This window comes from Arvicanthis niloticus, chromosome 7, assembly GCF_011762505.2.
Source record: "Arvicanthis niloticus isolate mArvNil1 chromosome 7, mArvNil1.pat.X, whole genome shotgun sequence".
Taxonomy (NCBI): domain Eukaryota; kingdom Metazoa; phylum Chordata; class Mammalia; order Rodentia; family Muridae; genus Arvicanthis; species Arvicanthis niloticus.
In genome coordinates, this window is record NC_047664.1 from 20,317,669 (window position 1) to 20,389,757 (window position 72,089).

Consider the following 72,089-nt stretch of genomic DNA (forward strand, 5'->3'; position numbering starts at 1 on the left):
CCCTTATGATATCCTGTTAAGAAGAGGATTGGACCAGAGGTTGAGGTGTTGGCTAGATCTCAGGACTCACAGTGATTGGCTGGCTGGGATTGGGTGACTGAGGGACTGGGAACCTGCTCTGGAAAACTCCTGTCTTCTCCCCTCTCTGTGGGCAGGGGAGTTACCTGCTGCTTTTCCCTGCATCCCTGGGTATATCTTCTTCAGCTGTGCCTTTTTGTTTATGAAGAGATTCTGTCTTGATTCTCTTTTGGCCACTGTCTGTGTTTTTCTGCTGCACACCTCAACCATAAACAGAAGAAACATGCACACACACAGGCAAGCACACATGCACAGACATATACGTGCATGTACTTTCAAACACACACACACACACACACACACACACATACTTTTTAAAAAAAAATCTAGCCATTTGTCTTCTTAACATTTAAAAAGGGGTGATTTTGTTCTCTGCCTACACTTGGCATTTTCTGAGAGACTTACTGGAGAGGAGTGAGCATCTGAACTGAGGCTCTAGCCTGTGATATCTTTACTATTGTTTGGTTTTGATAAATAGGTGGGTGACTGACACACAGCAGAGCTTGCAGGGGCCTGTGTTTTATAAACATTATAGGTGGGAAAACTTGTAAAGTAGATTGAACAAAAGAACGTATCTAGGGCCCTAAGTTTGTCGAAGTGGAACCATCACTTCTGAAGTGACAGGTAGGAGCCTGTTCTGCAGACAGAAGGCATTTACTTGTTGAAGGAATCCAAGGAATGTTACCTCCCAAATGTAGCACTCTGGTGTGCTGACTTGTTGATGAAAGGTACCTGGGGATCAGCAGAGGCTGGAAGAGGCTTTACTTTGATAGTCTCTGATCTACCTAATGATCAGGTTGGCCAAAGGGTACAGCTGCCTTTGATTTCCTCCCACAGACGCTGTCAACCAGGGAAGGCCCAGGAACATCATCACACTCAGTCCATGTCACAGGCTATTTATTGCCTGTGGCTTTGGCCCGCACCAGAGAGAATAATTTACCTCTATTGTTCGTCTTTGGAACATTCAGTTACCTTGAAAATCCTTCACTACCTCCCAGGATGGCCAGATTCCCAGATTTCCCATGACTCTGCGAGGAAGCGTTCTTGGTTCTTTTTGAGTTGCCCCTGTGCACAGTATGGACCTCTGTGCTGCTTATTTGGTTATTGGTTATCTGTCCATTGCCAATCTAGTGTATCAAACCCTCAGAGGGTCGAGGGGACATTTCCCCTAGGAACTGCATCTGAGCTGGCTTCAGGACCTTGGAGACAGAAGGCAACATAAGACTAAGCTCTGGTCTTGTGCCAGCAGCTTCCTGTGTGCACGGCATTCTAACACTCCAGGGAGCAGCCTAGAAGGCCAACTGCTAGGCAAGAGCTGGGTTGATGGAGAAAATTATTTAAAATCTCAGCCTATGGTTTCTACCTCACCTTAAACCAATTAGTTCCTGATTGAATGACACACTCTCAGCCTTTATAGTTACAATAAGCCCCACATTCACGGTCCTTTTTTTATCCCCAAGCCTGAGAAACCTAAACCCACCTACATCTCTTCTGTTTGGCTCTTGGCTGTTGGCATCATTATTCACCAGTTAGAATTAACTTTGGGGCAGGGTCCTTAGAGCTATATGTAGATTCTAGGTCTTAGAGGCCTGCACTTAACATTACAATAGAAGCAACATTAACTTACCACACTTGGTAGGCTGGGGCAGAAGAACACATGGTGGTGTCACAACTGCTCCAGCCAGGGATACACCCAGGTGTTGTTGTGGACTGGGTGAGGTCCCAGGGCTGCCTTGAAGGCTCAGGCACCAGGCCAGATATAGTGTGTTACACAAACTTACGGCACTGTGAGGCATGTACTGGCTTCCAGGTGGGGCTCTTGCCAAGGGAGGAGGTGAACAGTGCATAATTCTGTCCCTTGGTATCTCTGGATCATAAAGGACAGCATAGAGCTAAGCCTAGTAGCCCAGGCCTGTAATCCCTGATACCTGAGAGGCTGAGGCAGGAGCATGGTCAATTCAAACACAGCCTGGGCAACTCAATAGAGAGACCCCTGTCTTAAAACAAAAACTAAGAAAATGCTGGGGTTGTAGTTCAACTCTAGAGTGCTTGCCTAATATGTGGGAGGGTCTGGTTGGATTTCCAGTACCACAAAGATAAGATAGGATGAATGAATGCATGCATGAATGGATGAATGAATGAATGAAAGAAATAGTAAAATGAAGATAGCATTACACCAGTGGGTTGCTGTAGGGGAACCACTGCCACATTGATCTAAAGAAGAGTTGGGCTGTTGCCCTGAAACCATCTTGTTTGGCTTCCTGTCCTACATAATGCTTTAAAATACTTTTTCAAGATCCTCTCTTAAATTATGATTTAAGGCTTATCACGGGGCTGTGTTAACTTTTTTAAATTGAGGTGTTGAGGCCCACACTCTGCCTCAACACTTTGCCTCAACACTTTTGGGGCTAAGTGCTCTGGTCAAGAGAGAGTGTGGCTCTTGGGGCAAGAGATGAGAAGAATGGAGACAAGACAGGGTGTGATTCAGTCTCTTCTATTTTCTCAAGTCTCCCTTTTGAAGGGAATTCTGAGGTATTTATATATACAAGCAGGAGAACACAGGTGAAAACATTTTACCATGTGCACCATACAGCTGAGGTCACTAAACAGCAAAACAAGCTATGTGGGATAAACAATATATTTATCAGAGTGTGCTTCAGCTGTTGTAGGCTTTTGACAACCAAGTCTTTCATCAGGGTATATGGTTCCAGATGGCTGCAAAGTTGATCTAGCCGCTTTCTACTAAAGTCGGCTCCCAACAGGTCCCCCTTTTTAAATTTTTTTCAAAAGGGAAGGCTGGGAAAACTTACGGAAACCGTGCCTGTCCTAGGTTGGAACAAAGGACCCCAGCCTCACTTAAGATGGTGAGGCTTCCCTTATTTTAGGGGCAAGGGTCTCGATATGCTCTCTTACCCGTCATTGGCTATCCGGCTTAGCACATAAGTTAGGGGTTAATCCTCGTCAATCTTGATGACAGAGGTTTAAGAGTTCCCTGCTTCCAGCCTGTAATATTGGACCTGTATGGGTTTCATTTGTTATCTGTTGCCGTACCAAAGCCATCAGTTTGTTGAACAGCATGAACCCAAGAGACAAGAGACTTAATATCTAAACAGTTGATATAAAAGCAACACTCTTTAAGGCAACACACAACTTCCCCTCTTGGAGAAGTAGAAGGTCTAAGCCTTGTACCCACAAATTTATACCAATGAAATCCTTGAATTTTGCATCAGCTTAGTAACAATTATACAGATTAAGACAGCCTAATATTAACCACCTCAGTCCCCAAGTCCAGGGAATTGGGGCGCCGACTCTTCATTAACTTCTTCAAGCTGAACATGGGCGTTGACTTTTAGAAGAGGAATGAGGGGAAGGGTAAATTGATAAGCATCTGAAGTCTGTCTTAACTGCATCCAGCTGGAAGTCCAGGGCATCAGTGAACATGCAGGTGATAAGATTCATTCTCCAAAGCTGTGTATTCTGCAATATACAAATCTCAAAACAAGTTTTAGTATCTAGATAATTATTTTGTTTCTCTGAAATCTAGTGTTCTGGAGGTCTACCTCTGTCATGTCTGATCCATATAATTCTGGAAGACATAACTACTACCTTAATGACCTCATCAGAAAACTCATAGAAAAACCTTTTTTTCCAAATTAACCTTTCCTTAAGCCAGTAACCAGAAAAACCTTTAAATTGCGTTTTTATCCAGAAAAATAGAACTATATAACTCAGAATCACACCCATTTTGAAAGTTAAATCAATTAACATTATCATTCTGCTTAGCTCTCTGTCTAGAGCAGCCTTCTATTTATTCCTCGCGTCTTTAAAGCCTTTTTCATCTGTTTTTACTCACTTATTTCTTGCCCCATTTTCGTTACTATAACCTTTATCTATCTGTTTGGCTCTCTTGACTCAGAGCAGCCTGCAATTTACTCCTTGCATCTTTAAAACTTTTTTCATCTGTTTCTGCTTATTTTTTTCTTGCCCTTTTTTTGTTACTATAACCTTTATCTATCTGTTTGGCTCTCTTGACTCAGAGCAGCCTGCAATTTACTCCTTGCATCTTTAAATCCTTTTTCATCTGTTTCTATTTACTTATTTCTTGCCCCGTTTTTGTTACTATGCAATCACCTTTGTTTCACTTCCGAATTCAGCCAGCTCCATCAGTCGACTGGTTCTCCAGCGCAGGGTGTCTTCCACTGTATCCCACTTACTGGAGCTCTAACATTGAGACTCTGTCAGTCGACTGGTTCTCCAGCACAGGGTGTCTTCCACTGTATCCCGCTTACTGGAGTTCAAACATTGAGGCTCTGTCAGTCGGACTGGTTCTCCAGCGCAGGGTGTCTTCCACTGTATCCCGCTTACTGGAGTCCCTGTTCGGGCGCCACTAATGTTGAGGCCCACATTCTGCCTCAACACTTTTGGGGCTAAGTGCTCTGGTCAAGAGAGAGAATGGGGCTCTTGGGGCAAGAGACGAGAAGAATGGAGACAAGACAGGGTGTGATTCAGTCTCTTCTATTTTCTCAAGTCTCCCTTTTGAAGGGAATTCTGAGGTATTTATATACACAAGCAGGAGAACACAGGTGAAAACATTTTACCATGTGCACCATACAGCTGAGGTCACTAAACAGCAAAACAAGCTATGTGGGATAAACAATATATTTATCAGAGTGTGCTTCAGCTGTTATAGGCTTTTGACAACCAAGTCTTTCATCAGGGTATATGGTTCCAGATGGCTGCAAAGTTGATCTAGCCGCTTTCTACTAAAGTCGGCTCCCAACATTGAGGTATAATTTTTAGACAGTAAGATTTATTTGCTTTAAGTGTCCTGTGTAATTACCACACAATCTGGTTTTAAAACTCTAGACTCACCCTCTGTCCCTTGTAGCCAGTCCCCAATCCTAGGCTCATCTCTGGCTCCAGGCAAACAGCCCATCTTTTTGTCTCTGTGGATTTGCCTGCTCTGTGACACCATTTTCATAAGTAGCTCCAGCTGCCCTGGAAATCTCAATGCTCCTGTCTCTGCCTCCAGAGTGCCGGGTGTGTGCCACCATGCCTGGTTAGGTTTGCATCTTAACAGTTCTTGATAAGTGGGATCATGTGGTAGTCTTCTGTGTATAGCTTCTTTCAGCCAGTACGGTCTATATGTAGTTGTGGTCTATACATTCTGTATGTGATCTGTTCCTTTTGGTTTGTGGATAATATTCCACTCTTACACATCACATTCCCATCCACGGTTGACCATTTAAGTTGTTCTGGGCTGTAGCTATTATGTACAAAGCATGTATATTCATGTAGGTGGTTTTGGATGTATGGGTTTACTTATCTCAGTTGGATCCCTTGTTGTGGGTTGGTTCTAATGCTATTTGTGTTAATTCAGCTCCCAAAATCACACAGGAATATGCATGTTTGTCTGAAAGACTCTGAGGATCCTTGTCCCCAGATGGCTCTAATTGGTAAATAAAGTTGCCAGTGGCCAATGGCTGGGCAGAGGGACAGAGAGGAGAACCTTAGATTTCCTGGGGAAGAAGCAGAAACATCCAGCCTGGTAGCTACATGAGAGAAAGCATACGGCCATGTAAGAATGAGCACTACGGGAGAGAACGCACACAGCCATGTAAGAATCGGGGTAGAATCAGGTAGAACGCTTCTGATTGGGTCTGGGGTAGCAGAGACAAAGTATAGGTTTTAGTAAGTACTAATTCAGGAATATTGGAGGGGACATGTTAGCAATGTAGAAGGTTGGGAGTGACCCAGCCGTCGAGCTGCTTAGGGCATACTAAAAATAAGGCTGTGTGTGTGTGTGTGTGTGTCTGTCTTTCATTCATGAAGCCAAAACATTTGGGCGGGCATCGAGGAGGGCACACGTAGGAATTTGGATTGAATTAACCTTCTACAGCTTCAATTGCCGAGCCATGGGTTATTTATGCTCAGTTTTTAAAGAAATTGCCAAGCTACTTTCCAGGTTGGATGCGCCATTGCAGATTCCCTCCAACACTGTGAGGACCTGCCTTCTGCAAGTCCTACAACACACACACACACACACACACACACACACACACACACACACACACACAGAGTTATTGTCACCTTGACTATAGCTGTCCCAGCAGGTGTGAAGACTTATTCTGGTTTTTGTTGTTGTTTGTTGGTTCCATGTTCCCAGGCTACCTTTTTATGTGTTCCTTGTCTTCTCACCCTGTCTAAGAATTTGCCAGCTATATTTTAAAACCCAGGAGGCTGCAGATAAACTTCTCTGGGGATGGAAATGGGGTCTCTCTTGTTCATTAACTACTTAAGCCTAAGTACTGAGTGGGAAGTTATACATTACTTCAATGCTGCTGCTGTTTCAAAATAATTAAAAGCTACAAACTTGATGCCTTAAAACAGCACACATTTATTCTTTTAAGGTTCTAGATACCAGAATCTGGAGTTAGTTTCACTGAATCCAAATCAATGTGTCAGAAGAGACTCCGGGCACTACAGAAGGAATCCGTTCTCTCCTGTTTCCTTCTCTCCCCATTCTCCTGCAAGATGGCTTGCCTTCTATTCTGTAGTGAAGTAAACTTTACCTCAGCTTCCCTGTGATGATACATATGATTATAGTAGAGTCTACCAAAATCATCTAGAGTAACACACTTGAGGTTTCTTTTGCCATTTAAAGAAGTCAACACAGGTTCCTGGGATTAGGCCCTGAGTATCTCTGGTGTATCTCAGCTGACTATAGTCATCAATCATCTATCTGTGAGAGGAGGCCTCCGGGGTTCAGGTTTGGAGTTGGCTAGTTTGGGCAATGCTTCTAGTTAAGGGGTCTTTTGGAGGCTCAGGTAGGTCCTAGAGGCATGCTGGAGTCACTTGTGCTCCATACCCCTTACTTTTTCCCTTCACTCTTCTTTCTAGAAACAAGACAAGCTGACAGCACTTGGGCAGCTACCGAGTGGTGGAGGAGCCTCTGATGGTGCCCAACAGCCCGGCCTTCTCCTTCTGCCGTCCACACCACTGCCTATGGGCTAGGGCAGTTTGCTGTGTTCCCTCAGCACAGCACAGCAACCCCTTTCCCGTTCTCATCTCAGGTCACCATCCCTTACCTTTGCCACCCTTGGTGAGTCGGCCACGCTGCAATCTCTCAGGCGGCCAGCAGGGGTCAGCATCCCCGCGCAGAGGGTCTCTGGTACATGGTGCTGCTTCCCAGTCCTGAGGTCCTGAGCACAACCATTTGTGTCCCCGCTGCTTACCCGGTTCTCTTCGCTTCTGACCCAAGAGAAGGCAGCTCCCTGGGGATCGGCTTGGAGGAAGCTAGCCTCCACAGAAGACCCGGGAAGAAGTGTGTGCATGGTTGTAGCCAGAGGACCAGAGGCACCGAAAGCCCAGAGGCCTTCCTGAGAGCAGGGGACTGTTAAGCTTAGAATGAACTTTCTGCCTAGTGTCTCAGATTGTTGGCCAAAGTTACTCTGATTCTAACGTCCCCCGTGGTTCCTTGTCCAGCTGGTGGGTTTGGGTGGAGCCCGGCGGGGTGCTTGTGGCTGGGCTGTTCCTTCTTTAGCAGCCCAGTGCCCCAGGTCTGCAGAGAGAGAGAGAGCCTTGGCTATTGAACTCTGGGCAAAGCCAGGGATTAAAACTTCAGCCCAATTACTTTCTTTTTCATTTGTGTCCTTCCTAACCAAAGGAAACCCTCTTGATGCCAATATGGAACACTGCAGATGAGGAAAAACTAAAATCTGGTCCCGAACTAAGCAGCCTGTCTTTAAAGCAGATTCATTATTCACGATGAATTAAAAGTAGCTATAAACATTTGTGTATGGTGGCATGGATATACATTTTCATAGCTGGGAATGTCATGTGTTTTTCTTGCTTGTAGAATTTCTGATTGAAAATCTTTAAGATAGTTGGAAAACAGCACGGGTATTGGGAGTGGTTGTTTTGTAACAGGCAGAGTATCTGTGTCTGAAGGGGCGGGGAAAGTCCTTCGTTCCAACTTCGGGAAGCTGCAGCATACTAGCTGTAGGGCATCCAGTGCTGCAGCAAAGACAGCCCTAAGCGAGACCCTTGGAGGATGGCCCATTACTGTATGCCTGAAATCTGCATCGGCTTGGTCTAGGGGGCTTGTCTGGAATTTCCTTGTGGTGACATGGTGAAATCACAGACATGTAGAGCTGGGCCCTGTCTTAGCTGTCCTGGGTTGCCGTGGTTTGCATCTAGCCGAGGTCCTCGTTTTCCTGACCATGTTTCTTGACTATCTCAGTGTACGGAATGTCGACTTTGTCCTTCATCTCAATGTCTTCACCTGTACAAGCGATGCTTGTAACAGAGCAAACCAGGGCTAACACTTTCTAGTACCGCAAACAATTGCCACCACTGCCAGACATATTTATTTCACAGGATTAGCTGTAAATGCTAAATTTATTTTTTTATGTCATCTGTGAAAGCTCCTAACCAGAGGGAGATGGAGAATACCCATGAGTCTGAGTGACGCTGGGTGCCATTTAAAAGTGTGGTCTTGCTATAAGCGCTAAGCTTTCTCAGGTCCTATGAGGTAGCTCTCTAAGACAAACAACGTAACAAGGACAACATCTACAGCCAATAATACACGCAGCAACAATGGGCTCATGATTGTTACGGTAAATTACTAAATGCTGTCATTCACAACAGAACATAGACAATTACCTGTAATGAACCAGGCCAATAAAACAAAAACCAACCAAACAAAAACAAACAAAAAAAACCTGTTTACTTTGGCCTCAGGAAGAACTTTATTTATTTATTTATTTATTTATTTATTTATTTATTGAGACAGGCTTCACTTTGTAGCTCTGGCTGTCCTGGAACTCACTCTGTAGACCAAGCCATCCTTGAACTCACAAAGACCTTCTTCCTGCATCTACCTCTTGCGTGCTGGGATTTAAAGGAATATGCCAGTACACCAGGCTAGGACGAGCACTTATCGCCATGCGATGTTCTTATTCAAGTCTCACGACACACACGAATAGAAATGATTGGTGTGTACATATTACATGTGATGAGCGGATGAGCCTTTTTTTTCTTTGCTGGCTACAGTTGAGATGAGCCATTAGCAGAGAGCCCACGGCACAGGCACCAATGAGGGTGGCTACTGGGTTTGGGTCTCTCAGTCATTGAGCTTCTTGGTTCTTTCTGTCACAGTGTTTCCACATTTTGTCATAAATATTTTAAAGCCATCCATCACCATTCTCCACTAACCTCCATCTTCTATAATACTAAAGATTCCACCATTATGTTTCCTTTCCTGGGAGGTCCTCACCTTCTCACCTGAACAGGAGAGAACACTATCTTCTTTTATTTTCATTCACCTTGCTTCTAAAATGTTGTTTGAAGCCCATCAGATGGCTAAACAATGGGTACTGCGGACCTGAAGGTTGTCATTCCACAGTGTTATCCTGAGGTCAAGTCCTGTTAGTGTAGGCTGCACATGACCCACCGCAGGACCAATGATTCTAAGTGGTACCATTAGCACCAAGGCCTGGGACCTCTGACTTCTCCCCAGCATAAGAGCCTGTCACCCAGGTGCAGAATAGATCTTGCCTGTGCACCTGCTCTCCTGTGTATCAAGGTCCCTCGTTAGCACTCCCTTTGGTACGATATACAAATCCCTCTAGGGACTCTTTGTTAGTTGTTATTAGATGTCCGACCACACCAAACAGACCACTCCAGACCACACGGTTCCAAGGGGGGAGGTTTATTCAGAAGGTAGGGCAAAGGTGAGGGGAAGAAGATGGAAGAAGAGAGAGGAAGAAGAGTAGAGGCTGGCCATGACCACGTGGAGGGGAGGGCAGAGAGGCAAGAGAGCAAGAGGATAAGAGAGATTAAGAGAGTAAGAGATTAAGAAAGAGAGAAAGGGGCAAGCAGCCCCTTTTATAGTGGACCAGGCGTACCTGGCTGTTGCCAGGTAACTGTGGGAAGGAGCATACCTGGCTGTTGCCAGGTAACTGTGGAGGTGGAGTTTAGACAGAATGCTAACACTCTTTCTTAGGTCACACTTGGTTAATAACCGCCGTGTGCACAGTTGTCGTGGTCTTGCCTATCTTTCTGGAAGATAGATCCTTCCCCATCACTGAAATAATAGTCTCATTTAGATTTGTTATAGAATAGAGGGTACTCAACTTAAGCTTAGTGGAATAGTGCAATTAGTAAGAATTCCTAACTGCTGTAAGAATTGTTACTATTTTTGCTTCATCTTTAGTGTGCCTTTAGAGATCACCCGATATCGATCTGTGAATAATTTAATATTGACAGGAAATAATATTGTGTGTTATTTACAGAATAATTAATGGCCCCCACCAGTCAGCAATGTAGAATATTGGTGGTTTATATAAAGCAGTAAGCCACACAGTTTTTAGACCTTTTGGACTGGATATGTTGTCTCATTTAGTTCTACTTTTAATTTAATGGGTACCTGTTATGTATCAGGCACTTAGATCAAAGGCAAGAGAGCCCTTGTGTTTGCGTTGCAGAAAATATGCATTAAAGTGGCTAATTAAAATGGGTGGTGGAGGCAGAAGACCTTCAGGAGATGAAAACCCCACATAGTGGGGCCCAGTGAGATTCAGAGTCAAGGTTAAGGAGTGTGATTCCCACAGTGGAGCTGGGCTCTGGGGTGTCAGTCTGTCCCCCTCGTGAGTTCATATCAGGACTCTCTGTTGCTATCCAGAGCCAGCTTGGCAAACCGGATCCAAACTCAGGAATGTCACACATAGGTGACATCCGTTGCCATGACAACTCTGCATACTTTCTTGGAGCCCACCCCTCACACTCACCTGGGAACCGCCTACATCACAGCCTAGATAAAAGGTGAAGCTTTCCCCACCTTTGACCTTTCCCCCCCTTGTCTTTTCTCTCTCCTTTGTTCCTGTTCCTTTCTAATAAAACCTCCACCTCTATCCGGACTCAAGCCGCCATCTTATACACAACATTTGCTGTTGGATTTAATGGGATTTGAGAGAACACCAAGTGTTTTGAGGATACAAGCTCAAAGGAGCATTCTTGGTTTGGTTGGAAGGCGAGGTGAACAGGCCAAGGCTCAGGTTGTGAAGATCCAGGTGAGCAGACATTAAACATCAGCAGACAGCCCAGTTCACTGGGGCTCTCCACCTCGGGGTCTGCTGCCCATGTCCACTGTTAGTTGTTTTGGTTCTCTGAGGCCAACGTCTTTTTTGTCTACCTGTGCCTAGCCAATGGGAGTAGGCAGCCTAGCCTCTTCCACCCCATACGAACAGGCAGGGGTTAACTGAAAAAAAAAATGGTCACCTCCCCTCTACTAGATCAAGGAACTTGTCCTCATCAAGGAAATCTGTGGAAGACCCCAGAGCTCACCAAATCCACTGTTGGTTAAAGTGTGTTCCCAAGCAGGTAGGACTGGTAAGACTGTAATGGCTGAGCTGGAGCAACAGGACAGGAAGACTCCTGACACAGCGTTAGCCAGGCCTCAAGACTTTTCCTCTGTCTGTAGACACCTGGAGTCCTCCCCCTGGCCATCTGGCCCCGGCAGCCAGGTGATGGCATGATAATTGCCATATGAGCCAGAACATAGGAGTTAGAGATTGAAGTCAGACAGGCCCAGAGGCTGCTCTGTGTGTTTAGCCCAGGCTTCCTCCTGAACAGTGCCCTCCTGTACCCAGTCCCACTTTCCCACAGGTGCACCTACTACCCTGAACCCCAAGTACATCCCCACAATTACCCCCACCCCTCTCCAGTCTTCCTGACATCCCTCTGCTGCCATGGGAAAGTCTCAGGGATTCCACCCTCTGCTCAATAAGAGGGTGGAGTTCCTGTAAATAAGAGTCCCTGTAAATAAAAGTCCTTGTAAATAAAAGTCCCTGTAAAGAAGAGTCCCTCTTATTTACAATAAGAGTAAAGCCCATTTGCACATGGAGCCCACTTCCAGCCCTGGAGGCTTTGAACAAGTTGCCAGTCCTCTCTGGTGTGTGAATGTCTGTGGTGTGTTTGCCCCTTTGGCTTCAAGCTCCAGCCTGACTCTTACCACATTCTCCTTTTTGTTCTTCTTTATATTGAAATTTGTTTTTTCATACAATCTATTCTGACCATGCTTTCCTATCCCCACCTTCTCCCAGCTCTTTTCCACTTCCTCCGTCTTCCAACTCTATGCCTTCTTTCTCTCTTTCCTTAGATATTAGGCAAACAAAACAAACGAAAACCAAAACAAAAAAGGCATGAGAAACACACATAATACACCATACAAATACAAAATCACAAGCTACAATACAGAAAAAAAAAATGTGCCAACAAAGCAACATGAGACAAAACAAACAAACAAACAAACAACAGCAAACCTAACTCTGAAAATACCACTGCGTTTGTTTTGTGTAGCCATCAACTGCTGGGCAGGGCCTGCCCTCAAGTGTGACCTGGATACCCTGAGAGGCTCCATTAGAGAAAACTAATTTTCCCTTTGCAAGGAGTAGGCTAGGGAATGTGTGTCCCCTCCCCATCTCAGCCCTGGGACCCCATCTGGTCGGATCTTCGCAGGTCCCATGAGTGCTGCCAGAGTCCCTGTGAGCCCAGTATGTGCATCAGTCTGCTGTGTCAGGAAGACAAGGTGTCTGGTGTCACCCATCCACTCAAGCCAGAGTTCTTGAAGAAGGCTAGTCAGCAGAGAAAGGGAGAGGGAAGAAGAGGGAGGGAGGGAGGGAGGGAGGGAGGGAGAGGGGAGGAGGAGAGGAGGGAGGGAGGGAGGGAGAGAGGGAGAGAGAGAGGGGGGGGGAGAAATTGGCCAAAGAGACCCTGGTCTGGCTCAGTTTTATCCCTGTGGCAGGCACAATGCCGTCACATAGCAGACACTCGGTAAATACTCTGAATTACAGCTAGGTGTGACTTTAGAGATTCCAGTAATGAAGGGAAGCACCGGGACAGAAAAGCGCCCCCAGGCTATGCTTTCTGCCAATGAACTCCAGCCCAGTCACCTCAATCAATCCTGCTTTGCACTGCAGGGTCTGATAACAATCAATGCAGCCCTGGAAGGTTGTCATAGTCTCCTTGACTGCAAACCTCTCTAACTTCCTGCTGCTGGTGCGGTCCCCCCAAGGGTTCCTAGAGACAAATCCAGTCTTGGTTCACAGTTTGGGTGTGTGTGGGCAGTCCTCCCTGCCAGTCCTCCCAGCCACTAGGCACCCTGCTGGCAGTTTAGAAACATCAGGCTCTCAAGGGAGATGAGCTTTGGCTGCCACTAGGATGCAGGGTGTGCCCCTGTGTGGAAAAGTATCTGCTACAGACAGAACACAAACAGTTCCTGCATTTCAAAAAGGCGCAACAGCCACGCACTTGGCATTAGTGAAGGGCAGGGACCTGAGGAAAAGGGACGACTCTAGGATGGTTTCCAGGTGTGTGAGAAGTTAAACTTCCACCTCAGGGAGCAGGAAGCAAACGCAGCAGGTGGGATTGCATGCTGCTGGATGAGGAGGGGCTGCCGTGGGCGTTCTGGGACCAACAGAAAAAGCAGGAAATTCTGAGGGACCTTCCCTGGAAGCTGAGCATCCCGAGGGTCCGTCCAGGCTAGTGTGCTTACTGCTCGCTGGTCCCAGATGTTGAAACGCAGGAGAAAAGGTCATTTGGTAACCATCCAGGAATGTTAGCTGCTGAGAAGATAAACAAATTTACTGTGAACTGCCTGAGGAAGGCTTGGGTATTTAAAGGGACAGACACCAAGGCTCAAATGCAAATTCACTGTAGGGCAATGGTGCCTGCTGATCTTCCTGATACACCTGGAGGAACAGCTCCCCTTCCCTCCAACGCTGACACTGATTCCAGGTTCCACCACCGAGCACAGAATGGAGCCTGTTGCAGACCGGGGTGGAAGGCTGGCAGATTCCCGCCCCTGCCCCTTCGGCTGCTGGGCTTTGCCTGACCATCCCATCAGTTCTCTGAGGAAGCGGGACAGGCAGAGGTAAAGCCATCAGAATGTGACTGCCTATTTTGGTGGACAATGTAGGTTGCTCATTACTGTACTTTCACTTGGGACCCATGAGCGTTTCCAGAAAATGTTCTCAGGCTTGGCTGTAAATTAGTCACCTGGAAGTTCCTTTGTTAAAACACCAATACCTCAACTGCATTTTAACAGGTTCTATGTGAGACCCAGGCACAGCTAAGATTATCGCTCGCTCGCACGCACGCACGCACGCACGCACGCACGCACGCACGCCTGGATTTCTCTGTGTAGCCCTCTCTGTCCTGGACTAGCTCTGTAGAACAGGCTGGCCTCAAACTCAGAATCCTTCTGCTTCTGCCTCCTGAGTATTAAGATTAAAGGTGTTAGCATTCTGTCTAAACTCCACCCCCACAGTTACCTGGCAACAGCCAGGTAGGCCTGGCCCACTATAAAAGGGGCTGCTTGGCCCCTCCTCTCGCTCTTGACCTCTTACTCTCTTGCTCTCTTGCTTCTTGCTTCTCCCTTCACCCTTGGCCCTCCCCCTTCCCTTCCCCCCCCCTTTCCACGTGCCTATGGCCTCTACTTCTCTCTCCCTCTCTCTGCCTTTTTCTGCCTCTACTACCCTCTTAACTCCTCTCCCCATGCCCTGAATAAACTCTATTCCATACTATACCATAGTGCGGCATGGGCCTGCTGAGACATTCATTCCCTTCCCCCATACCGTATCACCACACACCCATATTCTATATTTCTTTTATCTTTTTATAAACACATCAAAAGGTGTGTGTTACCACTAAGGTTTCAATGCAAGCGTGAGATGGGGAGTGCTCTGTGTTTGGTTGGGGAAGAAGATTTGAGATGTCGAGGCGTGAACATGATTGGGTAGTAAGTGTAGAGTCTTCCTCTAGCACCACCTGGAGAGAAAGCACCTGGGGGAAGATAGAGTTTATAAACCTTGATACATTACTAGGTGGGTAGGTTGTGGGAGGAGAAGATAGTGGTAGGTAACCCAAAAGTCAGTTTTTGGAATTCACAAGAGATCAGCAGCTGCTAAAGTGTGTATACAGGGTGTCTGCCCCTGGGTGATAAGGTTTAATTTTCTGGACACCTGCTGGAGAGGGAGAAGAGGAGGCCAAAGAGCTGGAGGAGGAGAAGGAGCTGTTGGTTGAGGCTGGTAAGGGAGACTTATTAGCAGGATCAAGAGAAGTGGAGGTGCCCTCTTATTCAGACCTCATAGCTTGAAGGAGCTGAGTGGGGGAAAAGGAAAACCAGGAAGTCTTGAAGCAAAAAGAAGAGAAAGCTTGGACATAGGAAACCCCTCTCCATTCCCATGACCACTGGCAATAGCTGTAGAGGTCCCTGGTAATATTAGGACCTGGGCAGCCATTCTGATTGATTATTTAAGGTGTATTGAGGCTAGATTTGATTGTGAAGATGGATCGTTTTAGAGGCTCTTAAGTCAGGCACTAGATGCAGAGGTCAGAGGTTCTCCAAAAGGCACCCCAAAGGACGATTCAGAGGTACAGGTGATGATGTGGTTCCCATAGTGAGGTAGACGGCAGGTCCAAGGCCTGAAGTCTGATTCATCCCAAGGATTTAGGTAGACTGATGAAGAAAGCACAAGTCAGAGCAATGGGTCATCAGCTCACAATTTGAGGGCCAGGGATAAAAGCCCAAGACGCAGGACCTGGTTCCAGGACTTACCGATGAATCCAGAGGGGGAAAACCACGCTCTAAAAACAAAGCCTCATGGAAGGGAAATGGTCAGGGGTGGGAATTGGTGAGGAGCATCAACCATAGTCTTAAAGACAGTGTGGTTGAGGGTGCTCCTGTCTCCAAGAATACTGAGAAGTGCCAGACACTTCACAGATTCTTCCTCAGATTCAGGGAAGCACGTGTGCCAACCAAAGGGAGAGCTTACTAATTGCCAGTGTTGGATGGGGTGCCCAGCATTTAAGCTGAAAAGTGAGTTTGTTGCAGGTGAACTGGGGACAAGAGATGGGGTCCCAGTGTGGCTTAGACCCACAATAGAGTATTTGGTTTCTGACACCAGACAAGGGGCTGAGGTGCACATTTTACATAGCAAAGCCGACCTGGACTCCCAGCATCCCTCAGTCCCTACCATACTGCCTCCAACCCTGGACTTACCAGCCCTTCCACCAGAGGCTCTTTGCTGTATAACCCATACATTTTGGTCCTTCTTCCTCTTTTTTCCTTCTTTCTTCATGCATGCTATTTCTCTTTCCCCATGGCGACTTCCCTGGCCTCCTTCCTTGGGGCCAGTGAACTTGCCCGCCTGAGAGCCACTTCCAAATAAACCTGTATTTATATATGTTTTAATCTGGCTTGAATTGGTTCATTTTACCAGAAGGGAAATAACTTATCAGAGAAGAACAGGTAGGGAACAGGATATCCTTCTCAGTGGACCAATGTTAGGATTTATTGGCGGAAGTACCTTGGTGGATGTGCCTCAAAGATCACTCCATGCTATAGAACTCAAATGATAGCTTTAGTGAGGGGTGCGTGGTATACAGATGCTGCCTCTGAGCAAGAGTGGAAGGAAAAGGAGAGCGGGGAAGAGAGTGCTGGCTTTTATAAAGGGTTACAGCTTATGTGCATAGGGAGATGCATCCTGTTTTAGTGTCTGTCGCTATGCTAGGCTACCAGAGGTGAGCTTAGGGGTGGAGTTTTTCAACACATGCGCTGTGTGAGAGCAATTTGGCAGGGCCTCAGAGGTGAGTGGGCTTCTCACAGGGGTCCACAGACAGGATAGGGCAAGGTGTTTCTTCTAGGCTCCGCCCAACAGTTACCTAGCAACAGTAGGTACCAGCTAAGCTTGCTATAAAAAGAATTGTTTGGCCTCTCTCCCTCCTTCCCTCTTTCTCTCTGTCCACCCCTCTCCACGGTCCATCAAATGGTCCCTGTTCCTGGCTGACCTCTTCTCTTTTTTCTCTCTCCTCTCTCTGTCCGTCTCTGTCGCATCTCGCTACTGCGCTATAAAACACATCACCGAGCCTTTCTTCTGAGTCAGAGAAGGAAGGCTGATTATGAAGCCAGATATTCTTGCCTCGGTACCCAGCACTGGTCTGGAAGCCTGGTTGAGAAGGTGAGGAACTGGGGAGTGCTTTAGCATTAACACCACCCCAGAGCTGAGGGAGAACCTGGGACTGCTGTGGCTTTGCAACTGAATAGGAGACTGGAGAATTCCTTCCCTGAGGAGAGTTCCTTTCCACTTCATCCTGGCATTCTTTCACACAGGGCCCTAAAGAGGCAAACTCCCTAGCTCTTGAAGAGGCTATGGCTGGGAACAGGGCTAAGTGAACTGAGAAGGCCCTGTGTGAGTTCTGGCTTTGGGAGGGTGAGCAGGCAGGGAATGCCAACATGTCTTGGGATTTCCCAGTCAGAGCTTCAATCTTGGTAGCAGCGAGGGCTGGCTCCACTTCTTCATTTGACATTTAGCTTTAAATCAAAAGACAGTAGCCTTTGTCATTAAAAAAGAAAAGAAAAGAGGGGAGGGGGGAGGGGAGGGAAGGGGGAGGGGAGGGGAGGGGGAGGGGAGGGGAGGGGAGGGGGAGGGGGAGGGGGAGGGGGCAGGGGAGGGGAGGGGAGGGGAGGGGAGGGGAGGGGAGGGGAGGGGAGGGGAGGGGAGGAGAGGAGAGGAGAGGAAAGGAAAGGAAAAGGCCTTCTAGTAGAATTACAAATGAGCCCTGGTTTGGGCTATTGCTGATTTTGTCCCATCCATGTTTTAAACTACACTTCTAGATAGAACTGGGTCTGTGTTGGGTTTGTGGAGGTGAGGGTGGGGTGGGGTGGGTGTGGGTGTGGGTGCAGGGTGAAAAGTGTTATCAGTGCTGTCAGAGAGGACTGCATGGGCATCACAGACAAATTCTGAAATCTCAAGGAAAACTGGAGAATGGAACTGTGAGCCTCAGCTGAGGTGCACAGGCCCCTGGGAGCCTGTACTCCTGAGTGTCAATCGTGCCTGCTAAGTGAGTGTAAGAGGACAAAGAAATGGAGTTCTAAGTCCTGTAAGGCCCAGCTATGGCAGGCAGCAGTCACATCTGCGTCCTGTCGTTAGCTTCCCAAAGGGCCAAGCTGAACAACACCTTTCTCTTACCAGAAAATGCACAGTACATTTCATTTTATTTTGGGCACACATGTCATTTTAATTTTGCCTACATTTTATGCTCTGTAGGCATCTTAGTTTAGAAGAATTCCTGTCACTGGCAGATTCTATCCATAGACTCATACAGACGGCTAAGCTCTCTCCTCAGCTTTGTCTTTTATGTGCAGTTTCAAGCTGCACATGTATGTATATATACATTCTTAATGTATTATATATATATATATATATATATATATATATATATGTATATATATATACACACACGGAAAGGAGGACTGTCTGTGAGGGGACACTAGAGTGGGATCTTTTACACACACACACACACACACACACACACATGGAAGGAAGGACTGTCTGTGAGGGGACACTAGAGTGGTATCTTTTACACACACACACACACACACACACACGGAAGGGAGGACTGTCTGTGAGGGGACACTAGAGTGGGATCTTTCACACACACACACACACACACACACACACACACACACACACACACGGAAGGTAGAACTGTCTGTGAGGGGACTGTCTGTGAGAGGACTGTCTGTGAGGGGACACTAGAGTGGGATCTTTTACACACACACACACACACACATGGAAGGGAGGACTGTCTGTGAGGGGACACTAGAGTGGGATCTTTTCCTAGGGAATCTGATGGAAAGAAAACAAACCTTTAAAGGTGACAGTCTCCAGTAGTCAGGTGATTGGAGGCCATGAGTGTCTGTGATGAAGCAGGAAGACAGTGGATGGAAGGTGGCACATTCCTGGCCCTGGAGAAGGAAACTGTAAGAAAAACCCAGGTGGCTTTTGGTTGCTTACTTTTTATTATTATTATTATTATCATTATTATTATCATTATTATTATTATTATCATGTTTTTGGTTCCAGTTTTGCTTTTCCTTTTTTTGGAGACATAGACTCATTATGTAGCCCTGGCTGGCCTTGAACACAATATGTAGACCAGACCGAGTGACCTCAAGTTCAAACTCACAGATTATCTCTCTGCCCTTCTCTCTGAGTGCTGGGATTAAAGACATGGACTGGCGTGTCCTTGAAGAAAGGACATACGGACACCAAAATGCTGGGTCAGGTGGTCTGGTCAAAGGGATCAGTATTGACTCAGGAACCCTGAGACCAAGCTCTCAGCACAAAGATTTATTTGCCCCAGAATGATAAGGGGCAGGGAATAAGAGACAAAGACAGGAGAAAGAGAATGAGGGAGAAGGGGAAGGAACAAGGGAGACAGGGAGGAAGGGGAAGAATGGGAAGGAGGAGGAGAAGGAGAGGAAGGGCAGGAAGGGCAGGAAGGGCAGGAAGGGGAGGAAGGGCAGGAAGGGGAGGAAGGGGAGAAAGGGAAGGGTATTTGTCCTAGATTTGTCTCTGGATAGAGAGGAAACAGACATGGTACAAAGGCAAAACAAATGGCAGTTTATAAAGGTAAAAGGGGAAACCCCATGTTAGGATGAGGTGTTTAATTTTGATTAGGCATGTTAATTAGGTGACCCAAAGGAGGCTTTTGATTGAAGGACTTCAATACTTTGATAGCTGGACCTTAGTAGTTAGTCTCAAGAGGAGGAAGTGGCCAAATAAGGAAGTGGACCTTGATAGCTAGTTTTAGGAATGTAATATAATGTTTTTTCTTTTTTAATCAAGATGGAGGGAATGAGGGTGGGACTGCAATACCTGGAGTTGGGGTCTGATGTCTGACAAATTTTGCAAGAGGCAGTGATAAATTTTAAGAAAATCAAGTTCTCAGGGAGTAGGCTGTAGGTGGATTTTAACAAAGATAAGGCTTGGCTGTTAGGGTGAAAGAGCTGGTGTAGATAGGACAGAGTTTGATGAGTGTCAAGGGATGACCAGGCTTCTCCCTGTTGTAGTGGGTTGTACTGTGAAAATGTCCTGTGGTGTGTGGAACAAGAATAGGGCCCTGAGGCCACAGCTGCCTCATCAGACTGCTTGTTTCCCTTAGAGATAATAGAGTTGGCTGTCTGGTGGGGCCAGCAGTGGACAATTCCAACAGCTGTGGGGAGATGGGAGGCTTTTAGCATGGCCATAATTTGGTCCGAATCAGTTATTGATCCTCCTTTTGTTGTAAGTAGCTGGAGTTCTTTCTAGATAGCAGTGTGGAACAGGAGAATATGGAAGACATATTTAGAGTCTCTCTAGATGTTTAGGGATTGTCCCTGTGTCAATTGGAAGGCATGGGTAAGAGCTATTAGTTCAGCCTGTTGGCTACTGGTGTGGGCAGGGAAGGACTGGGCCTCAACCATCTCATCCTATCTGACACTATAATATAGCTAGTTCTTTGGGATACTGTAACACTCTAGTGAGCAGAGTCTTAGTTTACTGGAGACCCCCTGAGTGAACCACGCAGAGATGAGAATCGCTGCAAAAAGCAAGAGGAATTTTTAATGATCCAATGCACCGGGGTCTTCCTACACCAAAGGTGGAGTGGCAACCATGAACCGCTCATTTAGTCTAAGGGGTAGACTAGAGAAACGGAGACTAGGCACAATATGATTGGCAGAACAGTGTGATTTTTAAACCTGTTGGTCTTTAGGGAATGAGGTAGCAGGGGCTTCCCTTGCCCATGGGTGGCCAACGGTTCTCTTGTGGAACCAGCAGGTCGGGTTTTCTCCCCTGTTGTCTAAGTAATGTTGACTATCCTATCTCTCTTCCAGAGCCATTCCCAAGCTGACCGGGAATGTTAATTAGCTTCTCTGTTTCTGTTGATCTCCTCACTCCCTTATGTAAAAAGGAGCTGCTATCTATGTACCAGGTATAGCTGGACTGAGGCAATGTGCCCTCCTGTGTGGGTGAGGCATGGGGCAGTAGTCTCTCTAAGGTTACATCACAGGAGTAAGACGGGGAGTGGTTTGTATTTGGCTGGGAAGAAGATTTGAGATATTGAGAGGTGTGCATGATTGGAAAGTAAGTAGAGGGTCTTCTATTAGTGCTACCTGAAGGAAAAGAACCCTGGAGAGAGGTAGAGTCTGAAAGTCATTGTAAGACTAACACAGATTATGAGAGGAGAAGATAGTGATAGGTTAGTTTTTTAGATTTTTGAGTAAAAAGTTCAGCAACTGTGAAAGCACATATTCAGGGTGCTCTTCCCTGGGTGATCAGGTCTAATTTCTTCAACAAGTCTGCTACGGGTGCAAAAGAAGGTCCTGGTTGGTGACCTAGAACTCTGAAGGCATATCCCTCTTTTTCTGTTACGTAGGGAAGAAGGAACAGGTTAGGTTCAGGATGTGTAAGGTTGGGGCCTGAAGAAGGCCCTGTTGGAGCCTTTGAAAAGGCTTGGTAACAGGTTTGAGAAGAGGTTCCTGGGTGGGGCTCAAGTCTGCTTTATATAAGGGGTGAGAAAAGAGGGAAAAGGAAAGAACCCTGGAACATAAAAAGCAAGATATTCCTAGGAACAGTCTCCTCTTTAGTAAAGGGGAGTGCTAGAGACTGGATTAGGTATTTTCTATCTAAGGTACTGGCTTTGTGGTTGGAGTAATTGTTAGTTCCAAGTAGGTGACCTGAGGGCTGGGCAACGGGACCTTAGAAGGTGAGACTCTAGCATCAGCAGGACAGGAAACTTAGAAGAGCAGAGGTGTTGGTTTGGCTAATCTCTAGAGAGGGACTGAAGAGAAGAACATCATCAACATAGTAAATAACCTTAGATTGAGAGAGAGAGAGAGAGAGAGAGAGAGAGAGAGAGAGAGAGAGAGAGAGAGAGGCTGAGTGAGTAAGTCAAAAGCCAGGGCCTGACCAAATAGGTATGAGCTATCACAAAACTCCTGAAGTAGAACAGTCCCTGTGAGTTGAGTAGAGAAGTGGGTGTCAGGGACAGTTCAGGTAAAGGCAAAAATGTTTTGTGACTGGGCATCTAGGGTGATAAAGGCATGGGTCTTTGAAATCTAGGACCTGGAAATGAGAAGCCTTTGAGGAGATAATGGAGAGAAGCATGAAAGGGTTAGCCACATCAGATTGGAGAGGAAACACTGCAGAGTTAAGGGCTGGAGATTGTGAACCAGGAAGTAGATTCCATTGGGTTTCTTAACTGCAAGTATAAGGCTGTTAAAGGGAGAAGAAGTGGGACTGAGAAGTTCTTTTCTTAGGAAGTCAAAGATGAAAGGTTTTAGTCTCCTAAGGTTCTGGAGAGAGAGAGGGTACTGAGCTTGGGTGATGTACCAGGTAGGGTTCTACAATTAGATGACAGTGGGGAATGGTGTTTAGCAACTGTCCTAGGGGTTCATCATTGTGGAAAGACACCACAACCAAAGCAACTCTTATAAAGGACATTTAATTGAGATTGGCTTATGGTTTCAGAAGTTCAGTCCATTATCCTCAAGGCAGGAAGCATGGCAGTATTTAGGCAGGTATGGTGCTGGAGGAGCTGAGAGTTTTACATCTTCATCCAAAAGACGCCAGAAGCAGACTGTGTTCAGTCAGCCAGGAGGAGGGTCTCAAAGCCCACCCCCACAGTGACACACTCCCTCCAAGGCCACACCACCTAATAGTACCACTGCACAGACTAAGCATCTTCAAACCACCACAGGAACAGAAGGGTTCTGGATGTCCCAGACTCAGGGATCCACCTGGGTTTGGCAAAGGCAATGGTGTGTTAGAGCCTGTAGCTTGGGTAACTAGAAGAAGGAGGAGAATGGCTGCTGGTGAGTTTGAGTTCAGGTAAATGGGGGGAGCAAAAGAAATAGAGCTAGAAGATCCCTTCCTAACAAGGGGATGGCATACACTGATACCACCAAAAAAGAATGGGTAAGAGGAACAGCCCTAAAAATGCAACTAAGTGGTGTGGTCTGGTGAGATTGTTAGGCTGTCCCCTTACCCCAATCATAGGAAAGTGAGGAAAGGTGGGTCCCCTAAACTTAGAGTCAGGTGATGGTAGTAATGGGGTCAAGGAAACTCAGGTCCCTTCATTTGTCCATGACCAGGCCTAGGAGACTGACTGTAGGGTGGTCTGGGAATAATGTCCCTGTGCCACGAGAGACACCAGGGCAATCAGCAGCCCAATGTTCCTCTTGATGGCACTTTGGACATGGTCCTGGTGGCTTGCAGGGATTGGGGCAGGCCCATGCCCAGTGACCCTGCTGACCACATTTGAGACAGGGACCTAGTGATTCTCAAGTCTCAGGAGACCAGGGAGCCTGGGCAGTCCCCAAAGCTGATTGAACAGCCTTGGCCAGCATATAATATTTGTGTTTGCAGGCCTTCTCATCTCTTCCATGGTACACTTTAAAGACTAGTGACAAGATGTTTGCCTGTGGAGTTAGGTGTCCTCTCTCCAAGCGTTTACACTTGGTTCTAATATCAGGGTTGCTTTGGGAAAAGAAGTAGGTCATTAGGAGTTGATTACCTTCTGGGTTTTCAGGGTCTTGGTTAGTATATTGTAAGAGGGCCTTTGTAAGGTGTTCTAAAAATTGAGATGTGTTTTCCTGTGTGTTCTGGATGACCTCTTTTTCATATCTTACTGGCTTAAAGGCAGCATTACAGAGACCCACCAGGAGACAAGTTGTAAATTGATCTCTACTAAAATGCCACCTGGGGCATTATAACTCTGCTGAGGATACTGGTTGGGCTCTGGCTCAGACCAATCAAGTATACTGTGTTAGTTTGGTGTGTCTCATCTGCCTGCTCCCAAACTCACCTGTGCTCCTTGAGAAGTAAATTGTTCCTGAGGATCACGTATATATATCATGGAAATTCAGACAAGAAGATTGAGTAATATACTGAAACTCACTAATAAAGGTGGAGGAGTTAGAGATAGAGGATCCTAGTCTTTTTTCTATCTGAGAAAGTTCACTTAATGAAAAGGGGACATGTTCCCTAACTAGACCATTCACCCCAGCACTTCCCACAAAGGAAGAACCGAAGCTGAGTTAGGCTGGGTAGGGGAAGCAGAAGGGGTGTGGGCTTCAGAGCAAGAGTGAGTAGTTGGAGGGCTGAGAGTTGGTGTTAGTGTGGGATGGTTAGAGTGGCCTGCAGTTGGCAAGGAAGAGAAGGAGTCGTCTGGAGAAGGGAAGAGAAGGACCCTGGAGAAGTGGGTTGAGGAGAGGAAGCAGAGGAGGCAGAGTAGGGCAGGCTGAAGAGGGTGGACTGGGGTGGGGGTGGGGTGGTAAGTAGGAGGCTCCATAGCTGGATTGAGGATAGTGGAAGTTTCATTTGGTTGATATTTGACAGATAGGAGGAGCTGTGCTGGGGAACAGGAAGAACAGAGGTTTGAAACAAAGGTAAGAAAAAGCTTGAACATAGGAAACCTCCTTCCATTCCCAGATCACTGGCAATAGCTGTAAAGCTCCGTTATAATAATGGGATCAAAAGTATTGTTAGGCAGCCATTCGGAGTCATTCTCTAGTGGATGTTGGGGCCAAATCTGATTGCAAAGGTGTATGAGTCTGGAAGCCTTTAGATAAGGTGCTAGTTTAGAGGTTTGAAGTTTTCCTTCCTAGTGAGGAGCCTGGAGGTATGGACAAAGACACAACTCCCATGGGTGAGGAGAAAAGGTTATTATTTTCAGTCACTTGTGGTATCTGGAGGATAGAAATAATAACAGAACATGTGTGGTACAAGCTGGCTTACCAGATAGTTGCGTGGTAACCAGGGACTAATAGAGTATATGCCTGGAAACATGGACCATCCACTGGGATTTCTGAGACAAAAGGGAGGAGCTGTGTCTTGAGAAGAGAGAAAGCTCACCCAAGGGAAGAGGCCCTAAGGTCAAGGGTCAGTGAGAAGGGTCAGCTGTAACCATAGCCATCAAGACTGTGGCTGGGGGGTACTCTGAACCCAAGGACACCAGAGAGGTCCTGGGAGCTCAACAGTCATTCCCTCGGGTCCAGTGAGCGTTTACACTGAGCAGCAGGGAAAGCTCACCAATCTGCCTGTGTTTGCATGCAGAGATCAGAGGGCCAGAAAGTAAGCCTGAGTAGCAGGAGGACTTGATGGGTTCCGGCCCTTGGACATATCCCTCATGGGCAGGACCACGAACCCGGGAATATGAGTCATGGCACCACTGACAAAATCACTCTGTACAACAGGTCTCATGTGGGAAGTTTATTAAAAAGGAGGGGGACACAGAGGTTGCCTCTGAGAGAAGGAAGGGAAGGAAAAAGAGATGGGGGAAAGGAAAAGCCCAGGTGTGGCTTGTATTTTGATGCTAATTCCCTTTCTCAGGAGGGACTTCGGAGGAGTGAATCACACAGGTGACTTTGAGTGAACCTTCTCCCCCCACCTTAACTTGTAAAATAAAAGCTAGAGCCAGTGACTGGGTAGTGGAAGGGAAGGCAGAACTGAAAAGTTTGGGGGAGAAGGAGGAGAGAGAGAAGGGAGAAGGAAGGAAAATGGAGGAAGAGCAAGACAATCCAGACTCCGCGTGGCTTTAAATAGCCACAGGTAGTTATGAATATCTTAAAAGGATAGAATAATTGGGATGACTTGTCTAATCTAGGTGGGCAGCTTGTATCATTATCAGTTGGCTCTGAAATTATTGTGTGGGCGTCTTGTAAATTGAGAATTTATTGATATACAAATCTGATTGATTAATTATAAGCTTCTAGAGTTTTGAACTGAGTTAAAGCCAGCCACAGGGGGACAGATGGTTGGGAAGGAACAAGTGGCTCAGAGGCGGGTGAACCAAAGCTGGGAAGGCCACACCACCTTGGGGCTAGCCATGGAGGCAACGAGGTCGCTGGGGCTGGAGATTAGCCGGCAATAAAGAGGGATGGTGCCATTTTTTAATATTTCCCACAACAGAAACATGGCTTTTATTGAGGCTGTGAACAAGAGGACATGTTATGGGGGGTGGGGGTGGGGGTGGGGGGGACGACAATGCCTCTGAACAGCTAATGATGACGTGTCTTGTTGTGGGTTCCTGGGAGCTGGCTGTGAAGATGCCTGATTGTCAACATCGTTGCAGAGTCCCTTTTGGCTGTCTGTGAATGTTCCTGATTTCTAACAGTTACTACATAAGGTTGAACAAGGAGTCCGTCCTGTTTATCTAATCTTGGTAAGAGTAGTATCTGTAGGGAAGTGGTTGTCAAACTGTAAACATTCATGGGAGAAAAGCTATGGTGGACATTTTCTGCACATACTGCCAATGTTCTCCCTCAGACCTGAGGAAGGCTTTGCCACTTCCATGGGGTTGACACTGGGGTCCTGACATGGCTGTGTCTTTGTCAACAGCACGTGCTCACTCAGGGCTTCTTATGAACCCTACAGTGAGCCACCACACCCAGTCCTGCAGGCTTTCTGTTGGTGGAGGCTGTGTGGTCCTGGGGAACAGCTGTCCCCTGGCTCTTGGTCATCAGGTAGTCTGGAGCCGGGGGTGGGCTGTGAATGCGTTCAGATTGCCCAGCTCACTCCATTCCCGGATGCTAAGAAAGTCCATCCTTGCTCATTAAGGCAGTAGGCAGTTCCTACAATCTTTAGGAAGAGTATTGTCCTGCTTCCGTCTGATTCTCTCTTTTTGTCTGCCTCCCATGACATCAATTTTCATGTGTGTCATAACATTCTCTCTATCCCGAGAGTTGCATCTTTGTCTTTTCAGCCCAAGGCCTTAGAGTCCCTTCTCTCACCTCTCAAGAGGTGGGGTTGCTCTGGGGAGAGAGTTGACGACATCATTTAATACACCACAAGAACACACAAGTCAGCAAGAAGCTGCTCATTAGCTTCCTAAAATCTTAGTATCCTCAGGAGAGGTCTCAACTCCTGTTTCTTTTTTAATTAAAAAAATTTTTTATTGGCTATTTTATTTATTTACATTTCAAACGTTATCCCCCTTCTTGGTTTCCCCTCTGCAAACCCCCTATCCCATCCCTCCTGCTTTTATGAGGGTGCTCCCCACTCACCCACCCATTCCCACCTCCCCGCCCTGGCATTCTCCTACATTGGGGCATCAAGCCTTCACAGGACCAAGGGCTTTCCCTCCCATTGATGCCAGATAAGCCCCTTCAGCTCCTTCAGTCTTTCGCCCAACTCCTCCATTGGGGTTCCTATGCTCAGTCCAATGGTTGGCTACAAGCATCCTCATCTGTATTGGTCAGACTCTGCCAGAGTCTCTCAGGGGACAACTATACCAGGCTCCTGTCAGTAAGTGCTTCTTGGCATCAGAATAGTGTCTGGGTTTGGTGTCTGCAGATGGGTTGTACTCCTAGGTGGGGCAGACTCTGGATGGACTTTCCTTTGGTGTCTGCTCCTCTCTTTGCCCTTGCATTTCCTTTAGACAGGAGCAATTCTCGGTTAATATATTTGAGATGACTGGGTGGGGCCATGCCTAACCTCTGGATGTGATTCTCTCTCTCCTTTGTTGAATATTTCAGCTAATGTCATCCCTGTTGGGTCCTGGAAACCTCTTCCTTTCCTGGCATCTGGGACTTTCTGGTAGCTACCCACAGTTCCCCCATCCCCCACTGCTACACATTCCATTCAATTTCCTGACCCTCTGTACTTCTCCCCCACTTCCTCCCACACCTGATCCTAACTCCCCTTTTCACTCCCCCTCCTCTCTACCTCCCAGGTTTTTCCCTCCCTTGGCCCTCCGTGATTATTTTGTTTCCCCCTTCTAAGAACTGAAGCATCCACACTTTGGTCTTCCTTCTTCTTGAACTTCATATGGTCTGTGAGGTGTATCATGGATATCCACTTATCCATGAGTACTTAAACCATCTCGTCACCCCTTCCTGGCTAGGGCTCTCAAAAACTGGACAAACACAGTGGACATGGGTCCACATCCTGGATGTGCCATTCCAAATGAACACCTGCTTTTGGCTCTGTGATACCAGACTTTACCTTCTTGGCCAGAGAGGTACTTGGAGTCCTCAGTGACTTCACCACGGCCAGCCCTCAACCTGGACCCAACACCTTCCTGCACAGTTACACTGTCATCTCCTGGCAAGACCTTGAGAACTTGGAGGGGAGGGTTGGAGGTGGGGGATTCTGTTCTTCAAACTCTCACTGAAAAAGGATCAAGGAGAGTTCTTGACAGAGGACACTGAAGCCCAGATCACTACATAAATAAGACTCTCCTGTCTCAAAGTCTTCTCATTAGGGCCTGTCTTAGGGCCAAAGCCCAAGGAGCAAACAAAACATCTCCAAACACAAGGAGATTCATGTCTCCTTCCCTTGCTGCAAGTTACTGATTCTTCAGTATCAAGGCTGTATCAAGGCGATAGGTGTGAGGCCAGAGCAACAGAGAAAAGGACCCCAAACTGTAGCATCTCAGAGCAGGGACCCTGTACTGTAGTGTCCCAGAGCAGGGACCCTGGCCTCTTACTGATGAACTGAGAGAGGCTTAGTGAGCCAGGCAGTGGTAGACCCAGCAATCGAGAGGTATAGGCAGGCAGATCTCTGAGTTCAAGGCCCGCCTGGTCTACAGGGTGAGTTCTAGGACATCAGAGCTACACAGAGAAACTCTGTCTTGGGGTGGTGGGGATAAGAGGGATGGGGTGGACGGGGGGTGCAGAGAGAGAAAGAAAAAAAAAGAAAAATATAGTGAGTCACAATGTGTGCAAAGGTGCTGATGAATAAAAATGAGGATATGACCATTCCGAAGTATGGTTGAGGAGGTTGGTTGTAATATGAAGGAGAATTTAGCCAGAGGCATCTGGAAGGGTCCAGATTGAACTGGATCATGAGAGAAGACAGGGGGGAGAGTGAGAAAGGAGAAGAGAGAGGACAAGCAGACCAAGAGAAGAGCCAAGGACCAAGGACCAAGGAAGAAGGGAGAGGAGGAAGAAGAGGAGGGAGAGGAAGAGGAGGAGGAGAAGAGGAAGAAGAAGAAGAAGAAGAAGAAGAAGAAGAAGAAGAAGAAGAAGAAGAAGAAGAAGAAGAAGAAGAGAGAACCAAGAGGTCAAGAAGGCCAAGAGCAAGCCAGCCAGGAGCCAAATGGCAGTTTTATATAGGAATGAGAAGCTGGGGGCAGGGAAGAGGAAGCCCAGCCCCTGGGAAGGATGGGTTTAGAGTAGGGGTAGGATGAGAAGTGCTGGGAGCAGCCACTGTACTCAGTGAGCCTTGCCCCACTTTCTTTGGGACCTGACTGTTGACAGGAACGCTACGGGTGAGAAAGCTAATGTGTTGTGGTCCCCTTGTGAGGACCTGGAGGTTGGTTGTGGAAATAAGACCAATTCAGATTACCGCAAGAACATTTAAGGCCTGCCAACTCTCTGTGACTTCAGGCGATGCCTGTAACCTCTGTAGCCCTGTGAGTGGAGGGTCATATTAAGGTAGGCCTAGTCTGTGTGGTCCTGTGCTAGTAAACACTAGTTGGTGTTTACTGCTTGTGGTTTGGAGGGGTTAAAGGAGGCTTCTGCAATTAGGGAGTGTGGGGTTCATCGCTGTATCTCCATCCCTAGCCCATTCCTGGACTTCAGGAGTCTAAAAAGGAAAGGAAAGGAGAGGTATGGTGGAGAAGAAACTTTATTGTAGATAAAAGAGAGAGTTTATTTAGAGGCACACACATCTGGGAGAGTCCAGAGTGGACTGAGCTGGGTCATATGGGGTGATAGGGGATCAGGTGCAGCAGCCAAGAGGCCAAAGGTACAAAAGAGGCTGGTAACCTGCATAGTTGGACTGTATAGGGAGGAAGGGCAGCCCAGCCTCTGGGCTGGAGAGTTCAGGGTGGAGGGCAGGGCATGCCAGCCATACCCGGTAACAGGTAGGGACTGAGGGATGCTGGGAGAACCCGGAGGCCAGGTCCATTTTGCTATGTAGATCGGCGCCTCAGCCATTTGTCCTGGTTTGAAACCTAACAAGAGTCATTCAATAAGTTCATTTGAAAGGAATAGATGATGGGCACAGGGCTGGGGCTGAGTCTGGAAGGACAGGTGGCTAGGAGAGGGGAGGACCTTCAAGACTGGAATGAAGCATGCCGGGCTTCACAGGGGGATGTGGCTTCCTGCTGTTTGCTGACAACCTGCATGCAGCAAAGCATTTAATGGCTGGGCTCCTTTCCCAGTGCTGACTGTGGTCCACCCATAGCCTCTCAGCCCATCTGGCAGGGGACTCTCGGCATCATCAACACGCCTTAATCCGTATCAGGACACAGAGTACAGGTCCTTGGCTCACTGGCAGAGGTGGGAGAAAGGAGGAGTGAGGGAGTGGGGTGGGGGTGGAGCAGCCTGAAGCCCCAGGCACCAAAGCAGAGCTTTGGTGAGGTTTTAGCCCCAGTATCAGGTAACTGAAGATATGGAGGTAATACAGATTTTTTTTTTCTGGGAAAGTGGGAGGAATTTAGAGTTCTTTATGGAATGCAAGATAGCTTGTCTTATTGATTACTTATAGAGGCTTTTCAAGGGTTAACACAGAAAAGCTACCTTTTCAGAACTGGCAGGTGTGGTGTTCTTTGTAATCCCAGCATTTGGGAGGCAGAGGCAGGAAGACTGCCACAAGCTTGAAGCTAGTTCCACACAGCAGGTTCCAGTCCAGTCAGGGCCATGTCAAGACCCCATCTCAAAACCAAATGAGCTCTCTGTACTTTTTCTAGTAAAGGCACCAAACTGTCTGTGGGACCCAAATGATTCCACGCTGTAGAAAGCTTCAACAGAGCCTCAGGGCTTGCCCTGCAGCCCACATGACAGCTCCTTCATGGTCCTTGTCCATTTTATTACTGCAGACTGTGGGCTCAGCACGATGTCAGTTCACTATTTAGGAATAAACCCAGTGACTGAAGGATGTCTACTCATTGAGTCTGGCTGGAGCCTTTCCTGTCTGGCTCCCAAATAAAGCTATTTGGATTTACTCCAAGCCCCACAGAGCAGACTGAGTTTAGGGCTGGAAGATCTGCTAATTGACAAACTCCTCTCCCAATTGACCAAAATTCCAGGACTATCAGGGTTCTCTTCCGTGTTATTTCTAGGCACTGAGCAATGGGGTGATTGATTTGGGGTTTTCCCAATTTCTAATGTGTCACTCAGTGGATGCCAAGAATTACATTAGACATCATTGGCAAATAGAGAAAATGCTCACAACAGAATTGCTGGTGTCAAGACCCTGACAAGAAGCACAGAGGTATCTAGACTAACATGTTAAAAACCTATTAAACACGCTAAACATACTGTAGAGGGTAGCAATCTGTTTGCAGTACTGAGTGTTTCGAGACAAGGTCTCTCTGTGTAGCTCTAGCTGTCCTGGAAATCACTCTGTAGACTGGCCTCCAACTCAGGATCTGCCTGCCTGTGCCTTCCAAGTGCTTTAAAGGTGTGTGCTACCACTGCTCAGTTTTGTTGAGTTTAACTATTTTGTTTAAGCTGCAGCTGACCAGGCTCCTTGTTTGGATTTGAGACTGAGGTCCAGCTAAAGGGGGAGCAGCTTTTAAAGGCAAAAACCACATTTTTTTTTTTTTTTTTGGATGTGCACTTCTGCAGGTGGGAGGTAATATCTGGGATCTTTTGCATTCCTGGGATTCCTAGTAATGTCTTAACAGCTTCAGGTTGCTTACAGGGCTGGCCTCAGAACTTTAAGATGGAGACCTTTAAGCTGCTGCACTGGGGATCAAGATGCTGTGTGGATGCAGGTATGTGCTCTTAGCACTGCACCTCAGCCCAGAATTTGGGGAAAAAAAAAGTCAACCTTTTCAGACCTGCCTTCTCCATCAAAAGGACATTACACAAAATGGGCATCCTTATGCTACGCCAGGTACTAACTGCTTAAACAGGCTCCCCTCAGTGAGCTGAGATGCTACCACTAAGTTCCTTTTCTGGATGAAAAACTAAGCACTGACAAGACCTATCTTCACAGCCAGACCCAGGTAGCAGACTCCAGGTTCTGACCACCAGGCTGCAAATATAGTAGAGTTGGTTACATGGGCGATAGACAGCCTTCGATCCTGGGAGTTCCAGGAGGATGTCTCCCAACACAGCACCAGGGACAGCAGCCATGTCAGAGAACCAACCCTACTCTACCTCATTCCCACTGTGCCAGCTGCTGGGAGCATCATAGCCTTCTGGGGCCTTTTGCTGACTAGACATCTGTTCCACACCTATCCTAGCACACACTAGGCAGTTCAGTGACCTGGGGTGGCCATGCTGAAGACAGAGAGGGGTTGAGGAAAAGGGGTTGCCTTCATCGGTGGCTACCTGTCAGGCTGCAGGAACCCTCAGGAAGACTGAACATGGATGGCTGTGCTTGCTTCCTTTACTTCCTCCACATAAAACTGGGGGTCAGGGGCAAAGGGGGAAGGAAATCCTGATTTTCTTTTAATAATAGTCAAAACTTCCAAAATTGTTGTTTTCTTCAGTCCAGTTCCTTTAGTAGTAAAATTATGTGTATGTGGATATTTAAATGGGACCTACATCTGGCAAGTACAGCTCTAAAATGTTTGCAGTCACAGTGTCCTATGTCCATAGCCTTGTGACCACTCTGCCAGGGCTCGCCCACAGCCTGCTCTTCTCTCTGGGTCTTCAGGTCGGGGAGCTTGGTGGCTTTCCTGTAAAGATGGCATCAGGTGGGGCCTTAGCTGAATTAAACTGGAGCTAGATGGTGAGACAGTGGGGTGAGGCCAACGTCTCTGTCTCCAAGAAGCTCTGTGGTCCTAGGAACCCAGGCTGAGGACAGATTGGAGTGCTCTGGGGCTGGAAGCATGATGGACTTGCCCAGCATAGGGCAGTAAGTCCTACATCTCAGGAACATTCCCCCACACCTACAGGCTGACGGGAGACCCTGGTCATCTAGCCTAGCAGGAGGCTCTGACTGGGGATTTCTTCCACCCTCATCTCATCCCTGGCTGTCACTCACCACCCAGTGGACCTTTGAAACAACCTATGAACTACAAAATGATGATAATGAAACGAACAATAGCAACCCACCTTTATATCATCTTTCCACCCTGCTGCTCATCATAATCATTTGGAAATTAAAAAAAAAAAATGATCAAGTGCCCTGGTCTCACCTATGGTAATGAGGTCTGACTGGCTTCCCATGAGTGTTTTTCCTGTGTAGCAGATGGAGAAGGGGCAAGCAGTGGGAAGAGGCTGCTGAGCCGAGTGTAGTCCGTTGTTGGTTTCTGCTGGTAGTCAGACCCGGGCTGCTTCCTTGTGGCTGGCAGAGGACAGGATCCCACAGGTCCTAAGCAGATACTCTGTCCTGCAGGACTTCACAGCCTGCCTTTAAGGGCACTGTGGTGGGGGCAGCATAGCAGGGGAGGCATGGACAGTCAAGGGCAGAGATCCTTTATGGTGGGCCTGAGGCAGCAAGGCTCCTTGCCTGCCCATCTCCAGCCTCCTGGCCTGGGTTCAACAGTGCCTGGGCTGTTTCTAGGCTGCAGCAACTCAGCAGTCCTAGGTTTCCCCCGTTTGTCACTTCCATAAGAAAAATTAGCAGTTTGCTGGTCCGCATATAAACAGGAAGGCAAACTGTTAACAGGAGCCTCCTGCCAAGGCCAAACCCAGTGTCCTCCTCTCCCCAGCCCATCAGTTGTGAGGAGAAAAGGAAGAACTATGACAGCAGGCTTTCTCTGAGCACTGGCTGGTTTCCCTAGCAGTCACTTGGCTGTGCTCCCTAGAAGTCACTTGAGTGTGTGTGTGTGTGTGTGTGTGTGTGTGTGTGTGTGTGTGTGTGGTGTGGCGTGGCTGATAGCTGGGTTTGCAGCTGGCTGGTTTTGCCTATTTTTTGTTGTTGTTGGGGGGCTGGCTACTGATTAAGTCAGGACAAAGCACTACTACGGCAGTGGCTGTGCGTGCCAATGCTGTTGAGCTGTAGAGAACAATTAACTGCCATGTCATGGGATGTGTGCGTGGGGTCAGGAAGGCAGTTGGGAAATGTAAGAATGCAGAGAAATGTCAAACAAGGTGTGTGCTCATTAGAAGCTTGTTCCCTATAGGTCCCCAAGACCTCCATGGTGACAGAGGCCCGGCTACCTCCTGCAGGGTCAACAGCCATCTCAGTTGGGGTGGTCTGGCATGCTGGTGAGCTGCAGATGGTCACACACTGGCAACAAGGCAGGGAGCCTCTCAGCTCTGGCAGATTCATTCATTCACTAGAAACTACTGTGCAAAAGACGTTCATTTTCTCTATAGGTTGAAATATGAAGAAGGGCTCGCTCCCCAAGGTTAGTTGTGGTCTCCGTCTAGATATCATACAGGTCAGAGCCTTTTTTCATTTATTTTATTTTATGTCTGTAAGCCATTTGCTTGCATGTATGAGTGGGATTGTGGTGCCAGTGAAGGTCAGAAGACATTATCCACCGTCTGGGTGTTGGAAACCAAACCCAGCTCCTTTGCAAGAGTGACAAGTGCTCTTAACTGTCTCTCCAGCATCATATTTAAAAAAAAAAAAGTGTGTGTGTGCATGTGCTCACACATTCACAGGTGCATGAGTATGTGTTGGTGCATGGGCACACCTGTGTGTGTGAAAGCCAAAGGACAATGTTGGCTGTTATTTTCAGTATCATCACCCACTTCCTCTGAGACATGGTCTCTTAGTAGACTTGTGTTTGAGTGATGCTTTTATGCACTGTGTAAAGATTGTCTCTGTATTAGACAGTGCTGATTTCTGAACCTGCAGAGATCCCATTACAGGCTGGACTTGGTATTGTTAAGCATCACCCATCTTAGTGTTTTGTAAACACTCACATTCTGCTTGGTTTACTAAAAAGCAAAGGCAGGAAGTAGAAGATGGGACTTCCAGGAGGAGATCGGAACTCTGGGAGAGAGTCAGATTAGCCAGGGAGGTGCTGAGAAGGAAGTAGGCAGGGACTAAGACAGAGAAGTAGCTAATGAGTCATGTGACAGAATTTAGAATAAGTTATGAGCTAGCTGGGAACAAGCCTAGGTAGGTATAAGGCCTAGGCATTCATAATAAATATGTCTCCACTTTGTTATTTAGAAGCTGGTAGTCCCGAAGAAAGTGCCGTAACAGACTTGAGCTCACCAGTGAACCTTAGAGATCTTCTAGTTTGTGCCTCTCCAGCATTGAGAATCAAAGCCAGGACCTCCCGTGCTTCATTGGTAGAGTTATCTCCCCAGCCTCAAGCTCTATTTTTATGTCTGGAACGTACATCTCTCCCCTAAATCAAGAAAAACTATAGTAGAGGTTAGGAATTCCCCGGTCCCTTTCCAATTCCTAGAGTTAAATAAGATTGCAGGCTCTTTTGTGATGCAGACTCAGACCACCTTGTACTTAATCCAGAGAAGATAAATATATCTATATTAGTGGTTCTCAACCTTCATACTGCCACAACCCTTTAATACAGTTCTTCAAGCAATGGTGACCGCCAACCAAAAATTGCTTTCATTGCTACTTCATAACTGTCATTTTTCTACTATTAAAAACCATAATGTAAATACATGCTATACAGTATCTCTGATATGTGACCCCTGTAAAAGGGTTGTTTGACCTCCTGAAGGGGTTGCAACACAGAGGTTGAGAAACTCTAATCTATATATTTAAAGAGGTGAAATGGAGACCCAGAATTGTATCTAAAGGGGCCTGGAGTTATTTAAGATGAGATGTTTAAGACCTGTGTTGGTTTGGCTTTTGTCAACCTGACACAAGCTGCAGCCGTCTGGGAAGAGGGAACCTCAACTGAGAAAATACCTCCATCAAATTCTACTCTGTCAAATTGGGCATTTTCTTGATTAATGATATATATGTGGGAGGACCCATCCTACTAGGGGGCAATGGTCCTGGGTGATACAAGAAAACAAGCTACGCAAGCCTGGGAGAGTAAGTCAATAAGCAGTATTCATACATGGTCTCTGCTTCAGTTATGCTTCCAGAATCCTACCCTGAATACCCTCAATAAGTACTGTGACCTATAAGATAAAATAAAGACTTTCTTCCCCGAGTTGCTTTGATCCCGGTGTTTGTTAGAGAGATACCACAGCAATAGAAAGCAAACTAGGACAGGATCTGTCTTATTCAGTGTTCTATTGCTGTGAAGAAACACTGTAAAACGTCGTATTTAAAAAATTATTTAACTGGGGCTTGCTTATAGTTTCACAGGTTTAGTCCATTATCATCATGGTGGGGTGCTAGAGAAGTTTCTGAGAGTTCTACATTTGGATCCATAGACAGCAGGAAGAGACAGACAGACAGACACACACACACACACACACACACACACACACACACACAGAGAGAGAGAGAGAGAGAGAGAGAGAGAGAGAGAGAGAGAGAGACAGACAGTCTGGGCTTAGAATGGACTTTTTGAAACCTCAAAGCTTAACCCCAGTGACACACTTTCTTCAATGAAGCCAGACCTCCTAATCCTTTCAAATAGTGCCACTCCCTTGTGACCAATATTCAAATCTATGGTGGCCCTATAGGTTCATTGTCATTCAAACTACTACATTCCATTCCCTGGCCTCTATGGGGCTTAAAGCCATATCACAATGTAAAATGCATTTAGTTCAACTTCAAAAGTCCCCATAGTCTATAAGTCTCAACACTGTTTATAAATCCAAAGTTCAGAGTCTCTTTTGAGACTCATGGCAATATCTTAACTGTAATTCCTTATAAAATTCACATCAAATGGCAGATCACATACTTTCAACATACAATGGCATAAAATATACATTCCCATTCCAAAATGGAGGGAAGGGAGTGTAGTGAGACCTGGGCCAAAAAACTGCTGGGCAGACTCCAAACTCTGCATCTCCATGTCTGATGTCAAAGTGTTCTTCAGATGTTCAACCCTTTTCAGTTTTGTTGACTGCAATACACCCTTTTTCCCTCTTGTGCTAATTCTACACCCTATTAGCAGCTGTTTTTCACAGGTGTCCTTTGACTCTGACATCTCTTGGGATGTCCAACACAACCCAGGCTTTACTTTCATGTCTTCATGAAATGGGCTCTCTGGGCCTCCATGCAGGGACACTCCCTGACACAAGCCTGGCCTCAGTGGCTTTCCTTAGCCATGGAGGGAGATTTCATGACCCCTTTCTTGTATCCTTGACTCTAAAGCAAGAACCACATGGCTGAAACAACCACATTCTGCTGCTTGCTACAGCTAGAATATGTCCCCTTTGTGCAATAACATTTATACCAGTTTTCTGTTTTTGATAGTTTCCTTCGCTGCTTAAATCTTTCTTTAATTGGAAGCTTAGCTGCATGGGTTTTGTCCTGAGGTCACCACTTCTTTTATTTCATTTACTATCAGGCTTTTCTTTAAACTTTTTGTCTCCTCCTTTTCTCCTAAAACAGTACATTTTGTATTTTTTTTTTTTCTTGCTCAGTTTGCTTCTTTTCAGTATAGGTCTGCATAATAGATCTAATAATTACATGATGTAATAGTAGGCTGTCTTGAAATCTCCTCTGTCAATGCCATGAATACAAAACTCTTCAATTTAGTTCAGTCAGATTCTTTGGAAAGGGCAAAAGACAGCCACACTCTTTACTAAAATATCACAGTAAGGTTTTGTAGCCCACCCACTAAAATTCTTCTCTGAAATTTCTTGATCCAGGCCATCATAATCTACGTTGTTCTTAGCACCCCCGTTTTTCCATGCTCCTACTGTTATGGCCCATTAACTCCTGCTTAAAGCATCCAACTGCTCTCCTAATTCAAAATCCTAAAGTCCACATTCCTTCAACAAGCAACATGATCAGGCCTGTCACAGCAATACCCCACTCCTGGTACCAGCAGTATGCAAACAATGGAAAGCATTGAACTGGGAAGGTGTTGGAGAGTGGTTGATATATCTTTATAAATATCTTTTTTAAGATGCCATTAGTTGGGCATTTTGTAAAAACTGAGCTTTGGGGGGCCTTGAGATTTATTTGTGTTAAACAAAAATGTTTCTTTTCTCATTATGGTCCTCCTTGGAAGGTGCAACTCAGGTAAGGGGCTGTCTATCATAATTTGTTCAGGAGATTCTAGGGAACAGAAGCAAGACTCAGGTTGAGGAGGAAAGAGAGTCAATTCAAATACCTTAATGAAGCCATTTCTGAGCAATTGATGCTTATGCCCACTCAGGATCTTTTGAAAAGACAAAAAAAAGTCTCTGAATTGTTCTGATAAGCAGCCAGCAGAGGCACCATCAGCACCCATCTCCCATCATTTGAGGGATATATTCACATGAGTCCTGAGTGGGTGCCCCTTTCTACAATGTCATTGTAGAAACAACAGTGAACACAGGGCAGGGGCCTGGTTTTGAGGCAAGAGTCTGTCAATGTGAAGAGTCTCTGACCTCAAGGGGTCTCCTGATTCATAGCCACCCCACATGACCACTGTAGCAATTGGGTTCACATGAAGGCAGCACCTAGGGACCTACCATAGCTCTCTCAGTCCTCATTTGCTACTGATTAGGCCTCTTCTTCTCTAGTAGTCCCGCCAACCCCTGTTAAGCCTCTCTTTCTTCCTGGGAAGACTTCTACTTATAGTTACAAGGCAAAAATAAATTCAACTATTGGCATGGTTGTTGCTTGGGCTCCAGATAAGTGGCTCTGGTGGTAAAATTTCAGATGATCAGATTCCGGGGGAGAGTTCTGTAACTAGATCCAGGAGGAGGCTCAGAGAGCCAGTGAGCTTCCTAACCTGAGAGACGCCTTGATGAGGCCCAAACTAAACTCATGTTTTCTTCTAAATCCACCCCAGATCAAGTGACAGGATGGAAATTCTTTCTTTCTTAGGCAGTGTTGCCTGTTAGTTCCTTTCAATTGGAGAGAGCAGTGTGTACTGCTTCCTGGCTTCCTGAATAGAAGAAGCAGGAAGAAGGAAATCCAGAGAACACGACTCTGGCAGCTGCCACTGGGGTTCCAGCCAAGACTCTCTGAGCACATGGCTCATTCTGTGCACCTATCGGTGGGATGGATGTGAGCATTCCTTACCTTTTAGTGAATACCTGACCAGCCTGAAAGGATGGATGCTTGATTTAACCACTTGTAGTTTCCTTGGTGTAAGCATCTTGTTTGCCTCTAGCACTAACCTGAGAAAGTGTGAGCTGATTCTGACTCAACAGCAGAGCCATGTAGTTCATTTCCCGTATCTCTGGCAGGAAAGATAGAAATAGTTTGGACTGTAGTATTTCCCCTCTTGCTTTATTATTATTATTTTCAAACTTTTATTGAGTTTGTTCTTTGACAGTTTCATACACCTATAACATACATTATAATTATTATGTCCTTTCGACACTGCTTTATTTTTAAAGAAATTACTAATTTGAAGGTTGCTGTGACTGTCAACTCTGGCTTTATCCTACTTTATACTTACTCTGAAACAATTTTTAGAAGCATATTTTGTTCAAAAGGAAGCCCACATTCAGTGGGGAATTTAGAGAAAAAAATGGAGCTCTGTTTTATCTGTTTAGGACTCAAAAGAGAAATAGAACAACTTAAAGATCTCTCTCCCTCTTTCTGTATTTCTGTCTCTCTTTGTGTGATAGAGGGAAGGGGGAGAGAGAGAGATGGAGACAGGACAGGGGTGGGGGATGGGGAGGGAGGGAGGAAGGAGCTGGGCTGGAGACAGGTTTGACCTTTCACAGTCCTCCCCCACAGTTGTGGGGCCTGGTTGGGAACCTCTGTGAGGCTGTTCTGTTTGTGTCTAGTGCCTCAGGAAAGACCGTTGGAAAGGCAGATAAAAGAGGAGAAGGTCATTTGTAAGCACCTGAGGACAGACAGAAGCCAGTGCCCGTCTTCATTGTTCCTGTAGATGGTGTCAGTGTCCTGCAGGAGCGGCTCCTTCCCCTTGCTGTGGAACTAAACACTCCTTTATGGGGAAGCTGGAAAGGCTGAGGGAAATCAGGGGAAGGTAGAACTGTTATGGGCTTCACCATTGTCCCTTTCCCCACCCCCAACCAAAAATGATGAGCCCGTAGATGAATGGCAGCAAGAGAGCTTCTGTCTCACATCCTTCTTCTAGGCCACACACAAGAATCTGCTTTGACAGGGTCAAACAAGAAATGCACAAGAAATGGACTGCTGGGAAACTTAGTTGAACTTAGCTAAACTGACACTTCCTTTTTAAAGCCTGTGATTTGAGCACTGTACCGGAGGCATTAGTAAATGATATATTCTCACCATAATCCCCATTTTTACAGATGAGAAAAACCAAACAGAGCCACTTCTGTGAGCATAATGGAGTTGGGGGTTGGGAGAATGGGGAAGCATGCAACCTCAGCACCCTCTTCTTATGGGGACACATTCTGTGCAGTGTGTTATGCAGCCTATCTTTAGTCAAAGCGACAAATACCCAGAGATGGCCAATCAGGACACACACTGTCTTAGTTAAGATTTTCCTGCTATGAACAGACACCAAGACCAAGGCAACTCTTACAAAAAAGAACATTTAAATGTGGTTGGCTTACTCTTTCAGAGGTTCAGTCCATTACCATCAAGGCAGGAAGCATGGCAGTGTTTAGGCAGGCATGGTGCTGGAGGAGCCTTCTTGATTGAAGTTCTATATCTTGATTGGAAGGCAGCCAGGAGAAGACTGTCTCCCACATGGCGAGGAGGAGGGTCTCAGAGCCCACCCCCACAGTGACACACTTCCTCCAACAAGGTCATGCTTACTCCAAGGCCATACCTCCTAATAGTACCACTCCCTGGGCCAAGCATATTCAAACCACCATACACACACAATCCTCTCAGTCACAATGACTGGCTCATAAATAAGTCACCAAGTCACACAGAACTACGTCTTTCAGAAACTTCTCAAACTTTGCTTTTAGAGAAGCTGTGACTTTCATCTCCTGGGAGTAGTGAAAGCAGGACCTTTGATCTTGCCCCAGAGATCATTGCCCCAGGCTTATTCTGAGACACAAAGAGAATGTGATATTTTGAGTCTCTGGATTCAACCTTACACAAAGTTTACTAACCATCCAGGTTGTGTGAACCTATAAACACCCTGTATGGTTAAGTGAGTTTGGTTTGGGAATTTGTTAGTTGCCACCAAAAGAAACTAAAAAACAAATTTGTGTTGGAGCAGTGTGTTGAGAGATTCTAGAACATGGGTTCCTTATACATGGGGAGTAGACTAATTGAATATTTAATTATATAAGTCAATTTTTAATTTCTCTAAGAAAATGTTGCTTGCAACCAAATGAAATTATACCTAATCAAAGATCAAATGACTTGCTTGAGGGGTTTCAGCTCATGGGGGGAAGTACTAGAACTCAAATCCAGGAAACCTGTCTGGTTCCAAAGTGCAGGCCTTTGGCAAATTTCCCTCAGTCATGCTGATCCAGTTGGCATGGGCAAGCTCCATCTCTGTAGCTTCTTGCTGAAGGGCATGCAGATTGCTTGAAGGAAAGTCTGAGGGAGCCTTTATGATTTCCTTTGGAAACACAAGAAAGTGTGGGATGAGGCACAGACATGATATCTGACTCAGACTGTATTTAGGATCATACAACCTGACTTTTTTTTTTTTAAACAAAATCAACAGAAGCCTCTGGAATTCATGTTGCAATCCTCATTTGTGTACTTTATATAAGGACTTGAACAAATCAAAGCAAGTTGATAATTAGGACCAAGCTTATTCTAGTTAATCCCCTAATACTGAATCCTAGATATATAATTGTTACACTGTGGTAGTATGAATAGGAATCAGGGGTGTGTGGCCTTGGAGGTGTGTCACTGAGGGCAGCCTTGAGATTTGTGTGATTCCCAGTCCTCCCTCTCTGTCTCTCTGTTTCTGTCTCCCTCTGTATCTCTCTCTCTCTCTCTGTCTCTCTCTGCCCCATGCTTATAGATCAGGTTGTAAACTGTCTACTGTTCCTTTGATGCACCATGACGTTTGTTGCATGTATTCTGACCCTCTGAATCTTAAGCCAAATCAAATGCTTTCTTTTACCAGTTGCCTTGGTCTTAATGTTTTATCACTGCAAGAAAAAGTAACAGAAATTGGTACCAGGAGTTGGGTATTGCTGTGACAAACGTGACCATATGAGTTTTTGGAGGAATGTTGAAGACTGGGATTTTGGACTAAGAAAATATTTGATTACTATAAGTGGCTCTTAATTTGCCATCCTAGTTGGAGCTTAGAAGACAATAGTGCTGAAAGCAATGTGGATTATGGATCCAGGTCCAGATCAAGAGGTTTCTGAGGGGAACAATTATTAGCAATGGGCTAGAGAATTTTTTTGGTAATATTTTGGCAAAGAATGTGACTGCTTTCTGTTTTTGACCTAAGAACTTACCTGAAACTAACTTGGAAAACTATGGATTAATTTCTTTGGCAGAAAATTTTCTAAGATAGCCTAATATTAATTCTGTATGTTTATCTGTAATTACTGTTATAGTGGTCTATAATGAAAAGGAGCAAGTGGGGTAAAATAAATGCAAAATTTATAGTTTGAAGATAAAAATAGCACCAGGAAATTATATTTTAGAGCCAATGCTTGTGCTGCAAGAGAAAAAACTAAAGAGAGGATGGATGTAAAATGGAATTAAGGAAGTGGTGGCCACAGGGCAAGACCCTATCCAGCCAGCTTTCCAACTTATAAAAAGAAGTTCTGAGGATTTTTTTTTTTGTTTGTTATCGTTCCTAAAAACCACCAACAAAGAAACCTTCTGTTAGTGTAGGGGGCCAGGCTCCACCCTAAGTGGACAGTAGAATTTGGCATACATGGTTATGGCATTAGAGTCATAGAAGATTCTTGGCTAAAGGAGAATCTTCCTCCAAGGTCAAGGAGAGCCACTGAGGCCGAACATATGACAGGAAGCATCAACATGAAGAGCCTGAGAGACCATTGTATGCAGGTATGAAACTGCAGCCTTGATTGTGTTGTAGATCCCTAGGTGTTAGACACAAGAGCCAGGGACATCTGCTAAAGATAGCTTCAGACAGGGAATGAAACCAGCGCATGGGAGCCAAGTACGTTGCAGGTTAAGAAGTCAGCACAGCTGGAAGGCCACAGCTGGAAGGGCAGAGCCATCTAAGCCCATATACGTGATACATGGAGCAACATAGAGCTTTCCCTGCTGGGTTTTCATCTTTCTTTGGCCTATTATTTTATTCCCCACTTTAGGGATGTACCCCATTTTCCACTTTTGGGATGGTAATATATATTCTGCTATCGTATGTTGGAAGTTTGTAATCTGTGTATGGGGGTGGTGGTGGTTGAGACAGAATTCCTCTGTGTAGCCCTGGCTGTCCAGAAACTTTCTCTGTAGGCCTCAAACTCAAAGATCTGCCCACCTTTGCCAACTGAGTGTTGCGATTGAAGCCATGTGCCACCACACCTGGCTGAAATACGTAAATTTTATTTTGTTTTATATGAGTTTACAACAAATAGATTGCCTTGGGTCTCAGAAGAGAGTTTGGACTTTTAAAGTTTATTGAAATTGTAAAAGACTATGAGGACTTTTGAAGTTGGACTAAATGCATTTTGTATTATGATATAGCCATAAAACTATGGAAGGCAAGGAGTGGAAAGCAGAAAATGGCCATCACATGTGGCTCTTTGTGTTATGTTAATTTGCGTTCCCAAAATTGTTTACATGAGAATCCACACATCTGCACACACAAGACACCTAGTTGGCTCTGATTGGTAAATAAAGTTGCTGGTGGCTGATGGCTGGGCAGGGCAGATAGAGGTGAGAATTTTAGGATTCCCAGGCAAGGGAGAAGGAAGAGAGGTCTGCCATGCTGGGAGAAAGAGAGGAGAGATGTCACACCTGAGGAGATGAGGGACAGAGAGCGTAGCTGCCATGTAGGAGCTGGGGGAGAGCAGCCCCAAGAGGGCTGCCCAACTGGGTCCAGAGCAGCAAAGATAAAATATAAGATTCAGTGAGTAATAACTTAGGAATATTGGAGGGAGGTGGATTAGCCTCGCAGAGGTTAAGAAATGGCCCAGCCATTGAACTGTTTAAGGCATATCAAAGTATAAAGGATATGAGTGTGTCTTTTATTCAAAAACCCAGAACATTGGGATTGGTAGCAAGGAATACACAACCACCAGGATCAATTTGAGTAATTAATTGGGTACTACTACACCCATAGTCTTGTAAGTTTGAATACTTGCTCTCCAGTTTGTGGAAATACTTAGTAAGGATTAGGAAGTATCACCTTGTTGGAGGAGGTGTGTCACTGAGGGTGGGTTTGAGATTTCAAGAGACTCCTGATTTCAGTTCTTTCTCTCTCTCATGGTTGTGGATTGTGCCCTCCCCCAGCCTTGAGCAGGCCAGAAAGGCCTAGTTTACCATAATAGACCTTGCCACAATAGGACCTAGGTGGACCTGGCTGCACTGGCTGTATGTACAACTTCCTATAGGAACTTAGAAGAATAGACTGCCAGCTGAGCTTGCCTTGTGACATAATCCAGCTGAAACAAGGGATGGGTTCCCTGGGCTTTCCCTACACACACACACACACACACACACACACACACACACACACACACACACTTACAGAGAGAGAGAGAGAGAGAGAGAGAGAGAGAGAGAGAGAGAGAGAGAGAGACTGAATATTAAACTTTGAGCCTTGATCAGAAACCTTTGTTTTGGCTCCATGTTTCTCTCACCCCTCCAACTCTTTTTCATTTCCAGCCTCCGTTTCAGGTGAACCCAGTTCATCCACGGCTGCTGGGCAGCTATAGTGGATCAAGATGTGAACTCTTAGTTGTTCTTTTAACATGACCATGAACTCTAACCCTCTAAAATGATAAGCATAATCAAACACCTTCTTTTATAATTTGCCTTGATCATAGTATTTTATCATAGCAATAGAAAAGTAACTAAAACATACACTATTTACAAACTTTGTCAGCAAGTAAATTTGACAGTCTTCTATTTCAGTGAAGCCAATTCACAACGAAAGAGCCTTGTGACCTACTTGTGAGCTGCTGGTTTTGTCTTTTTAGCAAATACAAAACAGCTAGACTTTACCTAGCTGTTATCATTGCTTTATTTTGAGACAATCTTTCCGTGTAGCCAAGGCTCTCCTAAAACTTTCTATCTATCCCAGACTAGTCTTGAGATTCCAATCCTCCTGCCTCTGGAGTGCTGGAATTAGAGGAGCAGACTGCCATGCCCTAAAGTTACCATGCTTCCACTCTGAAGCCACTCTTTACTCTTTCTGAAGCGTAATGTTATGGTTGGAGTGGGAGATGTCCTCCATAGACTCATGTTGGCCTCTAGCTGGTGACATTGCTTTGCAAAGGTGTTGAACCTTTGGACATGGAACATGGCTGGGATAGGTAGGACCTTAAGAGCAGGTCTGAAGGTTATATTGACCTCACCTGGAATTCATTCTTTCTGCTTCCTGATACTCAGAAGCCAAATAAGCAATGATGCTAGCTCCTTCCACCACACAGCCAGTCTGACCCAGTCGCCATGTTCTTCCGGCAATGGTAAAATTGTGAGCCATATTAAATCTTTCCCTTCTCCCTTAAGAATTAATTCCCCCACCCCCAAAGACCCTCTCTTAAGGTAATAAGGGGCAGTGATAAAGGAACCATGTGTCAGTCAGGTTTAAGAAGGGTGTGGAATTAGTTCCAAAGTCTCTGGAATAAACAAGCTTGCTGAGAGGTGCTTTCCTATCCAGGTGATTGACAGGCACATTTGGATGACATCTTAAAGAGGGCACAATGGTTCAACTTTGTTCTTTACCAGAAATCTCCTGTTTTAGCCTCAGAAAACTGGGTCTCTATCCAAGGCCAGAGATAGAACTGAAATCCCATTCTTCTGACTAAAAGTCATCTAACAGATCAGATTTAAAATAATCTAAATAATGTAAAATCAATAAAAAAATACCCATAGTTTACAAGTACATTTCTCTCTCTCTCTCTCTCTCTCTCTCTCTCTCTCTCTCTCTCTCTCTCTCTCTCTCTCGTGTGTTATGAATGCACACATGTGTGGGGGTGGAGCAGACTCACTTGTGTATACCTTAGGGGACGGCAAGTCAACATTAGGGCTCTTCTTCTGTTACTCTCCACATTATTTTTAAAATTATCCCCCTTCCTCCCTCCCTCCCCTCCCTCCACACTCTCTGCTTATTCAGAGTTGAGTTCCCATGTAGAATTCAGAGGATAACTTTTGGTCCTTCTGATGATTTGAGTAATAGTGGCCCCATCTTAGTTATGGTTTTACTACTGTGAACAGAGACCATGACCAAGGCAAGGACAACATTTAATCAGAGCTCATTCTTCCAAATATGGTCAGGCCTATCACAGCAATACCCCATTTCTGGTACCAACTTCTGTCTTAGGGTTTTACTGCTGTGAACAGACAACATGACCAAGGAAACTCTTATAAGGACAACATTTAATTGGGGCTGGCTTACAGGTTCAGAGGCTCAGTCCAGTATCATCAAGGTGAGAACATAGCAGCATCCATGCAAAAATGGTGCAGGAGAAGCTGAGAGTTTTACATTTTCATCTGAAGGCTGATAGCAGAATACTGGCCTCCAGGAAGCTAGGATGAGGGTCTTACAGCCCATATCCACAGTAACATACCTACTCCAACAAGGCTGCACCTACTCTAACAAGGCTATACCTTATAATAGTGCCACTCCCTGGGCTGAACATATGCAAACCATCACAGGCCCCCTCATAGGCTCATAGGTTTGAATTCTTGGTCACCTAGAATGGCACTATTCAAAAGTGAGGGGGACTCTGCAGGTGTCAAGACAGAGAAATGAACCTCAAAGAAGAATGTGAAGAGGTCAGCTCAGGAACAGTGGCAGCTTGGAAAGGTCATGGGACACTTGCTGGATGGGAGAGGCTAATTAACATTCTTCAGTCAGAGGACACTTGCTTCCCCCAGAAGGGAAAGGCTGATTAACATTCCTCAGACCACTTGGAAGGGAACCCACCTGTGGGTGGAAAAAGCCCAGAGCATGTAGACACATTCTGCAGAACAGACCAACTCTTGCTACCTACAGACAAGGGAGGCCATTGCCACGTCATTCCCTAAAGACCAATTGGTTCAAAAGTCACACTGTTCTGCCAATCATATTGTGCCTAGTTGCTGTTTCTCTAGTCTACCCCTTAAACTGTATAAAAACTGACCAAATGGGCCGCCCAGGGTCGCCGCCTCTCCTTCGGTGTAGGAAGACACCAATGTGTTGGGTCATTAAAAATTCCTTTTGCTCTTTGCAGCGATTCACGTCTCCATGTAGTTCACTCAGGGGGTCTCTGGTAAACTAAGGCTCTGCTTGCTAGAGTCTTACAAATGAAAACTTGGTTCAGATTGACTTCATCAACCTGGACCAAACTTGGGGAGTCTGATGCCAGGCAGTTCATTACTAGCACATCCAAACATAGTGCAATTTGAGAAAAGGTTTGTAGGTAACAACCACGTCAATTCCAGGTGCACAGTAAAACTTAAGATATGACGACATAGAAACTCTATTGCAAAGTACATGTGACCATCAGGGTGGGTTCTGTAGCTAAGAGGCCTAGAATCTAGTGTGGTCTCTGACTGAGACAGCATAGAGCTCTGCAACAAGTAATATAAATATATGCAGTAAATCAATACAATAGCTGTTTCTTTTTATCCTAGCTCCCCAATAACAATACCAAGAGACCAAGATGTTCCACGCGCCTCCCGTGTCCCCTTTTCACCCGTGGAAGAGAAACACGAGAGGCAGAACTCGGGTATCACCACAGCGAGGCTTTACTTGTAACAGCAAACGTGAAAGACCACGGAAGGGGCAAAGACAGGAAGAGGCACAGCTTAAATACACCCTAGAGTGACGTGTTCACTTCTGATTGGCTGTTCACTCATCACCCCATATTACGCCCCGGGATGGGCAGTGACTTTTGGCGTGCTTTTGCCTTTTTGCACCTGCGCAGTTAATTGTTTACTACTGGGAGGACAAGATGCCCGCACCATCTTGGAATGGCGAATTATATCACCGCTAACAGCGGCTTCCTACACCAAGATTTATTTAATCAAGCTTTACTGCAATACCAGGGCAGTCATTGATCTATTCTAATCCTCTAAGGTAATCTGGCTACCACCCAGCCCAAATCCCCAAGATGCTTATATTTTAGTACTAGTCTGGCTCTCTGGGCTTCAGATAAATTTTCTCATAATGTCTCCTCTCGACCTCCTCATGCCTGAATCTGCCTTACTCTTCTCTTTTTTCCCCTCCCCTGGCAGGCAGAAGTTCTAACTTATCCTTTCTTCTGCCAAGCCATTGGCTGATCAACTTTTATTGACAAGGCAGAGAATAAAAGGTAAACATTGTTTACACAACTTGAGACAGGAGACGCTTGATACAAGCATTACAATGCTGTGTCAGGGTTGAAACAAGATATGAGGGCAGAGAAATCAGCATTTGGACAACACAAGGATAATCTTTACACAATGTACAAAAACACCATGCCTACAGAGGTCAGCAGGAGATGTGACATCTCCCTTAAAAATGGGGTGTATTAACTGGGAGCTAAAGATGAAGGTCTAGGGAGGGAGAGTCTGGGATAAGCATTCTGGGTGAGGTCTGCCTCCACAGTTAGCAAAAAGGTCACCAGGTCTTAACAGTGACTACTTCCAGCCTCTGGGTAGAAGGTATCTCCTCCTTTGAGGAGAAGCCCCTGTATATTCAGTGTTCCTGGTGCTTTGTAGGTACACGGACCTTGGTACCTGATTACAAAAGGTATAGGAGGTATAGCCTTGTTGGAGGAAGTGTGTCACTGGAGCTGGGCCTTGAGGTTTTCAAAAGTCCTTGTCAAGTCCAGAGTCTTTGTCTTTCTGTCAGTAGATCATGATGTAGCTCTCAGCAACTTCTCCATTACCATGTCTGCCTGTATGCCACCATGCTTCCTGTCATGATAATGGACTAAACTTCTGAAACTGTAAGCTAGCTCCAATTAAATGCTTTCCTTTATAAGCATTGCCTTGGTCATGGTGTCTCTTCACAGCAATAGAACACTCACTAAGACAGCTCTCCTTCCACAATGTAGAACCTAGAGACTGAACTCAAGTGGTGTGATGGCTATTCTTGGTTGTCAGCTTGACCACATCTGAAATTAACTGAAAACCCAAGCATCTGGGGACACCTGTGAGGGAGTACTAGTTAAATGGATCATTTGAGACAGAAGACCTATCTTAAGTCTGGCAACTGCTATAAAGAACATGGAAGGAAGAAGCCTTTACTCTTTGCCTGCTTGCCTCCACTCTCACTCACTATTCATGTGTCTGCTGCTGAAGCGTTCCCTCACTGCATTAGAGCCGACGTCTTTGGGGTTCTGATGAATACTGAAGAGCACCTGAGACATTCAGCCTCGTGGACTGAACAACTACTGGATTCTTAGATTTTTCCATTGGAGACAGCTATTGTTGGACTATCTGGACAACTTGTAAGCCATGTTAACAAATCCCATACATCTATATCTATCTATATGTTTACATATATATGCATTATATATATTTTACACACACACACACATACACACACACACACACACACACACACACCATCAGTTCTGTTCCTTTAGAGAATCCTGACTGATACAGGTGGTCAACCTTGGACAGCTGTCTGGCCACTGAGCCTTTGGGATCTGCCTGTCACTGGGGTATGTGCTATCACATCTGGCTTTTGTATGGATCTGATTGATTCAAGCTCAAGTCCCCATGCTCGCAGGACTAAGACTTCACCCCCCTGAGCCATTTCCCCATCTCCAGACAACCTTCTCTCCAAGGCTTCAACAGAGATTTCCAAATTCCAAATTCTTCCCTTTCCTATAAAATTTAAATAGATGCTTTCTCTCTTCTTTTGGTATTTTAAATTCTAGATGGGGGTCTAGTAGGAAGTTTCTGCCTACCTTTGCCCATCACTATTTTTTACTTGTAAAATTAATGTGTTAAGTAGGGAGACAGAAGTGGGGCCTGGAGCTTGATTACAAGGGAGGGGTTTACATCAGTGGCTTTCAAACCTGCTAATTTCTAACAAGGTGGAACCAGCAGCTAACCCCTATAGTGGTATATAAAATCCATGCTCCAGTTTCATTTCTAGATTCTTTTTTTCTCTTTTATAATTTATTTTTAAATTCTCTCTGTGTGTGTCTTTGTGACTGTGTCTTTGTCTCTCTTCCCCCCCCCCCCCCATGCATGTGAGCACGTGCGCTCATAAGAGTACAGGTACCTGAAGAGACCAGAATTGGGCATCAGATTCCACAGAGTTGGAGTTACAGGAAACTATGGCTAACCTGATATAGGTGCTGGGAACTGAACTGTGGTCCTTGGGAAGAGTGGTATATGTTCTTTGTTCTTTACAGATGTGTTAACTTTTTGTGTGTGTGTGTGTGTGTGTGTGTGTGTGTGTGTGTGTACATTTATCATTTATCTTACATAACTTTGTACTTCCCAGTCTCTGCTTGATATCTTTGATATTTTTCATGTCTCTGATTCTGTACCCATCACTTCTGAAATCCTATTTGCTTCTGTCTGCCACATTGTTTAGACCAGTATGACTCTAAAAGGATGGCCACACCACAGGACCAACTGATGGAGAATTACATAAGAAGCTGCAGAGAAACAGAAGAAAGGATAAGGAGCAGGCATGATTTGCCTCACTGAGCCATAACTCCTGTTACCCCAGGGGCTGTCTATTGCTGAAGACTCAGGAACTTACGATAGGGACTCCATGATTTTCTACTTTCTCCTCTTGAGAAACCACTTCACTGATCTTTCTGCTTCGTGTGCAATTCTTATTCCACTGTCTAGAAAAATCTTATCAAACTGGATTTTGTGGTTCTCATATGCAGGTTACAAAACTCTAACAACTAGCCCCATGAAAAGGAAGTAGCTGGAAGGGTCTTATAGCGTATTTGCTACCTCCCCCCTTCCCCTCCCCCCTTTCCCCTCTCCCCCGCATCTGTCCTTGGCTTGTGCTTAGGTAACATAGAAAAGGGTTCCTTCTTACAGTTTTAATGTTTAAAATAAAATGTGAAGAGCTGCTGGAACTGCCAATGAAAGAGGACTGCCCGTGTGTGCCTTCCTTCTGCCTGGTCAGGGCTTGGTCCTCTGAAATAGCCCCACCCACACCAGGCTTCACCCTCTGAAGGCCAGTGCCTCTGTGCCACCCGCGGTGGATCTGCATACATTTATCCTACCAAGTTAGTGTTTAATCTTCCATGTTGGATGTTTTTTTTTTTTTTCTCTACTTCCATTTTTGGTGGCCAAACCCACTGCATCCCCAAACTCACCCCAGATAATTACATAGTTCAGTGTCCTGAAATGTGACCTTGTTAGTTTAAAACCTGCTGATTTTCGAAAGGAAGTGTTCCAGGGTGTGCGTCAGAACCACACACCCGTGGAAGCTGAATTGCTCAGAAATGATGCTGAGGGCCTGGCTAGGGCACTTCAGAAAGCAAGAAACAGCAGGAAGGGGACTCTGCATGGCCAGGTTTTCATCCCAGGATCACGCTGCTGGGAAAGAACAGAGCTGGGACCTAGAAACATGGTCAAAAATCAGCGTGGCTTTGACTCAGCATTGGAAATCCCTCAGGCTTTTCATCTTGAACAGACTTTGGGTCAAGGCTGAAATAAAATTTTAATGTGTTAGCCAGAGAAAAACAATGTTCAAACCTGTCCTTTCCCTGCCTCTCTCCCTGGAGGCCCTCTGACGATTTGTGGAGCTTGGATGATCTTCCAGCAGGGAAGAGGAAAGGCAAAGTTGCCCGATTCCTCTCTGCTGTCAGTGAATCTGGAATCTCCGAGCTTGAGATGAGTCAAGAGACTTTCCCAGGCTGGAGACAGCGAGCCCTCTTGGTGAGCTGCAGGCCTCATCCCCAGGAGAATGCCCTCGAAAGCAGGCTGGAAGAGAAGGTAGAAGTCACCTAGAGCAACAAAGTGGGTGCTGCTTCAGTAGAGGAGGCAGGGAGTCAAGGGACCTCATCATGGTGACAGTGGGGTACCAGAGCTATGAGCACCTCCCTGTGCTCACCACCTGGGATCGAGGAAGCAGGAGCTGTGCCCTCCGGCTAGATGGTTTGCTGTTGTCTTATCAGATACTGGGGAAATGCTTGTTGTATGTCACATTTTACACATACAGCTTGTTTCGCTCCTTGTACTTCAGTCATTTTAATAATTGTATTAGTTCCCGATAGTCACGAACAGATTGTGCAGCCATTATTCATGTTTGCAATAGTTCTGGATGGTCCCAAGTGTCTGGGTGGAAATCACTTAGGTGGCTGCTACCTCCCCTCCTGAAGTGCTTCAGGAGAGCTTGCTTTCTTACAAAGGTGTAACATTCCTTTGTTTGTGACCCCTTCCAGTTTCCAAGCCAGTCACAGCTGGTTGATTCTTCCATACATCACTTCATTTTGTCACCCACCCTCCTGTCTCTGTCTTCCTTAATTAAGCCCCCCTACCCCCTGATGGCTTAAGTAATCCAAGGTGACCTTTTACTTTTTCAAATCAGCACCTTCCTTGTGCACACTGCCTTCCCCTTTGCCGGGTAACCTGACGCCCTCACAAGCTCCGAGGGTTGGGGTGCAGTATCTTTAGGGCGTCGTTAATTTGGTTTATCATGATAATAAATGTTCACCTTTCTCAAAGCCCCTCTACAGACTTATCTGACCCTAAAAATGCCTGTTGCTCAGGTCTCACCCTGAGCTACTTTGAAATAGAAGGTAGAACATACTTGAGGCCAGGGCGTTCAGTTCCTTTCAAGGCTGTGGGTCTGGAAGACAGCTGGGGAGAAGACGTGGGAGTGTGTAGCTTTGCGTAGGGCTAGCTCTGACCCTAGACATTTGTATTGACACAAACTCCACCTGGCCAGGTTGGATCCTCTCTGTGTACTTTCTCAGTGGCTTTGAAAATGACCATGCTGATATCTTACCACGAATAGCTTCAGTCTGAGGGCATAATCCAAATGAAAACTAGTTGTATTTACTAAAATCAGTCCCACAGAGAAACGCTGACTGTAAAATCAAAACCCTGGTGCTGCCTCCAGCTTTGCTGAATTTTCCTGGAAGGAGAAGCAGATTATTTATGGCAAAGATCACCTATTTTAAAGACAGGGACAGCTTTTGAGGTGAGGACTCTCAAAACCCATGATATTTCAAACAATTTACAAATGCAACTAACAAGAAAGAACTCTGACTGTCACCTGGTTTCTGTGGTTCAGACACTCAGGACTCAAGTGAGTGGGTCTTTCAGTGAGTTCTGTCCCCTTCTGTTTGACAAGGGAGCTGAGGACCTGGGTCCTAAGTCTAAGCCAACCAAGGATAAAAGAATCAAAATTCTCAATTTGCTAAGGGGCTGGATTTTTTTTAAAAGTATGTTTTGCAGTCAGCTGGTAACTTGGTGCTAAGGTGCTTCCCTAACTGGGTTCCTGACCCAGCAGCTCACGCAGATACCCTGCCCTTCACTCTGCCCCTATATGTGAGTATTTCTATTTTGGTTGTTGTTTTATTTGTTGTGAAAAAAATTAAAGACTCTTCAACCTTAGCATAACTTCTCTCCTCAGAGGCCAGATTTTAACTAACAAAACACAATGGCTGAGGGAGTGTGTGTGCACATGTGTGTGTGCACGTGCACATGCATGGACACAGTAGGATACCCTACTGGGGCACCTGATTATCTTTCAGTCAGTAATAGCAGGAGTGGGCTCTTAAACCAGGAAGGAAACTGGAAAATAACAATGTTTTCCATTGCACATTTACCAGGAGTCTTGAGGTTGGCAGCACAAACTCTTACCCCACCCCCCCTCCACCCCTGCTCCCAGGTATCCTGGAGTAGCTTGGCCTCCAGGAAAGCAACTAAAGTAAAATACACTGGGGTAGGTTTCTCTCAGGATGAGTGATGACTCTGATTCTTCACGTTCCAACCCCTAAGCATTGCTGCCTCAAGTGATCAAAAGGACAAGGCAGGAATGTTTTTGTTGGAGAGCCCGACACTGTTTCCAGCGTTTTTTCCACTTGCATAACTTTGCTTTTGGCCCTGAGTAGAGCAGAAGGTGGAGCGTTCTCCACTGAAATCATAAAAATCTCTTTCCTGGCATGTGCACATTCAGATCTGCACCTGATACTGTGTGTGTTATTAACTACAGTTAGGTTTGCTGGGAACAAAGTGTTTTTATGTTTGATGAGGAAATTTGTGGACTCCTAGTTGGCCTCTGTGAGTGGAGGGAGCATGGTGGCAGTGGCGTGAGAGGTCTTTTGCTTTTGGAGTGTGTGTGTGTGTGTGTGTGTGTGTGTGTTTCACTTTTCAATCTATTTGTTCGTTCAGGCTTGTTTGTAAAAGGGCTTACTCCATCTCATGCAGTGAGAGCTGTTTTACCACCCAGGGAGCTGTTTTTGTAGCTTTGCAGACTCAAGTTTTCAAAATAAGCCTGACACGCCTTTGTGGATGCTGAAGTTTTGTGTGAGAAGGAATCGTACAATAATACTTTTAAGTGTATATGTGTGTGTATTAACTTCATAAACAAAAATCAGAAATGGAAAGAAATCAAGTCAACATCTGCATTAAGATGTTATTAACAGATGGAAAGATGGTAGGCAGAGAGGGTAAGGCTGCTTGCTGTGCAAGCATGGAGACTGATTTTAGCACTAATAATAATAGTAATAATTAATAATAATGGTAATAACTTGGCGCGGCTACAGGAGCCTATTACCTAAGCATTCTACAGGATAGAGATAGGACAACCACTGAGACTTGCTGGTTACTAGCCTAGTTCTAAACTGAGTGAGAGATCCTGTCTCAAAACAATAAGGCAGGCAGGACATCTAATGTCTTACTCTGGCCTTGCTGAGTGCACACACAGGTTCATGCATCAGCATACATACATGTATATACACTACACTCAAGCATTCCTGCATGTGCGCGCACACACAGACACACATACGCACCCACAGACACACAGACCCAGATGTACATGCATGTTCATGTGCACACAGACTCATACAGACACACACACACACAGACATAAACACACATGCATACAATGCATACATATGCACACAGACACAGACATACAGATAGTCTCTGTGTCTCTGTCTCTGTTTCGGTCGGTCTCTGTCTGTCTCTCTCTCCCTCTCTTCTCTGTTCTCTCTCTCTCTCTCATTATTAAGTAGGCTGGTAGCCTGTACATTTGAGCCCATTTCTCTTTCCCTCTCTTCTCTCTTCTCTCTTCTCTCTTCTCTCCTCTCTCCTCTCTCCTCTCTCCTCTCTCCTCTCTCCTCTCTCCTCTCTCCTCTCTCCTCTCTCCTCTCTCCTCTCTCTCTCTCTCTCTCTGTCTCTGTCTCTGTCTCTGTCTCTGTCTCTGTCTCTGTCTCTGTCTCTGTCTCTGTCTCTCTCTCTCTCTCTCATTATTAAGTAGCCTGGTAGCCTGTACATTTGAGCCTGTCTCTCTCTCCCTCTCTTCTCTCCTCTCTCCTCTCTCCTCTCTCCTCTCTCCTCTCTCCTCTCTCCTCTCTCCTCTCTCTCTCTCTCTCTCTCTCTCTCTCTCTCTCTCTCTCTCTCTCTCTCTCTCTCTCCCTCATTATTAAGTAGCCTGGTAGCCTGTACTTTCGTCATTCATGAACTGCTGAATCAGTGATCTTCTCTTTGTTTCTCTAGGACCAAAGATTGATTTCAAAAAACTGCTGGTACTTTGTAAAACTTTAGCATAGATCCTGATGAGGCCTGGCAGCTTCTCATGCAAACTTTACAGACGCAGAAGCCCTGACTCACAGCTCCATAGAGCTGCAGAGGACTAAAGAAGCTGGGAATGTGTGTTAACAAGCAACTCTCATTCTAAATGTTCCAATCCAGTCCCTTTCTGGAGAAATAGGGCAGTGTGTGGGCACCTTAGCAGGCTCAGAGCCAGCAAGTATGCAAATAGTCTTCTTCAGAACTGCTTTCTTCCCACCCTGCTGGCCTGGCCCAATGTCTTCTCTCTGTGGCTTCTCAGCTTACATCTGCCGGGTTTCTGCTTTATAAAAACCAGCTTTCAGTTTTATTCCAAGGGAGGTGGGGGCAGGTGTGGATGCCAACTTATTGCAAAAGCCCATCTGCTTTCCAGCTTCTCCATGGGCCTCTTGCTCTGGGCCTCTTGGCTGTTTGAAATAGGAAAGAGGTTGGTCCAGGGAGCCCAGAGTCAGTCACCCCCACCTGGCACTTTTCACTTGTTCTGCATCCCAAGTTTTGGCTATAAGTCTCGTGAGGGTATAACAGCATCTTCCTCATTCTAGAATCTCCTGGGCCTGCCAGGGCAAAGGACTTCAATGAATCTGTGGAACAGAACTGTGGGCAAGCTACTGAATGTCTCAGTTTGAATCCCAGTTCAAGTAGAAACTCTGGGTCTTTTTAGACCACGCCTCATGCACAGTCTTCTCGTTTGCAAAGCAGGAAATGTCACTGCAATGACAACAGTAACATAACACAGCAACACGACCAGTCATGTGTTGTACAGCAGCATCTCAGCCAGTGGCAGACATACATACAAAAGAGATCCTGATGCCAGTTGCTATTGGGAGGGCCGGAGGGAGGGGTTTCAGGTTCTTTTCTCAAAGAACAGAGTAGAGACAGATAGTTTATTAAAAAACAGTGTGCTTCAAAGGAGGGGGAAGAAGGCTGGAGCTGAGAAAGGGGTTGGCAGGAGTGGAGGCTTTTATGTCACACAGTAGGGGCTTTCTGGATCATCTGCATAACATGGACTTTTCTGTGCATACTCTATTGCCTGTAATTCTACACACCATGTCATGAGTTGTATGTCTGATTAGCATTTTAAACCTGTACTCAGGGATGTCTGTTTTAGTTGTATGAATGTGTTTGCATGCAGGTGCATGTCTATCAGCCAGAGGGCAATTTTTGTGGTTGGCTGTGATGTTCTACTATATGAGACAGTGTGTCTCTTTTTGTTTCTGTTACTTTGCAGTGTACTCCAGGCTAGCTGTCCTTTGAGTTTCTGGCGGATTCTCCTATATCTACCTCCCACTTCACTAGCCGTGCTGGGATTATGTGTGTGCCACCATATCTAGCTTTTGGTGATTTCTGGGCATGGAGCTCAGGTCATCAGGTTCTTCCCCCTGGTCCATCGCTCTGTTTATTAAAACATTTTTTTTGTTTGTTTTGCTTTAAGATTTATTTTATGTGTGTTTTGCCTACATGTGTGCAATGCCTGAAGAGGCCAGAAGAGTATGTCAGATCCCCCGGAACTGGAGTTGCAGACAGTTGTGAGCTGCTGTGTGGGTTTAGGAACTGAACACTCATCCTCTGCAAGAGCTCTAACTGCTGAACGTGGAGCCTCCTGAGCCTCCTGATGAGTATTAGAGAGAGCCACAGGTCCCCTTTGGACATTGTGCAACGCCTTTGCGTTTACCAATGGCTGGTTTTAGTCAACCTTGCCAAGGATTTTCCAGCCTTCTTTGCCAATACAGTTTTTTGTTGCTGTTTTTGGTTTGGTTTGGTTTTTTGTTTTGTAAATATGCTCATTTTGTCAAGCTTTGTGCAAGGCCTTCTGGGCTTCTCTCTCCACCCAGTTCTCCCATCTCAGGACATAGGCTTACTACCCAGTGATGCTCTGGCTGTCTTAGTTCGCATAGGTGCATTCTATGGTGCTTGCATGCTGGCGAGGTAGCATCTTTCAGGGCATCTTCCCTTAAAACAACTTGGAGCAGTACATAAGGTGGTAATAAGAGCGCATGACATTTCACAAGCACCTACTGCAAAGGGAAGTCCTTTTAGTTAGTCTACCAAAGGGTTTTTCCATTAGTAAAATTAATCAAATACATATATCCCTTTAACTGCCAGTTTACTCTGATCAATAGGCAACGGCCCGGGATGCTGCTCTGGGTTTGTGTAATACTAATGCAAAGAACTTGGCCAGATGTGTTCTGACATTAAGAACAGAGATATCAATGACGGTGGCATGTGACTCATTTTTATTACTTCCACTGACATATCTGGTCAGGGGTCCAAGGTTGAGAAAGCATTTCAATCTACCTACTTTGGCTTTTGGATTGGACAGCTCTACATCAACCTAAACACATTCTGAGAGCATATGTTTGGGGGCCAGTGAACAGGGCAGGGTAAAGAAGCATCTTACAGCAATATAGGCTAGGCTTAAATCTCAACTCCAATTTACTTCTGTGTGACCATGGGCAATTTCTAGCCAGTCCTGAGTCCTAGTTTTGGCTTTAAAGAAGTGGAAATGGTGTGTACCTTGCAAAGCTGTCAAAGTCCCAGCACAACATCTGGTATACAGCAGGCGTCCAATTAAATCGTGACTGTTATTTATATTGGAGCGGGGTATAGTCAGATTTGAAATGCTATACTTGGTATAAGAGGGGCTATTAGGCTTCTTTTTTATTCCATAGAAGATTCACGAATAAGTAGAGTTCTAGTCACCTGCTTATTTCCTCATCTGTACGTCCAGTCAACATTACTAGTGCCTGAGGATCAACAATAAGTCTGCCTTCCATATTGGGGATACCAGGCACAAAGGACTGCAGGGGAGACAGTGACCCCAACTTGCCTTCTACTTCATCCGGATGTCAGTCCACCCATCAGCTGACTACCCACTATGACTTCACTTTCGCTTTTGCCTTTTAATTTCCCATGGTTCATTGCTTCTGCTGCTCTGTTGACAACCCCTGAACTCTCTATATAGTTCTCTCACCATATGAGGTTCCCAGTTTGGAATAACAATTATTTGCTGTCTGAGGGTCGCCAGACATCTAGAGGAACTCACTCAGCTGCACAGGGTGGAGTTGTTGCTACATTCTCGTTCTTTAGCTCAGTGCTTGCAAAACCTCTCAGTGATTCTTTGCCTATCCCTGCTCATCCTTCCTTCCTCATAACCCGTGACCTGGCTTCCACACCTCTTCAGCTCCATACTCCATTCTCTTCCTATCTGTCTTTAAGCATAGCACACACTGCTGTGATTCTGGCCACACACGTTGTTGTCCTCCCTGAAGTTTTCCTCAACATTCCTTTCTTAGGGAGAGGGAGTCCCATCAGTATAGATTCCAACAGACAGTTTCTTTTTAAAAATTTTATGTGCATTGGTGTATTGCCTGAATGTATGTTTATATGAGAATGTCAGATCTTGGATGTACTGACAGTTGTGAGCTGCCATGTGGGTGCTGGGGTTTGAACCTGGGTCCTCAGGAAGGACAATCAGTGCTCCTAACCGCTGAGCTATTTCTCCAATAGCCTGTTTCTTAGCAGACACATTTCTAGAGTGGAGATGAGTGGCTCAAGTTCCCTTAGTGTGGAGATCTCTTGGTGCTGCTTCTAGAAATTTGGCAGGAATTTGATATTGGGCCAGGACAGGGAAGAAGGCACAAGATCTTGATCACCTTGATAAGTCCCTGAATACCACAGGACTTTGTTTATTGTCTTGTTTGTTCCTTGACCTAGAACTGACCTTATTCTTTGCATGTACTTAGAATGGGATAAAAGCAGGGTGGAGAAAAATAAACCCGCTTCAGCCTCAGCACTGGCTGGAGTCATGTTATAGTGTTGTCTAATTGTCTTTTTCTTTTCAATCCTCACTCCCTCCCTTGAGACCCTGTTGACTGACTGAGCTGGCTGGGTCAGATGGCACCTCCACATTGGAGCTCCACTAAGGGGGATATAGTGAAGGACACTGTGGGAATAGGAGCGCACACAAAGGAAAATATAGGCCAGGAGTGAATGAACCCCATAAGAATGGGACAAGTTAATAGTAGAATGCTTTGTGTGTGTGTGTGTGTGTGTGTGTGTGTGTGTAAAGTTATGATAAAATCTAGAAGAGAGAAGATAATTCTCATATATGGATGCTTTTAGTCTTTGGACCCTGATTAGAGATAGTTTAGACCCTAGACATGAGAGAGAGAATGGATTTCAGAAAAACAGTTGTCCCCCTGCCGGGGATGCTTTGGTGAAAGAGAGGAAAATGAACTAAGCTGTTCCACAGTTCTCCTAGGGACAGGAGGAGGTTGGGAGCCGCCGTCGTGCCTCCTCTCTGGCTCCCACTGGGGAATGCTTAGTTCTGGGTCTGGGTCTCAGAAGACTCAGAAGGAGCTCAATTGTGTGGGAATTTCAGGATACAAAATTGTAGTAAGAATATCACTTATGAATGCCCACCACTCCACACGAACTCCACTTCATTCCTACAAAGCTGTGCTGGCACCCATCTTTAAGACGAGAAAATTAAGGATTAAGTAATTTGGCCAAGATGATAATAGAATATTTGGAAATAGGTCTATCTGCCTCCAAAGTCCATGTAGTGTAGTTCCTTGTAATGTAGAGACTCATTTTAATACAATTCATTTACTCACCCCAACTTACCAGTTATTGTATGTCAAGCACTAGACATAAGAATAAGGGAGATGTTTGCCATGAAGGCTCTATAATTAAATAGGAAAAATCTATTATAAATGTATAAAATACAAGTATATCAAGCTGTTTTAGGGGTAGCAGTGGAGTACGTTCAGAGAAACTGAGGAGTGTAAGTTCACCTGGATGTAGGAGATAATGAGTTTCTTTCACAGAGGCAATGTCAGTTGATTTGGCTCTGACAGAACAAGCAGTCACACCCGGTAACTGGGATTACTTGCTGTGGAAAGATCAGTGTGGAGAGAGAGAGTCTTGGGAAAAGCTGAGAATGCAGTTGAATAAGAGGGAGTGTGTAGCATTGGAGGAGTGGTGACAGCAAGATGATGCCAGGTAGGTAGGTAGAGAGGCCTTGCACACCCTGCTGGGAGCCCTGTTCTTACCCTACAGGAAGGAAGCCTTGACAGCTTCCTGGGGAAGCAATCTCAAGACCAGGTTTGGTTTTAATAGTTTTGCTGATGATAGCGTAAAGCAGAGGAGACACTCCTCACAGCCGCAAGAAAGAGCCCAGCGAAAGGCTATTTACTGTTATCTGACGCTTATACATCTGTTAATATGTGCTTGTGCTTGTAATCTCCACAAACTGCCCAGAGGCTGCCCCTGGTGGGAGAATCACAGAATTATGTAATAATGTAAACTATTTGAAAACTACATGTGTTGAGATAGCAAGAACATGTATGTTTGCATGTGCATACATGTATGTATGTTTATTTGGGCTTAGCTGTTCAGGCTTTTGTGAGATTGTGTGTGTGTGTTTGTATATGTGTGTTAGTGTATGTGTGTGTTTGTGTATATGTTTGTGTTTGTTTGTGTATGTATATGTGTGTGTATGTATGCGTGTGTGTGTTTGTGTATTGAGGCCAGAGTTTAAAGTCCAGTTTCTTCCTGTCTTGCTCTCTGCCTTACTTTTTGAGGCAGGGTCTCGTATTGAACCTGAGGCTTACTGTTTCCACCAAACCAGGAGATCTGCCTGTCTCTGTCCTGCTCTCAGCTGTGGGATTATAGGCTCACACCATCTGTCTTTTACACAGTCCCGGGGAGCGAGCTCAGGTCCCCACATGTGCACAGTAGAGTAGGTACTCTACTGAATGGACCAGTCCTCAGACCAGGAGATTCTTTTGAAATGTGATTATTTTGTCTATCAAACTAGCTTTTCCTTATAACTTTTATTTTAAGGGGCCAGCTGCCTAATTCTGTTGAAATATAGATCTCCTGTCCACCACTTTTGTTCAAATTATTATAGCAAACTGTATATGACTGACTCTAACCCTTTGAGTTGGTTTTAGCCCTTGCTTTTCTACATATCTCAGATAAAACTTTCACAAGATTCCTTTCTCTCTTCTTCTGGTTTTATATTTTCAAATATCTGCACTTTTGCCTAGCTTGCACTGAAGTTTGTCCTGGCCTGGACAAGCCCTTCATTCATCCAATTACAGTGCTATCATAAAACACCAGGCATGATGGCTCTTCCCTGTAAGGTCAGTACTTGGGAGATAAAGGGAGAAGGGTCTTGAATTTGAGAGTTCAAGGTCAGCCTGGGTAACATAGTGAGACCCTGTTGAAACAGAACATAAACAGTGCTTTGAGATTCATGGAACGTTGCATTAATTAGTCTCTTTTGATAGCCTTTAACTTGAAGAACAAACACTTGATCCTGTTTATCATTTTAGGGCTGGGGTGTGAATATGGGTATATTGACACCAACTACATGAAGTTTACTTTGCAGAACAAAAGTTGCAGCTTAGTGAAAATATGAACAGTCTTTAGCTGCTCTGGGTTTAACTTATCGAACAGCAGTTAATGTTCTACCCTTGCTGTGGTTGTACAGCAATACCCAACCTTATCTTCAGAAAAATGTAAGCTGTGTGCCAAAATAAAAACAATAATTTTAGAATAGCAAAAATCTTAATTTTGTTGTTGTTGTTATTATTATTATTATTATTATTATTATTATTATTATTATTACTATTATTATTTTGAGAAAGAGACTTACTATATAGCCCAGGCTGGCTTGGAAATCACTCTGTATCCAAGATAGCCTTGAACTCATGACTTGTCTGGAGTGTGGCAAGTCTTGTCACAATAAGCGCTTGTGGAAAAACTATTTAGGTTCTAAATATCCAGTCCTGTGACGGACCATTTTGGTGCTTTTAGGCACTTATGAATCAAGCGGTTTATAGAATAATTATCAAATGTGTGTGTAACTTAAATACTAAGCATTCTTCTCTTCGAGGCGGGCACTACTGAGCAGTGCATCTGAGCTCTTCCAATTAGAATATAAATAACTCAAGACCCGGGCCTAAAGGGCCTTTAAAGATGAATCGATAATACCGCGTTCCTATTAGCCAAATGCAGGGCTTTTGCAGTTCTGAAAAATTAAAGACAAGGCCACACTCAGCTGATTACTGCTTTTAGAGGTCTACATTTTTAATGCCTTTGGATGGTAGCCTGGGCGTCTACACGGTGGAGGAAGGACCTCGTGACTGTGTGGGTCACAGTTCAGAAGGTGCTCCAGACAAGGGCTAAGCTCTGGCATGCCTGCTTTACCTTGGGCATATTGCAAAGAACAACTTCCCGTGTCTTTGGCTTTTCCAGGAATGTGTGCTCCATGCTCTCCTTTGGTTTTTATCCTTCCTTTCTTGTCTTTGGTTCCTTGTGATCACACGCTGATGCCTAACTTCATTTTCAGGAAAACTGAAATCTATGTGACAAAATTTAAAATGTATGGTTTAACTTGTATTTCAATAGTCTTCTAGGGCCTGAGTATTTAAACGGCTTAAAGTTGGAGGCAGGGTATGTGCTTTGAAATAACTTTTATAATGCCCAGCAAAAATTTTGTTTTCTATAGTATAAAGTCTCCAAATAAGAGTCTTTTAGAGCTAGAATGAAGATTTACACCTACAAGTTAGGGTTAAATAAACTTACCAAACACAGCGGCACAGTTCTCTCTGAACTTAAACCTAACACTTTGGGTTAGCCAAACCAACACCGAGACGTCCTAGGTGAACCACCCTGTTTGCTCCGTCGGTTCTGCCACCAGGTCTATTCTGCGATGCAAAAGCTTTATGTCAATTTACTTTTTGAGCCTTTTAAGACCAAAGCAAACCATTCCTTCAGCACTTTTTAAACAATCCCTTAAAGACCTCTTTTTCTTGGCTCTGTTTCCAATCTAGGCTTATCACAATAATATTTCATGCTCTGTGCTTCTGAAAAAATTCAATATTCAAGAACAAAGTAATGCAGAGCTGTGCTTCATTTCAGGCTTTTTGTGTCCTCGGGCCGTCCCGACTCGATGACCCATTTCTTATTGTCATGTCTCACTGTCTGTTGCTGTGAACAGCCTGTCTAATCCTTTGCTCATCCCTTATCAGTTTCCCATTAATTCAAAAATCTTTTTTTTTTTTTAATTCTTTGCATTTATTTTTTCTCAGCTCTTAGATTTTTTTTTTCTCCCCAGGAGACCCAGTATTCCCGTGGTAGATACTCAGAAATACAAAGACAAACAGATTACTAAAGTCCTTAAGCCTGTTGTCAAAAATTTCATTTACCATTTTTAGAATTGTGGGTGAACCATAGAAAGTGGACACTATAATTTGATAATTATAATGGTTTATACCTAAGCCAAAATATCACATTTTTCTTATATATAGATATAGAGTTAACAATCTATATATGAGGGAAACCATGCAGTATTTTGACATACACACACACACACACACGGACACAGAGAGACGTGGAAATTGAAGAGGGGCTGTTTGGTGAGGAGAGAGGATCAGGGAGAAGGAGACGATCTGGGAAAAGACTGAGGGACAGGTAGGAGCAGAGTTCAAGAGCTTATATGTATGAAGATGCCAAATGAAATTTGTTGTTCTGTGACAACTAAGCAAACTGATTAAAGACAATGTGCATAATTTTGTGTGAAATAGTATTGGTTTTGAGAATCTGGCTTATTAATCACAAAAACCACCTAAAATAAGTAAAAATCTGTGTAGATGAGATATTCATTATAATGATATATAAACAAAAGAAGAGAACAATAATCATGTCCAACAATAGGAAAGAAATGAAACAAATTGCAGCCCATTTACTTGATGAAAATGTATCATCATTGAGGATGATACTTGTGCTATTATTTGGTAATGAGGGTTTCTACTTACGTTTTCAAAAGAACTGGGTACAAGACTGTAAGTGCTTCTGATTACAATGATTATATTGTGATTTATTAAATAATATGTTTGTTGGTTTGTTTGTTTTTGAAACAGTGTCTCCCAGGCTGGCTTAAAACTTTCTTTCTTCCTTCCTTCCTTCCTTCCTTCCTTCCTTCCTTCCTTTCTTTCTTTTTTGTAAAACATACATTTTTTTTTTACTTTAAAAAAAATTGGATGTTTTTTTTCTTTACATTTCAAATGTTATCCCCTTTCCCAGTGCCCCCGCAACAAAAACCCCCTATACCATACCCCTTCCTCTGCTTCTATGAGGATATTTCCCCCACCCACCCACCCACTCCTGCCTCCCTGTCCACGAATTCCCCTACTCTGGCATGGAACCTTCACAGGACCAAGGGCCTCTCCTCCCATTGATGCCTGACAAGGGACCCATTGATCCTCTGCTACATATGTAGCTGAAGCCATGGGTCCCTCCATGTGTACTCCTTGGTTGGTGGTTTAGTCCCTGGGAGCTCTGGGTGGGTCTGATTGGTTGATATTATTGTTCTTCCTATGGGGTTTGCAAACCCCTTCAGCTCCTAGAGTCCTTTCTCTAACTCCTCCTTTGGGGACCCCATTGGGGACCCTGTGCTCAGTCCCATGGTTGTCTGTGAGCATCTGCCTCTGTATTTGTCAGGCTCTGGTAGAGCCTCTCAGGAGACAGCTATATCAGGCTCCTGTCAGCATGCACTTTTGGCATCCACAATAGTGTCTGGGTTTGGTGACTGTATGGGATGGATCCCCAGGTGGGGCAGTCTTTGGATGGCCTTTCCTTCAGTCTCTGCTCCACACTTTGTCTCCGTATTTGGTCCCATGAGTATTTTGTTCCCCTTTCTAAGAAGGACCAAAGTACCCACACTGTGGCTTAAAACTTTCAATCTTGCCATGTCTGTCTCCCCAGTGCTGTGACTACAGGTGTGTGCAATGACCTAGCTTGCTTGGTTTCTCTGTCTTTCTGTCTCTCTGTCTCCTCTCTTTCTCTTTCTTTTCTTAATCTCTGTCTCTCTTTCTGAGTCAGGGTATCACTGTGTAGGCCTGCCTGGCTGGAATTTACAGACTCATCTGCTTCTACCTCCTGAGTGCTGCAATTAAAGAATGTACCATGTTTTAAAATCACTTGTTTTTTGAGAGGGGGGTAGGAAGACTCTCCCATACAGCTCAGGCTTGACTCAGTATCTTATGCCTAAGCCTTCTAATACCGGGACTGCAGTTACGCACAACAATGCCTGCTCCACAACTACTCTTCATTTTGTTTCATTATTTTTCTTCTTTTCAATGAAATAAATTTAAATTGCATCTATTTCTTTGTCTGTCTGTCTGTCTCTGTCTGTCTCTGTCTCTCTGTCTCTCTGTCCTTCGTGTGTGTGTGGATACACGTACCAATTCTGTTTGTGTTAAAATCAGAGGACGTCTTGGGGAGTCAGTTCTCGCCTTCTGTCATGTTGGTCCTGAAGATGAATGTCTTCAGGATATCAAGTTCTTACTTTTAAAAACTCCATCCTAACTGATGTCTGTGTCTGTGGAAGGCAGGCTGTGGATCCTAAGGATCAGATTCAGGCTGTGAGCTTCGGTGGCATGTGCCTTCTCTATTGAGTGATCTCTCCCATCCACAACCATGCTCTAAAATAGCATTTAAAAAAATCTCAAGGAAACAAGACATTTGGCAATATTTGCTATTTTAGGGTAGAAGTATGGATAAAATTTTCTTTATTCTCAAACTCTTGTGATTCTATTTTATAATATAATTTTCACTGATTCAAATAGAATCATTTAAGCAGAAGTCAAAGAAGTCAGGCTGTGCCTTTCCTTTTGACTCCATTTTGACACTGGAGGATGACTTTGCACAGGGGTGGACACATGGGTGGCATATGTCTGGCACCACCCATGCAGAAGGCTGATGAAGATTGGTCCTCGGAGTAGGAAGGCACCACCTTATAAAGCTATTTGAGGTGAATTGAGACTGTAGGGAAATGGGTGTATTTAGATCATATCAAGGAAAGCAGGCCCAAGAACTTGTTGGGCATACCAGATGGAGAGATGGACGTCACTTCCTCTCCTGGACAATATACGGGGGTGAACACCAATCACTGCAATAGTAATGCCCCTGCTGACTCTCACCTGACTACCTGATGCCCGTGTCACATGTGTCAAGGACTGACAGGCAGAGAATTCCCAACTGTCCCAGGGGCATCAGCTCATTTCCTGATGCTTCTGTGGTTTAACCAACTGTGTCTGTGCTGTGTGCTCATCTGGACCTGCCATGCATCCATCCTCCTGTTTCTTCTTCTAGATCTAGTCCTGACATTCTGCTGCTCCAGCTAGATTCAAACCTGAAGCTTTGCACTCAAACCCATGACATGCAGGCCTGATTTCCCAATGTTGAGAGTTATCAGCTGTCTTCCTTGTGACATAGTTTATTATTTTATCAACAAGAACTCTATTTACATTATTACCAGATTCTCTGGATTTCTTGGTGTGGGGAGCTGAAGAAGGCAGCTATCATCCTTGCAGCCATCTTGAGCCATATACCCTGACAAGAGACTTGATTACACTAGCCTACAACACTGAGCACACTCTGATAACATTTTGTTTTTAGATACCCAGGATCTTTCCTTGGGTGTGTGAGACTTAAAGGTGTGTGACTTAAGGGCGTGACTTAGAGATCAGATTTAGAGACAAGGCCTAAGGGCACAACTTAAAGGTGTGACTTAAAGGCGTGGCTTAGAAGTGAGACATATAAAAGGTGAGAGGCAGACAGAAGAAATTATTATTATTAAGTATTAGGCACTTGGAGTAGGCGCTTGAGACTGAGACAGGCAACTAGGATTAGACACTTGTACTTGGATGAGACTCGAGACTAGAACTTGGAACTTGGAACTTAGAGGTACTAGGGACTAGGAACTAGGGACTAGGAACTCAAGCTTGGGACTTAGACTAGGAAGAGAGACTGAAGAATAAACGAGATTGAATCACACTCAGTCTGGTCTCCATTCTTCATGTTCATCCTCACTCTCTCTCTTGCTGAACCCCGGCCTTCGGGCTGGAGCAGCTTGGGGCAGTGCAAGCTCTAACAGTTTAGCCCCCAAGGCTTCTGGCAGTGCGGGTTCCAACATTGACAGAGCGGTCTCTGACATTCTGTCCCCCAAGCGTGGGGCAGAGTGGTTCTCAACACTTTGGCCCCCAAACGTGGTGCAGCTCTGGCCGAAACACTTGGAACTGCTAAATCTCTGTTATGGCTGCTTAACACTTACAGGCATTTAGGGACCTACAATATATCTGTGTATATAGATATGTTTACTGTGTGACATGATCTGAGAGTTTCTATTAGTAATTAAAATTGTAATGGAAGAACCTGGGTTTGCTTTGGTGCATTGGGGCATATATCAAGGAGAGACAGAATATCAGGGCAAATTGCTCCAGTGAGACCACTATATCTTGTGAATTTATTGTTATTCAATAAATCCTGATTTTGGAGAAAAACATAAAATGTTCATTTACATCTCTGACATGATGTTCTCATCACAGTAGATTATGTCAAATATAACCTATAAATGACTGCTTCAGACAGAGTTCTGTTTAAGTATGATAACAGGGAGGGGACTATAAAGCAGTATGCCATTCTGGTTATCATTGTCATCCTCTCTGAAAGGGTAAATTAGGGTATTATTTTTCCTGAAGAGATGTGAACAAATGTCCATTTACCCAGTCAGGGCACCAACAGTAAACAAAAGAAATAGTTTTATTCAAGTACATCTGGGAGGACCAGTGAGTTATCGGAGCATGGGAGAGGGGTAATTTATAGAAACGAGTGTGTGTGTGTGTGTGTGTGTGTGTGTGTGTGTGTGTGTGTGGGAGAGAGAGAGAGAGAGAGAGAGAGAGAGAGAGAGAGAGAGAGAGTCCTATCATAGGTGATGGTCTCATCAAAGCCCTACCATGGAGTCCAGCCTTCAGATAACTTCTGCCTTCCATATGCTTCAGCATGTCTCCCAAGCCTTCTCCGGTTGGGGGACAGGGAAGGATGGTGGATCCCAGGCTGGTCCTATGAGGGACTATTAACAGCCCCTTTCCATTACCATGGAGTTAGCTGTCTCTGCACTGTTTTGTCCACGTAACAGCCAGGACTCTGAGACAAAATGGCAAGATCATGTCATGACCAGAGAAGATCACTTTACCCCCCAATAAGGGAAATCTTCAAATACATATTTTAAAACAGAACATTATTTTTAAAAACTTTTGTCATGGGGCCTAGAGAGATGGCTCAGAGGTGTTGAACATTCAGTGTTTGATTCTCAGTATTCATATGGTGGCTACTACATGCTTGTGGTATACTTGCATCCAAGGAGGATAGCAAATACTCATACACAAAAATTAAAGTTAATAAATAAATCATAAAATAATAAGTTAAAATGCTAGTTAGGGCAAGATGGTGGTACATGACTATGATCCCAGTACTTGTTGGAAGACAGAGAATTTGAGAACAGCTGAGTGTACATACTGAGTTTGAGGCCTGAGCTAGTGAGACCCTGCTTCAAATCACTAAGGGCTGGTGTTAGGGTTCACATCAGGAAGTTGCTTTATCTGAATTCAGGGTCATATATGCTAGGTTTACTTCTTAGCATCACACACACACACACACACACACACACACACACACACACACACAGAGTCACATACACTGAGTGACACATAGTCACATGCACACAGAGTCACACACACAGAGGCACACACACAGTCACATACACACAGTCACATACATATACATAGACACATATGCAGTCACACAGTCAAATACACGGATAGATACACACAGTCACATACACAAAGCACAAAAGCCCTCACAATTGTATAGGTGCTACTTTATTTTCAAGTTTATTTCATTATCACTTTCCAAGCATCTCTACTTTATTCTGTACCATTTCTTCTTTTTTTCCCACCAGTTTCATCAAATTGTATCTACAGGTTTTTAGGGCAAAAGGCAGGACTCAAGTAGCCCTAACAGTCTTGGCTTGACTATCTGTCCCAGATACCTACTGAGGAGATAAATAACTATGAATAACCATGAAAAGCAGAGATAGGTTTAGTCAGTGCAGCCAAGTTGGGAGGAGAGAAAGATAATGGAGTCCAGTCCATTCATCTCTGAGGTACTGATATAAATTTTGGGTTTAAACAGAAGGCTAAGGTGTGCAAGTTAAGCACCCTTGGTGAGAGGGTGGTCCTGCATGATGGTCCATACATTGCCTTTGTTGTTGTTATTGTACTTAGATAAATACTCAGAAGAGCCACTTCCCATTGAACTGACTGTAGATTCTTCATTAGCAGGGTTCAAGAGCTATGGAACCCAAAAGAGTTAGAATAGCTGTGGTTAATAATTAGAAGAAAGTTTAGCAATTGGCAAACAGTGTTAATTATTTTCATTTCACAGGGCATTTTAGGGTAATTATTTTGATTGACAGCATAATGTCAGGATCATCAACCTGTCTTAATTTTCTTTTCAAGCAACAATTTTTGCTTCACTTTAAAGGATGGAACGATTTGTCAATAATGTTATATTTATATACACATTCCCATTTAATTTTGCCTTTTAAAATAAATAAAAAAAAGTTTTCTAAATAAAATAGGATGTGCTTTTTTACACACGCTGTCTAGATGAGTAATGTCTAATACCTTGTAACTATTACTGAAGCACTGTTGAGGTGTCCAGTGTCTGGGCATGTCTAAGTATCTTTGCATAAGATAGAAAGTATGATATAATTAAACCCATGTGAATACAAGCCTGGGAGAGGTTAGGATCACTAACAATTTTAGATTTGGAGAACAACAGCTCAGTGAGGTGTTCTCCTAGGCTTTATGTTTAGCAGGGCTTGTTTGTATACATGAGAAACATGGATATTCAAGATACAAGTGACAATTAGTGCTTCATCTAGACATAAGACCTTTATATATTAATTCAGCTTCTATTTATGAAAAAAAAAAAAAACAGAATCTTTGGCTTGGTAGGATGTTTGGTTTATAGCACTAGTTAAAAAAAAAATCAAATTAAAGAACAGTACTAGCGACCAGGTCCATAAAGCCTCATTGTTTGCCAATGTAAAACTATATTTCAAGTATATAGTATATCGTAATAAGATTCTGTTTTTTTTTTTTCAGTTCTGTTCAGTTTGTTTGTTTGTTTATATTCACTTTAAATCCAGATCGTTGGCCCCCCTCCTGATCACTTCTCCCACAGTTCCTTCCCCCATCTATCCCTCCCCCTCTTCTCTGAGAAGATGGAGGCCCCCCCTCCTCAGTATCCCCTGACCCTGGCACATTAAGTCTCCGTGGGGCTAGGCGCATCCTCTCCCACTGAGGCCAGACAAAGCAGCCCTATTGGGGAATGTATTTCACAGACAGGCAACAGCTTTGGGGACAGCTCCTGCTTAGGATCTACATGAAGATGGAGCTGCACATCTGCTACATATGTGCAGGGGACCTAGGTCCAGCCCGTGTTCTCTTTAGTTGGTGGTTCAGTCTCTAAAACCCCCAAGGGTCTAGGTTAGTTGACTCTGTTCGTCTTTTTGTGCAGTTCCTATCCCCTTTGAGGCCCTCAATCCTCTCCCCAACTCTTCCATAAGAGTTCCATCCAATGTTTGGCTGTGGGATTTTACATCTGTCTGAGTCAGATGCTGGATGGAGCCTCTCAGAGGACAGAACAGCCATGTCCTCCAGCAAGAAGACTCCTCTCTTCAAGCACAATGAGAATCATTAATAGTGTCATGGATTGGTGCTTGCCCATGGGATGGGTCTCTAGTTGGGCTGGTTATTGCTTGGCTGTTCCCTCAGTCTCTGTTCCATCCCCCGTCCCTGCACTTCTTGTAGCCAGAATATATTTTGGGTCAAAAGTTTTATGGGTGGGTTGGTGTGCTTATCCTCCATTGCAATTCCTACCTGGCTATAAGAGGTGGCCTCTTCAGGTTCCATATCCCCAATGCTTTGAGTCTCAGCTGAGGCCACACCCATTGATTATTGGGAGTCTCCCCTATCCCAGGTCTCTGGTGTGTCCTTGAGATGGCCCCCACCTATTCTCCTACCCCTGACAGTTGCAGATTTCCATTCATTTTCCTGGCCATCTCTCCTGTTTCTCCCCATGCCTGATCCTGAATCCCCCTTCCCATCTCCTCTTCCAGCGCTTCCAGACAGTTCCCTCCCGACAATTTCCTCTCATGACTACTTTATTCCCCATACTAAGTGAGATTCAAGCTTCCTTGTTTGTGTTTTTTGTTTTGTTTTGTTTTGTTTTGTTTTGTTTTGTTTTTTGAGACAGGGTTTTTCTGTATAGCCCTGGCTGTCCTGGAACTCACTCTGTAGACCAGGCTGGCCTCAAACTCAGAAATCCGCCTGCCTCTGCCTCCCAAGTGCTGGGATTAAAGGTGTGCGCCACCACCGCCCGGCTTTGTGATTTCTTTCTTGTTTAGCTTCTTTGGATCTGGGGAGTGTAGCATGGGTATCCTATACTTTATGGCTAATATCCACTTATAAGTGAATACATACCATGCATGTCCTTTTTAGACTGGGTTACCTCACTCAGAATGATATTCTCAAGTTCCATCTATTTTCCCACAAAATTCATGATGTCTTTGTTTTTAATAGCTGAACAGTATTC

At 45.0% G+C, this 72,089-nt stretch overlaps 2 long non-coding RNA genes across 2 annotated transcripts; one reads left to right on the forward strand and one right to left on the reverse strand.

The window, feature by feature from the left end:
• Positions 1 to 2,556: 2,556 nt before the first annotated feature.
• Positions 2,557 to 7,613, reverse strand: LOC143443039 (uncharacterized). Its single transcript, XR_013111726.1, has 2 exons — positions 4,210 to 7,613; positions 2,557 to 3,555 (listed from the first exon to the last, which is right to left on the reverse strand). It is a non-coding gene; the product is annotated as an uncharacterized LOC143443039 (long non-coding RNA).
• A 5,908-nt stretch (positions 7,614 to 13,521) lies between these two features.
• Positions 13,522 to 48,820, forward strand: LOC143443040 (uncharacterized). The gene is made up of 2 exons (XR_013111727.1): positions 13,522 to 14,011; positions 47,496 to 48,820. It is a non-coding gene; the product is annotated as an uncharacterized LOC143443040 (long non-coding RNA).
• The last annotated feature ends 23,269 nt before the right edge of the window (positions 48,821 to 72,089 follow it).